The sequence below is a fragment of the Aricia agestis genome, chromosome 9 (genome assembly GCF_905147365.1).
Source record: "Aricia agestis chromosome 9, ilAriAges1.1, whole genome shotgun sequence".
NCBI lineage: Eukaryota > Metazoa > Arthropoda > Insecta > Lepidoptera > Lycaenidae > Aricia > Aricia agestis.
Genome location: NC_056414.1, coordinates 15,992,443 through 16,064,531, shown reverse-complemented (window position 1 = coordinate 16,064,531; position 72,089 = coordinate 15,992,443). Strand labels below are relative to the sequence as shown.

Below are 72,089 nucleotides of genomic sequence, written 5' to 3'. Positions count from 1 at the left end.
CATCGCATTCTTCAATTTTTGACGAGCAATTTAAAATTGTGCGCCGCCTATTCATAAAGTTATCAAAAATCATATTGTGTGTGTGCGCCCGATTTAGGTTAACTATAATCGAAATGAACTAGGTACAGCATAATACTTTAATATTTAATGTAAAGTTTTGTGTCTCAATTTGCTGTTTGGACTTTATTGAACTCAGAACTACATACACATTTCGTCATTTTTTATGAAATTGCAGTTTTTACATTACTGAAAATAGTGTACTGTATATTATTTATATTGCGGTACAACACTCCTCCGGCGATGTATTATTCAGCCCTGAACCGGGTTGTGCATAACGAACAGGCCGCGATAGTTCCTTCCTAATTATTTTCGACAACCTTCTGGAACATTCATGAGAATAAATGTTAAGGTCCAACCTTGATGGGTTACTTGATATCATAGTTGATAATAAATATAGAACCTCCTTTTTTTCTGCTGGTATAGCACGCACGCAATATAATAGCACGCACGCCGCATTTCGTGTACTATGCGGTGCTTCCGACGCGTATGGCGCGTACGGTGCTGACAAAATATGTGCGATCAGCTTTAACAAGACACAAGCATAAAACAACACAGAGAGTCAAGTTTTGTCACAAGAGAAACATCGACAGGTTTTAGGTAAAAAATATCAGGGCCTGTAGACAAGTGGCAAAGCGCTAACACTAACGCTAACGCTAGCGCTGCAAAATGTATGCGATTTGACATAAGTCATCGCTTCGCTAGCGAATACTAATGTCAAATCCACACATTTTGTAGCGCTAGCGTTAGCGTTAGCGTTTTGCCACTTGTCTACGGAGGCAGGCCACTTAGCCGAAACTTTTTCGTTTTCGCTTTGTTATAGTATCGCCGATCAAAATGTATGGAATTTACATAAGACGAGTCGAACGTCAACGTCATATTAACGAACGCTTATGTCAATTCCATACATTTTGATCGGCGATTCTATAAAGAAGCGAAAACGAAAAGATTTTGGCTCACCCCCCATATTTCTTTCGACTATCTATCGTTTTGTTATATCTGACAATAGTTAGTGAATTTTCCTCACAAGATATTTCATAACCTCACAAGAATGTGGAGATTTTTTTTATTAAATAAGGGGGCAAACGAGCAAACGGGTCACCTGATGGTAAGCAACTACCGTCGCCCATGGACACTCGCAACATCAGAAGAGCTGCAGGTGCGTTGCCGGCCTTTTAAGAGGGAATACGCTCTTTTCTTGACACTAAACTTAAAGATATTAAATGTTTCATAACTTTAAGCATGCTAAACCTTCATAGTTTGTATCAATGCTATAGTAGCAGATGTTTCATGCAGCAATTCACTTATCAGCGGGAACTATACATTTTAAAATTTAAAAAAAATATTCAATACCCTTTATGGCTTGAACGAGAAAGGTGCTTCCTATTCTTAGTTCCGAATATAGATACTATTCTATAAAAGGCATCATACTAATAAATCTTCATGTTATTTTCCTTATTAAATTGCCCAATTCTACCCGGAAATAATTTAATCATCCCTTTGAGTCTTTGCACGTGGCACATGAACGGATATAAACATACAAAAAGGTCAAAAGGGGATAATATAAGTACACATTTTGTATGGTAGTTCAAATAACATAAAACGTGATTAAATGTCTTACAGTACTTGTTTAAATTATAAGATTATGTAGTTACAAATTGGATAACGCTAAACGAAAACATGAAAAAGTGGTGTAAGGTCATATTCAGCTACGCAGTGGTTATTATAAAGTTCCCATTGTGTATGAACATAAAACAGTCTCACCTTTGTCTCCTTTAAGCTGGAACCCAAGAGGAATGACCGACACGACTGGCGCACTTTTTGCCGACGTTTGTCCATCCAATGCATGGATAATTTTCAGTCAATCAGTCCAGACCAAACCTAAAATAATTTTTGTTGTTTTATAAAAATTAATGTCCTTGATTGGATCATCTTCTTTTTCAATCAACCGGTCAAACCAAACTTGAAATTATTTTGTTTTCCAAACAAAGAACATAAAATTAAAACATTGTACTTAAAGAGTGCTCGACGTAGTCGATTACAATCAGCTAAAATCCTGGAGAAGAATGTTAAAGCGTCGTAAAGTTAGTTGCAACTTTGTACCGTCTTTGTTGTGTATCCGTGCGCTGTAATTAAACGTCTGGTCTGAAGTGTATTCGATTATAAATCATTGTTAAAGACTTATAGCTGATATAAAGGGTTTCATTAAGGGAAAATCGTGTTGGCATTGATTTAGATTGTAGGTGGATGCGTCTAATATTGCTTCATAAAATTTTTGATATAATGTAATAACAAAGTGATCAAATTGATTAAAATTATTATTTAACATTTGTATGTTTTATTGCACGTTAATTAATTACTATTATGTCTCATTTATTTATCATTGATTTTGATGGAGATTTATTGAAAAGGGGGTACACCTCTTGATTTTTTTTTTTTTTTTTTTTTTATGAAATAAGGGGGCAAACGAGCAAACGGGTCACCTGATGGAAAGCAACCTTCGTCGCCCATGGACACTCGCAGCATCAGAAGAGCTGCAGGTGCGTTGCCGGCCTTTTAAGAGGGAATAGGGTAATAGGGGAGGGTAGGGATGGGAAGGGAAGGGAATAGGGGGTGGGTAGGGATGGAAATAGGGTAGGGGATTGGGCCTCCGGTAAACTCACTCACTCGTCGAAACACAGCGCAAGCGCTGTTTCACGCCGGTTTTCTGTGAGAACGTGGTATTTCTCCGGTCGAGCCGGCCCATTCGTGCCGAAGCATGGCTCTCCCACGTATAAATCTTGATGGAATGTTACAATATTTCATACTAACTTTCTATTTAAAAAAATAAAACATAATTGCCATTCATCTAAAGAGTAAGCTGATGTTCATTATTACATTTTTTATAAAACAACAAAAACTATAAAAATATAACGAAGTAAGTAGTAGGTACCTCATAAATGTATGGGACTCACGGACTGAGGTCATGTTTTTAAAAATCTAAAGTTACAAGGGTACATAATTGTACAACGAATCTTGAAAATGGACCCGTTATTCATGTATCAAGTAAAATCCTGTCAGTAATCCAAGTAAAAATATATAGTTGTAAAAATAAACATTATTGGAACCTGTTTTAATTGTTGCAGATATCGCTGTTACTCGATATTCTGTGAATATCTGTTTGTTTTAAATGTTTTTGGAAACGCGAAAAGTTGTTCGGGCGTATGATACGCCAGTTTAACAGATTGTATTGTACAGTTTTTTACGTGCGAGTAAATTACAATTCTATTACATTTTTACTCGACTTCGCATAAAGGATGTTGATGAGGTTATTTTTTTCGAGGCATGCTCTAGGATCGAAACTTATCTTGATTGTAAGAGTGATACTGGGTACAAAGAAATGTTTCCCATGGTAAAAACGGTAGCATCACACAGATAATATTTACCTAGCATCTCCTAGCATAAACGTGATGAAGAGATTGACAGAAAATGTTTATATTGAATCTCTGTGTATGCGTCCGTATTTAGATTTATCACAATAATATGAATGACCTAGAGAAGCGTATTCAGAAGCCTACAAAGTCCATGAACGAACTAAAGAAGCTCTCACACCTACAAATATGAATGTATGATTAAAACGATCACGTAGACACCACTTAACTGTATAAAGTTAGCGGAGTCTTAGCTATTCATGTGTGGGTTGAGGCTAAGCCAAATTAGCTTTTTCATTATTAACCCGCCGCGAAGCCAGTTACGCCGCCACATTGCGATTAATATTTTGTGGATTCGTCACCGGCTGCGATGTACAATTCAGGAGGTGAGATAAAGTACAGCCCTGCAAGGTTCTTTTGGCGCGTTTAATTTGGCGCTATTGAACCAGCTCATATAGGTTACCCTGATCCATACTAATATTATAAATGCGAAAGTTTATCTGTCTGTCTGTTACCTCTTCACGCCTAAACAGCTGAACCGATTGGGCTGAAATTTGGTACAGAGATACTTTGAGTCCCGAGAAAGGACATAGGATACTTTTTATCCCGGAAAAATGTACGGTTCTACGCGATAAACTAATTTTGGCGCAACGGAGTTGCGGGCGTCATCTAGTATTCAATATAGCGATTGTCAAATTCGAAAACAAGATAGCAGAGTAGAAGATAGTGTGTCGGTCCTCGTCTATAAATCGTTAATTTTTTGTAGGAGACACACAGAACATAATTTATTGGTTGCAATTATTATAGTACTTACAACGTGTTTCATCTCACAAAAGTAGGTCAGGATTAGTACTATGAAATTTTAATCATGCTTGATTATTTCTATCGGTCTTACAAAAAGTCAGTTTCAGCGGCCACCCATTAATATATATTATTACTAGATGTCCAGAAACCATACATTTTCCCATAAAAAATAGCTTATGTCCCTACTCCCTTCACTTGGTCTACTCTATATCTGTGCTTAATATTGCCATAAAAATTGTTCCAGTAGTTGGTAATTTCTTATATTTCCTCCGTTTTTCCCACATTTTCCTGAGTTCCTTCGGTCGTATTAGTCTTAGCGTGATAATATTTAGCCTATAGTCTTACTCGATAAATGAGCTATCTAACACTGAAATAAGTTTCTAAAGCGGACCTGTAGTTCCTGAGATTAACGTGTTCAAGTAAACATACTCTTCAGGTTTATAATATTAGGTAGGTATAGATTTTTTTTAAATTATCGCTTGACAAACTCGAGTCTCGATCTAAAAGACTATGAAAAGTACCAATAACAGGTTCATTATAGGCTCATAAGTCATAACCATGAGACGATGCATGGTATAATATGGTAGTGATGATGATGATGATGATGAATGTAATTTGCATAGTAGCATATGCTTTCTGTTCTTAAAACAACGCCGAAACTCCCAAACTTGTGTCTATAAAGAATCAGGAGTTCTCTCAGCACCTTCCGAACCACGGTATACCAGGTATACCTCGGTGCAAAATCTTACTTGTTGGTAGCATATGCTTAGAAAACTTTTCACGAAACCGAAGTCACCACATGTTTCCCTATAAATTTTGAGGAGTTCCCTCGATTACTCATGGATCCTTCATCAGATCACCACTTTTGTGAATATAATACCAAATTGGGATGATACCCTATATACCAAAAGAAAAATTTTGAAAATCGGTTAACAAACGGCGGAGTAATCGTTGAACATAAGAAAACGAACTTAACACCTCCCCCATTTTGAAAGTCGGTTAAAATTGTAGCCTATGTGTTATTCTGATGTATAAGCTATATTATTGTAAAGTTTCATTAAAATCCGTTCAGTAGTTTTTGCGTAAAAGAGTAACAAACATCCATACATATACACATCCATACATCCATACATCCATACATCCATACATCTATACATCCAAACAAACTTTCGCCTTTATAATATTAGTAGGATTCTAGTAATAACTATTCTAGATATCATTAATCAAAATAATAAGTAACAAAAAGTCAAACTAATTACTGATAAAAAAGATTTTGTATGTTATTTTGCCAATAATAAGCTTAATTGATACTTAATGACCACATCGATCAAATCCGAGCGTTATCCATGCGATTGCTTATTCCTTCCTAATCGTGACAAATATCATTAAAGGTACACGCAAAAACCACCCCTACATCCCTGTACTACGATCGGAAATCCCAAATCAAATAACGGACCTGCATAACGTAGCCGGAACTCATGATATCTCCAAACTGAGCTTGAAAATTCTCTTACAATTGAATGCGCTCGGAAATTTTCTCTTAATATTATGTAGATTATAGTACCGTTGTGGAATTGTGATCAGCTGGGAAGATGGGAAATGCATTAGGTGTCGGACTGCGAGCTAGCACGTATAATGTTTTCACAGATATTTCAGATAGTTCAAATAATGTTCTACATGAAATGTTATCCTCTGAAATTGAAGTTGCCTGAAGAGTGATGACGTCGCTAATTTGTTAGATTTCATTATTTTAATAAATCAAAGAAGTTGATTCATAGGCAGATGGCGGACATATTATGTAAATTGGCCGGGTTATGTCGACAGATCATAACCATCATTGAATTGACATAATACGACCACATGACGTAGGTCAGTCTAGGAATTGCAACCCGGCGTCATTTTCAATCCGGACCGGATTTGACCGGATTCCCATCAATCCGGCCGGATCCGGTCAGATCCGGCCGGATTAGTGAAACGAAAATAATTTTTTTTTGCTTTTCTATACAGAAACAAGGCCTACGCATCACTTGTACCTTGTTTGATGCAGCACAAATGCAGCCCGTTTCCTATCAAACAGCAAAAAAATCTTTCCGTAAGTATACGTAATGTTTCATGAGAATACCTTTTGAAGAACACCTTTTAAGGAATTGGACTGGCTCGTAGAAAATGTTGCAATAAAATAGATGAATTTGGGTACTGGTGTATACCAATAGTCAAAATAGCTATACAGCTGTATATCTATTTTGACTAAAAACATTGAAAAAGTCACATACAGATGCTTTATAAATATCTTAAGGCCATCTCCTGATGAACCTTTACCATACATTTGCCGTGTTGCTGAGATCGCGCCAAAATCCTATTTCTTTTTCTTATCTTAGTTCAAAATTTCAAACGTATAGTATGTAGTTAATGAAATTATCGATCTATTGGCGTGTGTTTCAAATAACCGTAATTTGTAAATACTAGGGAGATACTGAATGTATGCTTGAATTTAAATAAATTGGTATTACTTTGGAAGCTGATATCATAAGTATAAAAAAAAGGAAATTAATAACTATGAAAGGAACGTTCATATACTGATGATTATTGCTGTATTTTTATTATAATGTTGTAGCTTTCAAATTATGAGTTAATAAGGCTCTAAAAACGGTAAATTACGGCATCTCCGTTGGGGGAGCGTCTTAAGTGACAGGGCTAGAGTTTTGTACAATTTCCGTGGACTGTATCCAAAATTGGTAGACATGCGACTCCATCATGCGTTCCATTGGGAACGGCCGTAAGTCGCATATCTACCAAGATATGCGACTTAAGTAGGGAAAAACCAGAGATAGATCAAATATTTGCCCTACTAGAGATAGGAATATAATATGGAGGAATAGCTCACATTAGACATTAGAGACATATATTTTATGTCAATTGTGAGCTATTCCTATCTCTAGTAGGGCAAAACCAGAGATAGATCAAATATTGGGAACGGCCGTTAAACAGTTAAGTTAAAAACAGAAGGGAGTTTACTCGAACAATATTTCTGAATTTATTTTCCGGACGACTGTCTTGTCAAAACTTTTTAGCAATTCCGTTTTTATTTTTAAAGACTTTCCCCCGCGACTGTGACAGTGCTATTGCTTAAAATAATTAAATTTCAAGTTGTTTGTGCTCCTTTATTTTTGTGACTTAAATTTCATTATTGTTATGATGTTATTAAACTAATTTCTTTTAGTTTCTTGTAGTTGCAGCACCGTGTGCAGTGCAGTGTTTAGGAACATACATAACTTACTTCACAGAAAAAATGGGTTTTGATACCAAAAAATCAATGCAGTTATAAAATATATTTAATCTAGTCTGTGCAAAATATATAATTATAGTCCCAAAAGGGCTTTCCGTTGGACTCGTCTCCTAGCTTTTATAACCTAAGGTTTTAAAACGCCAAACGTAAAAAATATACGTAAGAGTGAATAATATATTTAAAATATTCAACAGCTTTATGTTGAGGCACACGGGCTGATATTCCGAGGGTCTTGTGTTATTCGCCATTTACATTCTGATGGAGGTGTCTGGTATGGCCATGAAGTAGTGTGTCTGTAGCGTTGGTGGCGGTAAATCGCATCATACGTGATTATTGCATCAAAATTGCATCAAAATATGTGGTGTTCTAGAGCGACCTGTGGCGTTAAATTCGTAAATCGCAACAATCGCATGATTCTCTTAACTCCTCATGAAAAAGTGAAGTAGGGATATCTCTATTCTGATTCTGTGGGTGAGAGATGTCTCATAATGAAAAACCTAATTTAGAAAATTAGGAAATAGTCACTAACAGTTAATGGTGTTGCAATGCTCTTGGACATTTTTGCTAATTAAAAACTAATATACAATCAGATCAAAATCATAATAATAATATATTCGTTCAATATTATAAATAATTAAACTACTAAAGGTATTGTACAAAAAGTCGTCATTTTTAACGTCAAATCTACAATGGCTAGAGAAATAGCCCTACGAAAACAGTTACCGTAAGAAACTAAATTTTGTAGTGACTGTACTTTACCTATACTTATATATGTTTTTACTCAAAAAATTTGCATTAATTCAATGATATTAATTTGAGAGATGATCTTTATGTTAGCATAAAAGTCCTGTCAGCGATAAAATACCTCTCAACGGCCGCAACAACGCTTGACTTCGTGGCCACAGGATGACTCAAATATCGTTTGATGGTTTAAGTGAAAAGGAGGCTGGTGTCATTTTTGACGAAGCTTTTTTCTTGAGACATTCGTATTTCGTATAGAATGGGTGGAGGATACAGGAGGGAGTTATAACATTTCTATTCTTATGCTCGTCACTCGTTTCGATTTCTAGCGACTGCTTTTGAGAGCTGTTTTTAGGGTTCCGTACCCAAATGGTAAAAACAGGACCCTATTACTGAGACTTCGATGTCTGTCTGTCTAATATATAATATATAATGAAAATGTCTAATATATAATGAAAATAATAACAAATTAAATTTTAAGTCTGTCTGTCTGTCTGTCTCCAGGCTGTATCTCAAGAACCGCTATTTCTAGACTTCTGCAATTCTCATATACTGTGTATTTCTATTGCCGCTTTAACAACAAATACTAAAAATAAAATAAATATATAGTTCCCATACAACAAACGTGATTTTATCGGCATTTTTTGCTTGACATCAATAATGGCAACAGGTAGGCATACAATTGAGGATTTTATGAAATTTTCATAAAATCCTCAATTGTATGTGTACTTTAATAATTAATAATAAAATTAAAATAAAATATAAACGGGCTCCCATACAAAAAACACAATTTTTGGCCACTTTTCTCCACGCCACGTCTCTATAATGGTACGGAACCCTTCGTGCGCGAGTTCGACTCGTACTTGGCCGATTATTTACGTTCGTTTTTAACAGTGTCAGGGCACGTTATTTTTGTTTTTTATTATTTTTTGCTTCTTATTTTCTTATTTTTTGTCTCAATATATTAATGTCCTACATTTTTTTTTAATTACTATTACAATTCCATTTATTTTTACAATTTCTCTTTTACCTTCATTATTTTTTTCACTATTTATTATATTATTTATTTGTTGAGAGGTGTTTCTTTTTCTTTATATGTATTAGAAAGTTAAATGGTTTTTGTGCTATACGATTGTTATTAATTATTTATTAATTAGTAATCACTCTGCATTCTCCTTGGTTGTATCACGGGGAGTACTCTGAGGAATTGTTCGGAATCATACCACCTGTAACTTTTCGCCATCACTCGAAAAATATACCATCCTCATCACCTTGATGAGTGGCGGTCTTCCACAGTGCGTTTTTTGCATAACTTTCTGCCGCGCACTGTAAAACTCTGGAACGAACTGTCACCAGCAGTATTTCCGGACCTATAGGACCTGCAAACCTTCAAGAAGAGAGCGTATTCCCTCTTAAAAGGCCGGCAACGCACCTGCAGCTCTTCTAATGTTGCGAGTGTCATGGGCGACGGTAGTTGCTTTCCATCAGGTGACCCGTTTGCTTGTTTGCACCCTTATATTATAAAAAAATAATTAAGTTGTAATTGTGATTAAGTTCAAAACCACGCTTACGTTACAGAACATTTAGTACATATCTTTTTTTTTATGAAATAAAGGGGCAAACGAGCAAACGGGTCACCTGAGGGAAAGCAACTTCCGTCGCCCATGGACACTCGCAGCATCAGGAGAGCTGCAGGTGCGTTGCCGACCTTTTAAGAGGAATTAGGGTAATAGGGGTGGATAGGAATGGGAAGGGAAGAGAATAGGGGAGGGTAAGGAAGGGATAGGGGATTGGGCTTCCGGTAAACTCACTCACTCGGCGAAACACAGCGCAAGCGCTGTTTCACGCCGGTTTTCTGTGAGAACGTGGTATTTCTCCGGTCGAGCCGGCCCATTCGTGCCGAAGCATGGCTCTCCCACGTATATCATCCCACGCTATATATCGTTCCTAGACTAGAAAGCTCAATGACCGCTAGTGCCTAGTGTCTACACTTTGACTATAAAGTAATTACACCCCATTATGTCACCTATATAAAGTCCTAACTACAGTATCTCTATGAAGCCTGCCCGAACAATTTGTAGTGGTACGTAATGCAGGCTGCCCGCAGACGTAAACAATTGTCGGCCGCACAAATTACAGTAGACCTCCTACACACTAAGCGACACGAATTAGACGCACGATTTATCAGAGGATATAGTTGAGGATTTTAGATAAATTAAGCGTTTTCTTGACTTTCTATGTATCAAAATTGCGTAGCGAGGAGTGTGTTTTTAAGATCTAATAATATAATCGCTGCACTGAGCCACGTCATTCAAATGAGGCATTTTTATTGGTTTAAAAACTATTTCTCGCAAAGCAGCATAAGTAGCAGAGTTCATTTCTTTTCAAAACAATCGTATCGTATCGTATTGTTACGGTACATGGTATACGGACACGTGGTGCCATCTAGCGACAAACCAGCGAAGCTTACCGAGGAAGCACAGGCAACATAAATCCCCTACTCAATACTAGATGGCATGAGGTGCGCAAGTACATACTCGAACCTTCTAGAAAGGTCCAATGTTTGTTTACGTGTTTACCGTTTATTTGTTTGCGTGTTTCGGTCATAAGGTCTAAATTAAATTCAACTTACTGCACTTATCGTAAGGACGGCAGTTTTATTGTGGTACATGCTCGAGCCTCCTAGAAAGTTCCCACGGTTGTTTACTTGTTTACGTGAATCGGGAACTTTCTGGAATTCGTCTCGCCATATAAAAAGCCGCAGGCAGGCCCGGCGAGTTCAGTTCAATCTGAGCGTTCTTCGAGGCGACAACAAGTGATCAATAGTGAGTGAACCAGTGAAACCTGCGACTTGGCTACGACCTAGGACAGTGATAGTGCTTAGTGATTAGACCTAGTGATTAGTGTTTGGACTTAGTGCTAAGTGTTGTGCTAGTCATAGTGTTAATAAAGTCTTCAAGAGAGTCACCAGGTCTTTCTCTCCAAATCCTCGAACCCTTGCACGTAACAGTATGTTATGTGATTTGTAATTTATTATTTAGAGACACAAATTGCAAATTCAAGCAACGTGGCATCACGATGTTTAACATTCAAATTTTGAATTTATACATCAAAGCCATGTTTCAGTATAGGTTTGACACAAACGACAAATCGTGTCGCATGTTGCAATGTCGTGTGACGTGTCGCGTAGTTTATACGGCAGCCCCATCTCGTCGGTAATCCCATCTTAAGATCACACCACATGGACGCCATGATGTTTGTCTTTCATTTGCGGCGACAAACGGATAGAAAAGAATTTCGAAACGGATAGAAAAATCGAGAACTTTGCTGATGAAAGTTTGAGGGAAGAAAATTTAAATAACGTGTAAAAAATTAGTAGTAAATAAAATAACCAAACTTCGTTATCCATAGTTAACATAGAAAATGCGATGTGTTTGTCTGTTATCATGCCGAAATTCCTTCGCGTTATATTGTATGCGTTTGATTTTGCTGACATAATCATGCGGAATTTTCGCCGCGGAAATTCGGCATAGTGTGTTTAGAGTTTAGACCAATGAGTTTCTAAAATACTAGAGTAGCAATGTCTTACAAAAGATTCTCAGAAATGCGTAACCACTTTTTTGTTCAAAAGACAATGTCAAGTCATATATTCGTTATGTCATTATGTATGTGAGATATGCCTGCAGGCATCTTCGAAGTGGCAACGCGTTGCTATCGTAAACTTCCAATCTAGTTACGTTAGTAACATAGAATATCATTGGTTTAGACACTAATAGTGCAATACCACATACTTTCACTTTCACTGGCAAATCATGGGAAGAAGTTAAACAAAAGGCTGAAGCTGGGCTCAGACTAATATCTGAATGGCTCAATAACAATATTCTTACCCTCAATGTTACTAAAACCAACTTTATGACTTTTACAAAGTACAATAACACACAGCCCCCCACTAACTACAGTGTAAAAATTCACTCATGCAATCGTAATGCTCCCGTATGCCCCTGTCCTGAAATCGATAAAGTTAAGACAACCAAGTACTTGGGCATAATGATTGATCAGCGACTGTCATGGCATGCACAAATAGAACTGCTGGCGGGTAGAGTTAGGAAACTTACCTGGATATTTAAAGGTTTGAGACATTCCGCTACGAAACCTCTACTAAACCAAATTTATACTTCCCTAGCAGAATCAGTTATAAGCTACTGTATAACTGTTTGGGGGGGAGCCATAAAAAGTAAATTAATAGAAGTGGAAAGAGCACAAAGGTCTCTCATTAAAGTAATGTACTCTAAACCATACAGATATCCAACTCACCTGCTCTATACTGAATCAAAATTGCTTACGATCAGAAAATTATATACTTTACACACAGTCTTAAAAGTCCATAAACATTTAAATTATAATAATAGCAAAACAACACAGCGAAGAAATAAAAAAACTATCGATAAAGTCACAGTAAGATCCAACTTTGCTGCAAGACAATATGCATCTCAATCCACCCACATTTACAACCTAATTAATAAAAAACTGAACATTTATGGTTTACGCAAATATAAATTGAAACAGACACTAAATAAATGGCTACTACACTTAAGTTACGACGAAACGGAAGCACTGTTTGATAGGTTATGTTAGGTTTTCCTTATCCAAAATGAAATTGTTCTTACCCAGCATGAATTTAGCTTATTTATTTACATCCACATATTATACCGAACATCGTCACACACAACACAGACACCCACAACACACATACACACAACACACAACACACATACACACAATACACATACACACATACACACAACACTCACACCCACATTTCACCGACAGAAGTACATACGCGCTCGCTTTCCGAATAGCTTCTAAGATATTAGTAATTATAATAAATAAATAAATAAAAAAATTAAAAAATAAATAAATAGTAAACTTTTATACGTCCATGAGTAAACTCTATATTTCTCTTTGTAATAATTACTAGCCTCACTTAATATACGCTACTTACTTTCCAAATTTATTGTTTTCGGCAGAGCGAGATTCCCCTAACACAGGTAACTTTACTTAAAAGGGGGTCTCAAACACTGTTATTATATTGTATTTTAAGTTCGTGAATAAAGATTTTTGTATTTTTGTATTTTTTTTTTGTATATTTGCAATACCATAAAATAATATATGCCGTCTTATAAAATATACCACATAAATAAAATCCCGCCACTCAAAAGTTATAGGATGCATTAAATAACGGCTAAGGTGAGATATTCAGATCGTGAAGCAAAAAATATAACCAAATTCCATCTGTGAAGTGGATGTTCTGAAGGAGCTGTATAAAGGCGAGCTCCTTGTACTTTACGATCTCGAGAGCAGATGGATATGAAAATTCATGGAATAAAACATACCCGGGTGCATTACGGAATTTTAAAATTTAGAACCAAGATGGCCGTAATTTGGAAGTTTCTTTTGTTTGCACAAGACGTTGGCTTGTTCAGTTACGACTGAGATGGTGAAGTCACTTAATGCTGCACTCGGAGACATTAAATAATGATTAAATTTCAATATAATGATCATGAATCTTTATGAAAATCTTCATCAAATTAGGGCCAACCCACACGTACCACAACCACACCACGTGGTTGGGCGTATATTTCGTATTATAAATGAACTGGACTATTCAGACGTACCACATTTCGCAATCGTGCCGCAGTTTTGTAGGGTTAGTGGGCGAAAAGTAGATGTAATATAAATTCGTTTGGTCCGATCGTAGGAACACAGAATGGCGACCGATTTTATTTGTAAATTTTAAACTGATCCCATGTCTTATAATACATAAAATCAGATTTTTTCACAACCTAAAAATAAAATTTGAATGCCAAATAAACGTTTCCAAACGTTCATTCACTACACTCAAAAGCTGCGGTCTTACGTCAAAACTCATTGATGTCCACAAAACCACTTAAGCCGTTATTAATACACACGAAATTGACAAGAATGAAAGGTAAATCGGACCTTTTAGGGTCCAATTATAGGAGCAGCACCCCTCATTCTGTACCCTTGAAAAATTTTATAGCGGTATGCATTGTCGAGTAAAATGTAGGCATTTGTATTTTAAGACCCACATCCACGTTGGGGTTGATAGATTACTATGATTGTAAGCTGCCGCTAGAATAATCGACGTCAATCATGGACAACCGTAGACGAATATGCTACGCGGTTGTTTGTATGTTCATCTTCAAAGTGAAGAGCTCAAATAAAATGCTAGAATAGCAACTTGACAGAAAATTACAGCCTGCCTATGAATCAATTACTGTGATATATCTTACTAATAATAATAGCTCCCACACCGGTTTCGGTGACGGTGGCCGGTCTCATTGAAACCAGGCCAGCTACGCAGGAGTAATTTTATAGTGCCCAAGTGTGTGCGCAGTACACAAGAGCACTCTCTATTCCTTTACTCTCATATCCCAGTGGGACGGACGACCGACACGACTGGCGAGAGATCGCATGGATCATCTTACTTGTCAGACAATCAGGAGATCAGCCTGCATTGTTCTAATCAAACGTGGAAATAACATGCTTCCAACGCGGGAATCGAACCCACGACCTCCGAGTCACGAGCCGCGCTCTATACCACTAGACCACGGAGGCGTTATCTTACTAGTAATATCTTACTAATATTATAAATGCGAAAGTCCGTTTGCTTTTTGTCTTTTCACGCCCAACCGATTTTGCTGGGTATGGCGATACTTTGAGTCGAAAGTTTGTCTGTCTGTCTGTTACCCTTTCACGCCCAAACCGCTAAACGCTGAACTAATTTTGCTGAAATTTAGTACGGAGATACTTTAAGTCTCGGGAAAGGACATAGGATACTTTTTATCCCGAAAAATGTACAGTTCCCGTGCGATAAACGATTTTTGGCGCAACGGAGTTACGGGCGTCATCTAGTGTCTATATTTTCATTTTATAATGTGTTAAAATATTTAATAACTTTTAGTATTGTAAAAGAACATTACACTTCGGACAAACTTTAGGTTTATAGAGAGTAAATATGTAACTCTGTGAGTTTTATGTGAAACAAAAAAATGAATAATTTACGGTAAAGTAGAGAAATTATTCACTCAATTTAACCATTTTGTTTACGTTTAAAATGAACTGGATTGAAAGTTAAGATAAGATTTAATTCAATTCACAAAGGTCGGTATTGTATCGAACCTTAATTCTATAACTAAGGCTGTACAGTATATGTTGCGCGGACAATGGGTCGTACAAATGAAAAGGGAATAACGGAGTTTCCATCTCAATGGCACAATGAAAAACATTGTAACAAAGACAAATCCCGGCACGCAATTTCTTCTATGGACGAACAAATTTTCGCGAAAAATGCACCAATGCTCACACATGGTTGGTCCGCTTGCGTTAGCCAGGGTTTACTAGTTTATCAAGCCAGTAATAAGTTTAAAAAATATAACCCGACTAAGTAAAAAATTGAAAATTAACCCATCAATCCCCAAGCGGCACCCGGCTGGCGCATAACAATTGAAAATCTATTGTGTCTGCTGTTTCCACGATCGAGGTATTAAAGTTATGCCGCCCGCGATGATCTTCACTTATTTGTTGACAGATTATCATAATTTGCTAAAATCGGACCAGCCATTTAGCCGCTACGAGGACGCATACCTACGTAGGTACTATCCTAGGCAGATGGGGGACCTACGTAGTTTGGTCGCGTTACGTCAAACCCAGCCGACAGATCACAATGAATTGACATGATCGACCAAATGACGTTGGTCTGTCAACTGCCTCGGAATCAATTTTCTGATGGTACTTATACAGTCAATAAGCGGAAAAATAGCTCACAACGCGTTGTGGTCAGTGGTCACCATAAAGTTACTATACCTAGCGGAATAGAGAAACAAAGGCCTGAGCAAGAGAGATGTCACTATCAGTAACACTGCGTGGTAAAAAGAGACGTGTGATACATGACAGCAGCACTCTTTTTTTGACGTCCAGTCAGCACGTGCCGCACGTTGACAATTTAATCTCATAGAATTCATATTCAATCATGCTTGTGTAAGTGTATACGTACACATATTTTTCACAAAGATGAAAACCAATTTTGGTTACGTTTGACAGCTCGAGATTGTTGCTCTATTCCGCTAGGTATATTAACTTTATGGTTTAAATACAATTTGCTGCTGTCAATGTATATTTTACTATTGATTGTATATTGTTTAATCTTATATCTTTAAACGAGCTATTCTTGTATATATATAATTGGAATATCGGAATCGGCTCCAACGATTTTCATGAAATTTAGTATATAGGGGGTTTTGGGGGCGATAAATCGATCTAGCTAGGAATCATTTTTAGAAAATGTCATTTAATTCGTGTTTTATCGAATACCGAGCAGAGCTCGGTCATATAGCTAGTTAAAATATTATACTAGAATTATAAAACAAAGTATGTACTTGTTTCTTAAACGATTTAATTAAATTTCAATTTAGAAGCGTCTTTGCATACGGAGAGTCTAGTCTTCGACTCCATCGCCAAACTCTAAGACATTAAAGCGTAGTATTAAATGTGAATTATGCGACGTCTCAAACAAACAAAGATATAAATTTAAAACTGGCGTAATCCTGCCACAGGGAGACGCAGTAAGCCAGTAAGTCCCCACACCTGGTCGGATTTAATCGTCGACTATTCATTTAAAAAGATTCCGTTCCATTTGTTTTTACGTATCCTCATTTATTACATGACTTAGTTAGGAATAAGATAAACACTGCTTGCATTGTAGGAGACAAATAGGCAAATTATGTGACGCTGAATAGTGATAAAAAGGGTTTCGTAAATCATTAGAAAATGGCTCTGACTTTTTTTGCTATAAGAAAAGAACCAACCCCTATCTAAAATTTACCCAGCGAATAGCTGAACATAATATTATACTTATCATTTTCTGGTAAATTAAAAAAGTTATTCGACTGACAAAGACAACGGACTTTAAATAGTAATACCGTATGTTAATGGTAAAATCTTTATTAGTTAGTTAGGTGGACACTAAGAGGTGCGTAATGATTGCAAAATATTTTCTGCAAAGTGGTGTTTTTTCGTAATCTAAAACATTCTGAGTGTGACCCCATTTATAAACGGGAACTATATTTTCTATCACCAAAATTTATATTTGTCATCAAGTTGTATCACCTAATAAATAGATCTATCGCCACGAAATATTTTCGTTCTCAGATAAACAAAAATTGTTCCCAGGTATGAATTATCAAATTAATGTTAATATATGTGTAAAATAAGAGATCGATAACCAATAAAATTATATTGCATTACATAAATATAAACTTCGTTCTTATAATAACAGTTTTGTTACTTATATAATAGCTCTGTGCTCAGAATGTTAGATCTGTCACCAAATAAATCGATTATTGATCCCTGACTGCGACTCCTTTTTATTTGATATTTTGTCACCAATACAGTAGTAACATTTTATTTCGTTCAGATATTAAATTAATAGTATTCGTTACCAATTTAATACATCAATTTATAATTTTAATGAAAAAATGATCAAAGGGGCGGAGACAAATTGGCGCGCTTTAAAAATTGACCAATCCGGCCTCAACGATGGGTAGTAGGTAACTAGGTTCGATTTTTTTTTATTATTTTAACTTTAATTAAGTGTTTTATCTACTATTCTGCTAGCCATAAGCCAGCTATTTTAAACCAGCGCTGATTGTTCAGTGGTACCAATTATTTTAAACAATAAATATTGATTATTTTGACTTTAATTGTTTTATTTACTACTCTGCTAAAAATTTTATTTAAATATAAATTATACTACCAGTGGAAATTTAGAACCTTGGGAGTCTAGTTAAGTAGCAGAATCTTTTGGTTGAAACGATGATGACAACCCTAATTTTTTATTTGAACTTAATGCAATTTTCTAGTAACATAATAATATGATTTATTGGTGATCTCTTTAAATTGGTTTGCTTAAATACTTATTAGGACACACCTATTATAATACATACAAAAACATTTATTTGGTACTAGACCTTATATCTCGAGATTTTAGGTGATTTATTGTGGAACTGATTTTGCATTGTTTGGTGACTACATTTTGGTGACAGATCTACTATTTTGAGGACAAACCCTATTATTTAAGAAACACAAAACTAATTAAATTGGTGATAGCTTAAATGATACCCTTTATAAACTACTAGCTGTCCCGGCAAACCTTGTTTTGCCAATATTATAATGTATTTCGCCCATATTATTTTATTGAAGTGACTAAATAAGTATGTCACCATGGCAACGTCCATCGCTATACCATCGCACAAACAATGGTCGCCGCCAGTCTCGAGTTGTAATAATTTACTATTATTTATTCAACAAATGCACTTATCAATATAAAAAGTAGCCAGTAGCCGATTCTCGGACCCACTGAATATGCATATATAAAATTTGGTAAAAATAAGTAAAACCGTTTCTGAGGAGTACGGTAACTAACATTGTGATTTGTGACACGAGAATTTTATATATAAGATATATCTTATATCTTTAAACGAGCAATTTTTGTATATATATAATTGGAATCTCGAAATCGGCTCCAACGATTTTCATGAAATTTAGTATATAGGGGGTTTCGGGGGCGATAAATCGATCTAGCTAGGAATCATTTTTAGAAAATGTCATTTTATTCGTGTTTTATCGAACACCGCGCAAAGCTCGGTCAAATAGCTTTGAGTATAAGATAAGCCGACGAAACAAAAATTTCCTAATCTTTTTAATCATTTTGTTTTGCAAATTAATTAATTGTACTGTATTGCAGTTGGTTTGTTACAGCACGGCTTACATTTTTGCTGCAGCTTTCACCAGCGAGTAATTATCTTGTTAAGCTGTTAGTTTGCTCGTGCTGGCAGCTTCATTACAGTCTGTAGGATCTGATTCATTAATTATATTCTGTTCCGTCATCCAAATAAAGAATTTAAATAATAGTTATTCTAATTATGTTGTAGTATTTCTCTGTGTTTGTGATTGTTTCATTTAAAAATGCATTGTTTTAGAGTGTTTTTCTACAGTCTACACTCCACAGTCACGATTGTGTACTTATATCCCAATTATTATTTTATTACTTTATTAATCAAACTATACTTATTTGTGTCAACAAAGCATTCGATTGACTGGCTGCTCTAGCAAAGTTCAACTTGCTCCCAAATTTCTCTTTATCGTTTGTAAATTTTCTTTTTTTTATTATTCACACTCTTCTTCATCTCTGTCTGAGGTTAGCCTACAAAAAAACTTTAAAATAAACTAAAAATATACTGGTTAAGCAAAGTTGTAACTAATCTATAAAACAGCTGTAAAGTAGAGGCGAGCATTTAATTACATAGAGTATGGTGCAGTGGCGTGCGGCCGGCCTATTCCTCACTTGATAACACATCCGCCTGCTTACTGAATCAGGTTACGGTGTACGTTCGGGTCAACTCACATTGCAACGTTGCGAGGCACTGCGATGCATTTTTAAATTAGCTATTCTTTGTCGTTTTCTCGCTATTCTTTAACAGTCAGCCCAAGTCAATTGATTGTTAATCTTCATTAAATAGAGTTGAGTTTTAAATGGGTCATTTAAAAGTGCAACCCATTGCATCGACGCGTCACATTGTAAAATAACTTTTAGAACAAGTTCATACGGCTCCGTTTCGTTGCTCGCGCAGCTACGATGTTTTACAATTTACTTACTTATTGTGTAAGCCATGCGTAAAATGATTGCTTCGCAAAAATTGAAGAGGAATAATTGCAGTGCAGTGTTTCATTAGTTTTCTCTCCCATCTTTGGTGGGGCAAGAAGCGACCACTGCGCAGGGTAGGTGGTACGTGTACAGGTTTTTCTCTTTATTGGTAGGTCAGTGATCAGACGGAATGCTAGGTCAGGAATTAAACGACCAGGAAGTAAAGTCGGACAAGTAAAATGACGTGTGAGAGAAGCGTTGCTCTGTCATCGCTGCATTGTATTAACGTGCGTCGCCGCAACGTTATGTGCGGCAACGCAATGGAGCAGTGTGGCCTAGTTCTTACTGCATTTTATATAAGGGCTACATCGTACATGAAATGTTTAGTAGGTAGTTGTGCTAAATGGGATTTGGGGCATCTACAACTAAAGTTTAAGAAATAAGACCTAGTAAGTACCGTATAGATCTGATAATTTTAATTGTGTAATAGTGGATTTCATGAATAATTTTATCGCTCTCAATTATATTTTACGATACAAATCCGACTACGGCTAAGCCAAATGACTTTGGTAGTCTATGTATATGTTACGCTCAAAGACTGAAAACACTCAGTGAGCGGAAAAATAGCTCACAACGCGTTGTAGTCACAGTGAAACAGCCACGACGTGAAATTCGCGTTGTGGCTCTAATGAAAACGGCCACGAGTATATTTGTAGTACGAGTGGTATTTCAAATTTCATCTTCATGTATGATTAATCATCATTTCATGTATGATTAATCAATGAAGAAAAACGAATAGCATATCAGTCACGACACGAATTTCGCTTTTTGGTCTTTTTGTTATTGCCAAAACGCGTCGTGGCCGTTTTCATTTGAGCCACGACGTGAATTTCGCGTCGTGACTGTTTCAATGTGACCACCATGAAGTTAATATACCTAGCGGAATAGAACGACAATCTCGAGCTGTCCAACGAAACCAAAATTGGTTTTCATCTGTGTGAAAAATATGTGTACGTATACACTTACACAAGCATGATTGAATATGAATTCTATGAGATTAAATTGTCAACGTGCGGCACGTGCTGACTGGACGTCAAAAAAAGAGTGCTACTGTCATGTATCACACGACTCTTTTTACCACGCAATGTTACTGATAGTTACATCTCGCTTGCACAGGCCTTTGTTTCTCTATTCCGCTAGGTATATTAACTTTATAATTTAAACTTTACATGACAATGACAAAACATTTTCTGACCATAACATTTTTAAACATTGAAGCTTTTTATTAGTTACTAGCTGTCCCGGCAAACGTTGTTTTGCCATAAAATGATGTTCCCTGTTTTTCTGCTTTTCTCTTAAAGTTTTTTCTGAATTTTTTTCTATAGACCTCACGGAGCCCGAGACCTTTCCAACGTATGCAAAAACGTGGAAATCGGTTAGTGCGTTCTTGCGTTCTGGAGTTATAGCATCAGGAAGGAAAACCCGACTTATTTTTATATACTTATTAGATATAAGCCTTCTCCTAAGTTAGAAATAAGTAACGTCATTGACGCTTAAAATTTAAATTCCACACATCTAGCTAGATGGTTAACGAAACTTCCCCCCTTGTTACAAAACTTTCGTCATCAGCCGAATAATTGTTGACGAAGTTGCTTCTTAGATAAATCCAAACTTCATAATTAAGTCGCTGCTAATGCCGGCTCGGTAAAAACAGTAATGGCTGAACTTAATAACAACTTGCCCGAACCTGTTGCTTCTAGGATTTTGTCTAAAAATTTTCCACAAAAACGCTCCGCAGATTCCAGGTTAACTTTTTAAACTGCAGTTTTCAATTCCAGATTTTTATACAGGGTATAACAAAACTAGGTAATACTTAGTTTTGTTACACAAAAATTTACGATGTGTATACGTCGCTAAATATAGAGCTCTCGTTAAAGTAGCAGTGCTAAACTTATTACTAATTTTAAATTAATATTTTGCAAATGGATCTCTAAATCGGAAAATGATCTATGAATACTCATTATATTTTTTTAAAACCTATCCAACGATACCTCACGCGATGGGGTGGACGCGAAAAAAATCTATCATCCCCGCTTGATGTCTAGGGAGGTACCAAAAAAAATTTTTTTTAAGATTTTATGTACGGTACCATTTTGTCGGCATCATTCATCTACGCATTCATGACAAATTACAGCTTTATAGGTCCTATAGTCTCTGAGCAAAACCGCGGACAGACAGACGGACAGATGGACAGACCGAAACTATAAGGGTTCCTTGTTGACTGCGAAACCCTAAAAAAGAAAAGTGTAGAAAAGGAACACGACAATTGAAATTGAAAAAAAAAATACACTTGTTAAATTAACGTAAATTACACCACCAAAAATAACGTATGATACAACAAACAGAAACTTAACAATACCTTTGAAGTTCTACTTGAATATTATGATACAAGTAAACTCCTAACTGTACTTGTTATTGTCAAAACGTATTATTTTACCGCAAAACTTAATAGGGTCTTACGTTAAACCGTCTTACGTTGCTGAGGGGAATGGATACCGTGAGACTGTAATTAATGTAATATTTTTGTCGGGTTTTATGTAATAATTGTAGGTATACAAAGCTTAATCATAAATTTTAGCTAAATTCTATTGGTTGTCTGGACGAAACCGCTTTAAAGTATAAGCTGTAAGGCCACCATTTGTCTGTCTGTTCTAGGCATCATAGCATCCAAACGGGTAGACCAATTTTGATATAGTTTTTATTGTTTGAAATCTGAGACAATGGAGAGTATTTTGGTCATAATTTGTCTGATGGTGACAAATTATGACTCGCTTACTGCTGGATTTTTTTTCTTGTTCTCATAATTTTTCTTATTAAGAATCTTTATATTTATTAATTATATAGTTTTGATATGATATACACTGTTCTCATAGTGATAGGATAGTATATTTTAACCGGTTGAGCCGCGAGTAAAAGATAGTAAGTAGAAGTAAAAGGTTCCTTTATTATAATGTTTTGTTTTATTTTATGGCGGATTAATTTCTTGAAACGAGGCTCAAATTGGCTATAACAATCAAAATATGCTTCCATCCTTACATAATTAGGATCATTAGTTATTCAATAACCACACTCAAACAGAACCCCAAAAAAGTACTCACGATTTTAATATCCCTTACACAAATGTTTGCTTTCAAAGCATCAATGAAATTAGGCGGGATGACTTACCAAAAGGTTTAGGGATTTGATGTCAATCGACCTAGTATATTGCTCGTTTCCCTCGGGGAGGAAATTATACTAAGTTGATTTTCCGGAATTTAAAAAGGTTGTTTTGTTATGAGGCTTCCCTAGATAATTGTAATTTTTAAAAGAAACAGGGGTCTGATTCTCGTGGTTCGCTCAGGTCATATTATGGTTTGCCGACGGGCTGTTTAGAAGACAATTCCCAATGCGATGCAAGAACATGGCCGGCTTCTCTAACCGGACGTACGTGTGTACATTTTTATGTAGGAGTTTTTAAAGTGATCGGTCACTTTGGTTAAACCATGTTAAGGCGACGCCTTGATAATTTGGCTGTAGCGATATCGATTTTTCTCAGCAATGACTGAAGCTAAGAAATTAAAGTTCATTGTCAGTATTTATCATGTCTTTGTCTTTGAATTACCCATAGCATAACACGATTGGTCAACTTTTATAACACAGAATAATCAATCAAAAAGACCTCTGTTAAAAAAAGGGATTCCTATTTTGCCAACAGAGGAGAGTGATTTAAGCTTCCAAAATTTGTACATAGATTAGTTCAAGCAAAAACTTTAAGTTGCCCATAGCTTATATGAAATGTATTTATGGTTTTTAAATTACGCGACAAAAACCATTTTGTCGCTTACGCCCTTTCCATTTTTTGCTGTTCCATTGCTCGTTTTCTATTAGAGGCCGGCCTGGCCTCTCATAGAAAACAAGCAATCTAAAACATATCCAACACGGTTTTTTACTTTAACGCGGCGTCACCTTAAACGGACGTATCGGCTTATCATGATGGTGTATTCGCGAATTGTTGCCAAATATCAAATCTCAATTTATTAAACACGCCCATTTTATGGTTTTATTTGGAGTTCGTGGAGTCCATTCCAAATGGTTGGCTCGTATAAGTAAATAATAGAGCTAAGTAGTAGATATTTCCAGACTTGTGTTGGATTCCCGGTAAACACTAAACAGGTCGAGTACACATGAACACAAAAGTGTTTATGCAAATAGCGGCTCATTTGGGAGAATAAAGAAATTCCTCCAAATGGGTATAGCATGTATAATACAGTATATTACATTAACATTGAAAACCACTTAGCGAGATATACTTTTTATGGCGAAATGAAGGTTTTACGTCGGGACGAATTTAAATGAAGCAGATGAAAAGAAACTGGAAAATCCTTACCTGTTGTTGAGCTGGGTGCCTATCTTTAGACCAGAAGTCAGAAGTAATAGTTGAAGTAAGAATGAAACTTATAACTTTTAAGGGTCAGGCCACAACACTGCGTTGCGACATCGCACAAAAAAAAAAAAACATTGCACAGAAATTCGATGCGATGTCGCAACGCAAAAACTTAATTGGAAAGGACATTGCACAATAAGAAGCTGACCAACTTAAACTAGCGGAAAATTTTCGACGTCGTAGATTTTTACGATGCGACGCCGCAACGCAGCGTTGTGGCCTTACTGGTCTTTAGGGGTTTTTTGTAATGTTACCTTTTCCTTTATATCAGAATGACTTCATTTACGCAAAATAAAGTAGCGCAGAAATATTATAATATTATAAGTATTCAATTTATTTCAACTCCACATTGTCATAGATGACGTCACTCTACACCGGAGTCCCACAAGGCACTATATTCTACCAAGTCTGTATCCGGGGTGACTAGGTTCAAATAGAGACAGTTCTTGGATATTCTGAACGATAGTAGATGCAGCGATTGCGTTATGCGCACGCGCACCAGTCTGATATGGTCGCCGCAAACGCGTGCTGTGGACGGTTTCCTGAAAAAAAAAAAAATTTTGTTTTCTTCTTTTTACGGTTTCCTGAAAAAAGTAGGAATCATTTTCGGGATAAAGATAGGGGCATATAACTTTCTCTCCTACGCCGCGTCGGATTTCTATTCTCCCTTAGTTTAATTCGATAAGTCACGTGCCTTGGTGCGAGTTTTTTTTTTTACTTACTTCATTGCATACAAAATGTTTCTTATTTTCATTAGTACTTATTAGTATTATTCACTCCTAAAAGTTTAGATAGTGTTTAAATTGTTCCTGTAGATACTAGAGAGTATAAAAAGAAGGGACAAAGATATTAAAACATAATTTTGTTCGTTATAAAACAGGCATTTTCAGGTAAAAAGATGAGCGTAACCTTTTTCGGATGGTGCTGATAATTTTTCCGGCAACGCCATCATTAGCATCGGCGTTATCATTACCCGGGAAAGAATAATAATTCAAGAAACGTTTTCTTTTCTCCGCCATAAAAGGCGTAAGTATATTCAAGATAACATTTCTGTTGGTAATTGTTTTAGGGGGAATGTAGGCAGAGGTGTAGCTATATAGGGCCCCAACTAGGGGCGACGCAACTTGCAAGACGTTAATTAAGTAGGCAGAGGCGTGTTTAAATTTGACGTACTGCCTTAACAGCCTTAACCGGCGTGAAACAGCGCTTGCGCTGTGTTTCGCCGAGTGAGTGAGTTTACCGGAGGCCCAATCCCCTACCCTATTCCCTTTCCTACCCTCCCCTATTCCCTTCCCTTCCCTACCCTCCCCTATTACCCTATTCCCTCTTAAAAGGCCGGCAACGCACATGCAGCTCTCTGATGCTGCGAGTGTCCATGGGCGACGGAAGTTGCTTTCCATCAGGTGACCCGTTTGCTCGTTTGCCCCCTTATTTCATAAAAAAAAAAAACATTATTTTTGACAAGGTAAAAACTAAAACAGAAAATATTACGCAAAGGTCAAAGCAGAGGGCGCTACTAGCACAGACAGTAAGATATAATCAGAAATAATATAATAATATAACAACTATGGACGCTTCACACCACGCCAGTCTGGCCCCGTGGTAACTACCTAAAGGATTTGTGTTACAGGTGCCATACAACGGTAATATATTTAATACTTTTATACTATAAGTCATATACGTGTGTGTGTACGTGTTCCTTGTAGAGAGTTCACTGTAAAAGTAGCAGCGCTGAAAGACCAAACATTTTTTTCACTTTTGTATGGGGAAACTCGTGACGCTCAACAAAAGTGAAAAAAAAAATTCGTCTTTCAGAGCTGCTACTTTCACAGTGAACTCTCTACAAGGAACACGTACACACCCTAAAGTATTATCACTTATTTTTGTTGCACACTGTATTTAACTTAATTTTATTATATTATGATACACATGTTTAATACAAATCCGTGACCCAGGAACTTTGAAAACTTTTTTTGTTCCGTCGGCGGGATTCGAACCCGCGACCCCCGGCTTGAGCTACCAACAGCCCCACAACTGAGCCACAGAGGTCGTCGAAATGTAGTCAAACGTCGAACTTTTTTTGCTGTCTATTGCTGGTGCTGCCTCTAGCGTGAAAACATTGCAGTAATATAACATAATATTAATTTATAATTACTATCTAAAAGCTTCCCTAAAAAAGTAGCAGTTACAAAATATTATCAACACAATTTATAGATCAGAGATTGATGAGCCCCTGAGTTTGGGGGTCCCTTCTTGCCCCTTAGCTACGCCACTGAAAATAGGGGTGATTAATACAGCTTGACGTAGCGCGATAAGCGAGCTCTGACGGAGAGTTTTATAAAAATAGACGCACAAGCGCACGAAAATGGCAGGATTTAAGCTGTTAACCGAGTAATGTTATAACTATTCAGTAATACTGTGCTTATACTAAGATTAATCTATACTTATATTATTAAATACAAAAGTTTGTATGTCTGTTACCCCTACACACTTAAGCGGCTGAACTGATATCGTATCAAAATACCTTGACCCCGGGAAAGAAAAAGAATATAGTTTACGTCGGAAAAATGCACTTTAGGCATATGTAGGTTCCGTACGAAAGTACTTAAAAACTTACAAAAAACTTAAGAATTTACAACCAATCAAACGCTTCATATTTTCCATTAGAAACAGCTGACTTGAATATCCCCAAAGCATTCGAGGAATTGCTTAGTTCACTTGTTTCATCTCTGACCACAAACTGAATAAAGATGATAGGTTCCAATAAAGTGGGTTTATTAAACGATCCGCGGGTCCGGGTATCTCGGGGCAGTCCATCACCCCGTCCCCGGGTGTATCCCCGGGTATAAATCTTCGATATCGCCCCAATTGATTCCCCGTCCAAACGATGATTTAGGGCTCCCACACAAAACAGCGAATTCGCATCGCATCGCATCGCATCGCATCGCATCGCATCGCAATGTTTTTAGTATGAATTTTGCGATGCGAAGTCGCCGTTAGGTTGTAGAGCCTTAGAGGTCAGTTGACATTGCAGCGAGTCGAGGCAATGCGATTTTTAAGCTGGATTTATATGCGTCCGCGCGGTTTGGCGGCTACACCGCGAGACTACAAGCAAATGTATGTAAATGAAAGGGCGACCGCGCCGCTATTTAAATAAATCTTTTCATATATTGTTTGCTTGAAAGAATCAATTTATAATAGAGCAGAGTCGAAGCGCAGCGAAGCGAATTCCCAAAAACTGAACACAGAAAATTTAACGTACACGTTACTTCTGCGAGACCCAATCAGCGTTGGTCTGGTTTGGCGCGCGAATTCGTGCGGATGCACCCGACGCCCGCGCGCCTATTAAAATTCTCAGATGTAATGTGTGCGTTAACGCTTTGGAGTTAAGGTTGGATTTGCTATGTTCGGTTTTGATACTTTGCTTCGATGCGCTTCGACTTTGCGCTAGTATAAATTGACCCTAATCTCGCCTCGTAGCGGACAAATCCGCGCGTTCACGCCGCCACATATCTTAAAATTAGAATAGGTAGCCCGAAACCGCGGTGCAAGTCTGCCAATTTAATATGTATCTGCTTATGTAGTAAATAACGATAAGTTTTTAATGGGTCATTTTAAATTACATCACGTTTGCGTAGTTTAACCCGTTGTTTTATTTATGTTGCAAATTCTTTTGAGCGCACCAGAAATTTTGAGCGCCATCTTGATTGTCAATATACAAAGATAATAAACTTTTCCATTGAAGTTCAGCATCAGTAGGTACAGACTCAACTCCGAGGCATTAATTTTTTAAATTTTAATGACAAAGAAACTTCGTGAAAGGGTCGACCGGTTTTTGTGCCTCACTAAGAGATACCTCTGGATTATAATTAAATGAAAGACTTATTTGCTTCGGCAATCCTTTAGCGTTTTTGAAGTTTCAGTAATTTTATATTTTTATCAAGCGCTGTGTTTTTAAATTTTAGTAGAGTTTTCGGACTGCATGAATTTACGGTTCAATTAGTAATCGAACAATATTGAATTATTATTTTTAACAAAAAATTAAAACCGACTTCGAGGGTAAAAACAATAATAATGTATAATGAACAAAAAAGTATTAAATAATTTATTAATTCTTACTCTTTGAAGTGCCTTAGGCATAATTCTGCTAAACGTCAACTATTTCTGTACACAATATCTTCATTATTTTGAAGTCGGTACCAGTTTTAAATATAAAAAATATTTTGTCATAAAACTCACTATTAGCTGGTACTTACTTCTAAAATCTGTGGCTGGTACCGTCTTTAAAATAATGAAGATTGTGTACAGAAATAGTTGAGGTTTAGGAGAATTATGCCTAAGGCACTTCAAAGAGTAAGAATTATTAAATTATTTAATACTTTTTGTTCATTATAAATTATTATTGTTTAACCCTGGAAGTCGGTTTTAATTTTTTGTTAAAAATAATAATTTCACTCTTTTTAGTCATTTATAAGGTTTCCTGTGCAGACTAATTTAAATGCTTAGTGACTTTGGATCCAGGATACACTTTCATGACGTGAGAACTCATTGTCTGAGATCACTACCACTTTAGAATTGCTTAAGCAACTCCAAGCATAAACCCCTGTATAGTATGCTTGGCGTTAATCAAGCAATGATAAAATTAATGTTCATACGCCTGTCTTTAAAGGCTCTAAAGTTCTGTTCAGTGACTTTCTTTCTATCATTACACTAATGAAAACTCATCAGCTAAACATAATATAATATTATGCTCAAATATAACAATAATCGTCCGTATAAATTTTAAGGGGATTAGCATACCTCAAAGATCTCATGATCAAATTGCTAACTTGGTAACCTAAACACCAAGGTCGAATCATTTACATTGAATTAACCTTATAATTTTTAAAATAATTCGACAAATTCGGGTTTCGATCTTAAAGACGATTAAAAGACCCAATAATAGGGTTATAATTAGATAATTCATGGTGTGGTGACTGGTGGTAGTGATAATGATGATGATGAATGTAACTTGCATAGTAGGATATGCTTTCAGTTCTTAAACCAACTCCGAAAGCCGCAAACTTGTACTTATAAGGAATCCGGAGTTCTCTTAGCACCTTCGGAACCATGGTATATTATCTAATTGCAAAATCTTGCTTTTTGGTAGCATATGCTTAGGATACTTCTCATATACTTAATCGAAATCACTATATATTTCCATATAAATTTTGAGGAGTTCCCTCGATTACTCATGGATGTATGGTGGAATAGTGGTGATGATGATGATAATTAATTAAATTTGCATAGTAGTATATTACAGTTTTTAAGACAACGTCGAAACCCCCAAATATGTGTCTATTAGGAGTAAGGAGTTCTGTTCACCACCTTCAAACCATGGTGTATCCTGGTGCAAAATCTTATGTTTTGGTAACATATACCTGAAATACTTCATATGAAACCAAAAAAACCATATGTTTTCATTTGAATTTTGAGGAGTTCCCTCGATTACTCATGGATCCCATCATCAGGTCACTATTTTTGTGAAAATGGGACCAAATTGGAGTAAAACCTAATATAACAAAACAAAAGTTTTGAAAATCGGTTCACAAACGGCGGAGTAATCGTTGAACATACATAAAAAAAATATACACAGCCGAACGTATAACCTCCTCGTTTTTGGAAGTCGGTTAAAAAGTGGATACTCGACTTAATCCCAAAAACTTTCGGGCTTTTTAAACACAAACAGACACAAAAAAGTAATCGAAACGACTAAAAATATGCTGGACGTGAGTAATGAGTAGGTATGTATTAAATTTTGCGCCATTCAACGACGTGTCTTTCAAGTCATGCGTAGACCATGTTATAATTAAGATAGTAATATGTAAGATAATTATTTGCATCTTAGATTTTAGTCAATAAAATACTAGCAATGTATGGATATTTCATATTATGCACTCTCAGTGCCAAGGGTGTTTTGCTATATTAAAAAAAATCGTTCGTTATTGATTTTCGTCCATTACATAATACATTTAAGAGGATTCCACACCGCCCTTTTTTCCATACAAACGTTGTCCCCTGTTTCCTCCCTGGATAATGCTAGTAGAGTTATAATTTTTTTCCTGAATATCTACGGCCACTAATACAATGTCCCTATGTTTTCTTTTTTTTCATAATTTAATTATTAAATAAGATATGAACGTTCAAAAACCCAAAAAAATGGCCAGATTTTCCACTGTGTTCAAACGTCCAGAAAACAGATTTGGCTAGATTATACAAAAAAAGCAAAACATAGGAACACAGCTCAAGCCTTTTTTTAATCTTTAATGAAAAAAGTACTTAAATCGGTTAAGTTTTGGAGAAGGAATCAGGGGACAACGAATCGTTGATTTTCTGGATTTTCTGCAGTTGTCTCTATCGCGTTCTGCGGTATAGGCTTGAGGTAAGGGAGACAGCTATAGATATTACACGTACTTTTTTTTCATTTCTCTAGCCCCTGTTGTATCCTCTTAACTATACAAAATTTCGAGAAGAATTTCAAAAATCGAATGCCAAATTTCATTTTGTGAGGGTGGCTAGCGCGTTTGTAATAAATTTCCGTGCACAATTTCTAAACTCGATACTCCTGTGTGCACTTTAAGTTTGTGCAGGACCTGAATCCCATTATGATACGCGCACGTTACAACGGGGCGCAGGGAGGCGCATTTTCCATACATTTTCTATCACAATTAAATTTATGAAAATGCAGCCCGCTCCATTGGACCCGATGACAATATGCGGGTTCGAGGCAAGTCGGTTTATCTATATATATAAAAATCAAAGGTGACTGACTGACTGATTGACATAGTGATCTATCAACGCACAGCCCAAACCACTGAAATCGGGCTGAAATTTGGCATGTAAGTAGATGTTATGACGTAGGCATCCGCTAAGAAAGGATTTTGATAAATTCCAACCCCAAGCTCGTCCTTAATAAATGCGAAAGTGTATTTTTGATGAGGTATGTACTATGTATTATATTATATTATTTGAGTCCCGGGAAAGGACATAGGATAGTTTTCATCCTGGAAAAATGTACGGTTCCCGCGCGATAAATTAATTTAGGTGCAATAAAGTGGCAGGCATCATCTAGTTTTTTTTAATAAAACCGTTACCATACATCTAAATACTAATGAATACTACACTACATATATAACTTTTGCCAAAAATTTCAGTGGTAATTTTCAAAAGGGAAGCAATGAAAATAAAATTGATTTGTTGATCGTTATTCATGATTGAGGAAGTCATGAATAATTTCTCTTAATAAGGGTCTATACATAATTATTAAAGAAGTTGAGTAAGTAAGAAAAAGAGAGTCCGTAGCCCGCACTTTCTTTTTTACTTAATCATGAGAGGATTACGATATCTTTCATTCTTACTAATCAATCGAAAATAGATCTAAATAGAGCAACCAAATCAATACCTGATAAATAATTAATAAATGAATAAACATTTATTTGCGTAGGGCATTACAGTACAATGTACCAAATAATAAGTGCGAGTCGGACTCGCGCACGAAGGGTTCCGTACCGTTATAGAGTAAAAATTGGCCAAAAATTGTGTTTTTTGTATGGGAGCCCCCCTTAATTTTTTATTTTATTTAAATATTATTATTTATTATTAAAGTAAACATATATTTTAGTCCTTTGTGAAAATTTCAAGTGCCTACCTGTTGCCATTATTGATATCGAGCAAAAAAGGACAAAAAATCACGTTTGTTGTATGGGAGCCCCCCTTAAATATTAATATTATTTTGTTTTTAGTATTTTTTGTTATAGCGGCAACAGTTATACACAATCTGTGAAAATTTCAGATTTCTAGCTATAGCGGTTCTTGAGTTACAGCCTGGCGACAGACAGACAGACGGACAGACGGACAGACAACGAAGTCTTGGTAATAGGGTTCCGTTTTTACCCTTTGGGTACGGAACCCTAAAAATAACAGGTACACAAACATTCAAAATAACATTAGAACACGAATAACGTAACACAGACAACATAGATTATATACATTTTACCTACCAGTGTGGAGGTAATAGGAATTATTGAAAGACTGATTTACCGTGACCGTTTACTGTAGGTGAGTTACAATTTTGCGAGCTTAAAGCGAAGTGTGTTCCTAATTACAAAAAGATGACTATTTATATAAAGTTGATGTTTAGTCATTCCTGTACAAATTGGGAATGGTGCCGCGCCCTTAAGAGGATACACCAGGGGCTAGAGAAATGAAAAAAAAAGTACGTGTAATATCTATAGCTGTCTCCCTTACCTCAAGCCTATACCGCAGAACGCTATAGAGACAACTGCAGAAAATCCAGAAAATCAACGATTCGTTGACCCCTGATTCCTTCTCCAAAACTTAACCGATTTAAGTACTTTTGTCATTAAAGATTAAAAAAAGGCTTGAGCTGTGTTCCTATGTTTTGCTTTTTTTGTATAATCTAGCCAAATCTGTTTTCTGGACGTTTGAACACAGCGGAAAATCTGGCCATTTTTTTGGGTTTTTGAACGTTCATATCTTATTTAATAATTAAATTATGAAAAAAAAGAAAACATAGGGACATTGTATTAGTGGCCGTAGATATTCAGGAAAAAAAGTATAACTCTACTAGCATTATCCAGGGAGGAAACAGGGGACAACGTTTGTATGGAAAAAAGGGCGGTGTGGACTCCTCTTAAATCCTAGATTATGAGATCTAGATGATGCAACCATGAGTGACAAATAATAATTTGTTAACTATATTATAACTTAATATAAAATATACAATATGTAGGCATAACATAATAATATAGTAATACAGAATATTAAATCTAACACATCCGAATGCTCAATTTCAATAAGTAACAGATCACCGGGTCGTATCTGACGTTATATTATTTTAAGTGATCGTTTTACGACTGCAGCCGGTGTCGTCCTCGTCACGGTTACGTGTTACAAGGGTTTATAGCTCTTTATCACTAAAGTTCTACAGAAATTGAACGAACTAGATTTTGCCCGCAACTCCTTAAGGGTCAATTCAGACCGCAACGCGACGAGGCGAGGCGCGGCATAAATTTGTATGGATTTGACAAATTTCAATTGCTTGGGACGTCTTGCGAATCTGTCAAATCCATATTATTAATTTAGAAATGCATCTACGCGTTGCGTTGCGGTCTGAATTGATCGTCGTAATGACGAAATTTGTTACACGTGCGGGACCTGTACATTTTTCCGGAAATCCTTTACCGGGCTCAGAAGTCAGAGTACTCCATTTCTTCCATCAACATACGCACATCAGCTTAAGCGTAAAGAGACAGACTGTAGGGGCGAGGACCCCTACAAAGTGGGAGTGGATTGAGAAGAGGCAACTGGGGAGTTACCTGGTGGTTGAGACAGCTGGGCAGATTGGCTGAGATGGGCTGATGTAGTCACACGACACTGTCACTTTTGTCTGTAGTCTAAAGCTCAGTGAAATCACTGAGCTGAGGATTTATCACGATTCACGGGAACGGCTAGCCGAACACTTTCGTATTTAACGATCGCGCGCCGGTAATGGACTGTGTCACTTACATGTCTAACGTATGACAGCTGATAGCGCAGACTCACGCGCAGTGTTGCCAACTGCCACATTCATCGCGCTAAAGTTTGGCGCGAACACAGACTGACATGCACACTAATTTTCGAATTCTATTTAATATTTTGTGGTACTTTGGCACTTCACATTTACCTGCGTTGCAGTCGACGCAGCATGCGTATAAGAAGATTTAGAATTAAACACTATTCCCCGACAGAAAACGAGTGTGTAAAACTTCAGTAGAGTAAGATTTTGGGACTGAAAACCAGATAAATACTCATTATAACTTCTTTAAATTATTTCTTTTAGAGTATATTGCGAATCATAACAAAAGTCGGCATATTGTTTCATATTGCAGAAGCATTAAATAGAAGAGCACAGCCAAGTGCCGAGTAAATCACAGTTTATAACAGAAAAAGATAAATCCGCAAAGAGGCGGTGTCTTTAATAAACTATTCCGAGCGCTCGCGTTTTGTTTTCAGTTTTTCACCTTATCATTATAACGTGGCTTTATAAAAGTAAAGGCGACATTCTCTCATCGCGATAGTCTATGGACTTGATATTTAAAGTAAAATTACAACAAAATGCTTTTGCTTTATTTCCTTATGCTTGCTAATATTACAAAATATGTGAAAATGGGTCTGTCTATCTGTTTCCTCTTCACCGATTATATTAAAATTTGGTATGGAGATACTTTTAAGCCCAGGAAAGAATAAATGATAGTTTTTATTGCGGAAAAATGTACTCCTGTGTGATACATGAATTTCTGTGCAACGGAACTCCGTTGCACAGAAAATCATGTATCAGATGCGGGCAGCATTCTAGTATAATAAATATATATTTTTAACAACGGTGTAGTGGCTACATCATTGTAATGGACTCTTAGTCAGGGACCAGACTCTTAGTAACGGATTATTTTAGAAACAGCGAAACTCCTGAAGTTGACATAAGGAATCAGCATTATGTAACCAAAAGGAGCTACGGCCTACGATAAATTAAAGCGAAGCAAATTCTCAAGCAATAATTACCTAATGATAAAAATAGCTAAAACATGAGTGATAAAAATATCCTTTCCAACCTACTAACTTATTCTGACGATTGTATTTTTTTTATTTTGTAATATAAGGCGTCCAAAATCGGCCGTTTCGATTTGCCAAAATTTTTGTGATGATCAATAAAACGACTTGCTATTTATCAAAACCGGTCCACCTGTTTCATTTAAAGGCTCAACACGTTGAGGCAGAGATGAAGCGACGCGTCATGTTTTTGAAACGTCGTGTCTGTCCCAATGTGAGTTGAGCCTTAAATAGTGCCACAAAGGTGCATATAAAATACATTTAATATTATACATACACAGAAAAAGGTATTTCCAGTTTATCTTCCAAATTACACTCATAAAGCGAACAAAATTAGCAGCTCAAACAAAATACTCTGTAGAAACCGTAGTTCAAGAGTCAATTGGTCCATGAACAAAAGACGCTTTAGGCTTTGTTTCAAGTGTGAATGGGACTTTATTCCGCCGGGTTTGAATTAAACAGTCGACACTTGTGCCACTGTTTTTGTTTAGTGTTTTTTAAAAAATAAACGTTCCAAATTCAAACAATTTCCTCTTCGAGTTTTGCGGAGATAAATTTTCATTCCATTTTTATAGAGGCAAACTTATATTTTAAATTTCGTTATATTTTGTGGCTTTTCTTGATAGATTAGTAAGAAAAGTATAAGTTATGATGTCACTATATTATATTATGTCTTTCCTAATATAATATATGTGCAATATTTTTTCTCTTTCTAATAAGTAACTTTCTAAGAGCGTCCGTGGCCTATTTGGTAGACCTTTGGTGAGCACTCGCAGAGTGTGCAGGTTCGATTTGGGTGTAGGACTGTACCAATGAGACATTTTCTGATCTCAAGTACACAATACGGGGAAGGAAAACATCGTGAGGAAACCCGCACATAGTTGGTCCCAGACGTATTGACCCGTTCTTTTCTCTGGACTAGGCCGACTTTGTTTCGAGAATGTCGTATATGCTGGGGCAACCATACAGGCATTTAAAATCTTGTCCCAGGCACTACCAGGTATTTGAAGAGTGGTTTATTCGCTCTGAAAATACTGTATAAATCTATACTAATATAATAATTGGGAAGAGTTTGTTTGTTTGTTGGTTTCAACGCGCTAATGTCAAGAAGTACTGGTCCGATTTCAAAAATTCTTTCAGTGTTAGATAGCCCATTTATTGAGAAAGGCTAAAGGCTATATTTTATCACGCTAATACTAATAGGAGCGAAGAAATAGTGAAAAGTGTGGAAAAAACGGAGGGAAATGATTTAAAAGGGCTTATTTGAACGTACTGGAGCAATTTTTATGTTATTTGAAATGAAAATGAAAGGACATAGGTTTCTTTTTTTGCAGAAAAATGTACGGTTTCCGTGAGATTCCTAAATTACGCGGGCGTAGCCGCGCGGAATATCTAGTCATTAATCATTTACTTACTGTTTTTTTTTTACAAATAAGTGACATATAAGCAAAAGTCTCAGGGACTTTAATAGTCAAGGATAAAACATTATAATATATTTTATATATTAAAGTGTCCATTGTTTATACCTGTTTCTTTATTAAAACACTCAGTAGGTACAACTGCTGATATTATTATTATTATTGCCTTCTTAAAATGTTCTCTGCTGTCTTCGATAAACACAAAGAATTGAAAACATCGAAACAAAGTTGTTACAACAGAAATACATTGTATGTTCTAACGTATAGATGTGTGGGTAACTGATAAGTTTTCCATTAGACATAAATTTTGCTTCGGTAGTTTTCAGTTACCGCCCATACCAGGTCCCGTCGCCATTTTAAAAGCAACAATTTTACAGACTTTATCGCGATTTATATTCGCCATTATGTTTTAGAAGTATCCAATCACAGTTTAAATTCTAAGTAAAGTCTACACAAGGTAAAACAAAAGTCAAAACAAAGTGATAACACAAGAGTGTGCGTGTATTCCTTATATTGAGTTCACTGTGAAAATAGTAGCGCTGAAAGAGATAATTTTAAATGTTCTTTGTAATTTAGCACATGCTGTGCTATGGGCGAGCGTCTTAAAGCCCTATGCTATGCAAATTCATGTTTTTATTTTCGATAAATCTTTGACCAGAAGTAATTATAAGCATTTTTTTTAGGTTTGTTACGTTCCTTATCAAGATAGACATTGTCTTAAAATTTTGATTTATATCTATTTTACCACTGAAAAAGTGTGTTAAAAAATAATACTTTCAAACTTTTATTACTTCTAGCATTCAGCAAAAACAAATACAGGAAAAAATATTTTTATGCCAAAATGTTTAAATTATGATTTTGAAGACAGCCATTGTCTTCGTTTTTGATAAATAATAACAATAAATGATAAATCGTTGAGATCACAAACTCGGACGAATTGTTGATATTCAAAAGCAAATATTGCTTTTAATATTTGCCACAATAAATCCACAGGCGTTTTGATAGATAATGGTTGAATGACAATCAGTCAAATCTGTCAATCAGTGACTGATTGTCTATTATAGAAGTAAGTTCACAAATATATCCCAATATACTGGCCAGAGCTCCTTAGGTATAGAAATTGTATGGAATTGCCGTGGTTCCCTACCATTGATTCGTTTCGGAATATTTGCCAGTGCTTTTTCGTATATATATCTATGTTTTGATATAATTACAATACGTCACACTTGTCTAACTAGTGGAATACCAGTACAATACAGCGCCGTTATTTGACGTCTTGAGCACTAGTCAGTAGACTGGATTTTTTTTCAGAACCTAGTCAACATTTTTGGTTTACAAGTATTACAATATTGTTTTGTTTCCTAATTATTTCGTGAGAGACTACCTATTAAGATGCTATTTGATAATTTACATCCACCAAACGATCATTTTTACGTTTTTGGTAGGTTTGAAAGTCATAAAAATATGTAAATATTCATTATTACAGCTAAGTCAGAAAACAATGTACAGAGTGTCGCTACACAGAGACAGATTATGACGTATGTGTCGAAACATTAATAAAACGATAAGATTATGTTATTTTATTGAACATGTCCATTGTCCAATCCATAGCAATCAAGGTGTCAATGGTGTCAAAGGTGTCAACCGAACACATAAAAGATTATAACATAAAAATGGCTATAAAAGACAGGAACGATAAAGTCCTAAGCCACATGGCGGGTAGATTCGACACAGAACGATATCTCTTTAACACCCTAGAAACTCCACCCAGCTTGAGTGACCCCTCTCCACCAAGCCAATGTCACAACATCTAAAGGCAAAGGGTGGAGCAGCATAAAATCTAAGGAAATCGGAAAATGTCGGACCTACTGGCCGCCACACCGACTGGGACCACACCGTTCAAAACATTAATATTATTATTAAGTATGTAATTTATAAAACAGTAAATATATTTTTATTTATTATATGTATAATATATTATAGTCTATTCTACTAAGTATATATATATTAATATATATAAAAAAAAAAAAAAAAAGTGTCCATGGCGTGATGGACCACAATTAATTAAAATTCATAATATTATTTCAATTATCCTTGGTGCGAAAAATCTAAATAATAAAATAACAAAAAAAGGATATGGACGAACAGTCCATAGACGGCCACAATTTTATAATAATAAAAAAAAAAAACCATAGCAATAAAAAGAATCATGGCATCTTAGCACTGGGGTAGTAAAATCTGCACAAGAAATCGTAAAAATAATATTGTGCACGACAGACAGTAAATAGTGTATGGACTATGGACATTTTAGTGAGAAATCAGTGTACAGTGAAAAATAGTGCCATTCAATGGGATGGGTTTAGTGCCGATTTCTGTAACCAAAAAGTGAGGGAGATAGTATACATCTCGAGCGGGCTATCCTTGTCCCAGACAAGGAAGTCCCGTGCGAGAGGGACAGCCAGAGACGACCGTTATATCGGGGGGCGGCGAGGTAGTATAAATATAGGAAAAATTGATTTTTTCAATTATTTCGGTTACGGAGGTCGGCACGAACATGTTTATTATGTAAAATTATAGCTAAGATAATTGTACAAATAAAACCAATGTATATTTTGTAAAATAATGTAATATTCATGGAAATTAAATAAATTTTCCTTCCAACGGGGTGAGGCATGGAATGTTCTAGAAGCTGGGTACCGGGGCCGATATAAATATGGGTCGGCCGCCATAGTACGACACTCGCTCTCCAACGTTGCCCAGCTTCGGAACTACTGTGTGCTTGCTACCTGGAACAAGACTAAAAAAGTGTTTAAATTCATCTCCTCATCAAGTAATCATCATCATCATCACCCTCATCTCTTCAAGAAACGCTGACCTAGGCGATCTACGGCATCAAAAGCCTGTTGCTTACATATCGCAAGATACGTAATTTTCATGCAAGTTTAAATGTATTTAAAATAATTTAGGTTGGCAACCCTAAGTATTGAATCAATATCCTACCGAAGTTGGCATATCTAAGGAGCCCGTAGCTTCGGCATTTGTAATCACTTGAACATTGTTGTGACGCAAAAACTATTTTATTCCCTCTTTTATTGACTTTAACTTTGTAACAAACTAACGAATTCTCACAAGTCCCGGTGATGGATCTACTTACCAACTTTAACTTTTTACGGATTATTTACTTCGAGAGTGCAGAAAATTCAGGTGATATATTTTTCGCTTTCATTGTTAATTTGCACTTTTACAGTATAAGTAGGTACGTCCATACTGAAGTTATAGATATGAAAGTGACGCGAGCGCTCGCTTTGTAATCCGCTGAACCGATTTTAATGAAGTCTAAGAAATGGGCATAATTATGATTTATGACAGTTTGTATCAAGCGGCGTGATTCTTGCCTGAAAGTGTTCGCGAGAAACATCTATTTATTTATTTATTTACAATTTATGTACGTACACAAAAAAGTTAAAAAACAGTTTAAAACTAAAAATATGATTTGTACTAAGGTACAACTTATTCCAAAAATGGAATGTCCTCCAGAAGACCTGAATATGTAATAGGAATGCGTGATTAGAAAATTTGCAAAATTAGTGTGCATTTCCATCAGGTGCCCCATTTGCTCGTTTGCCCCCTTATTTAATAAAAAAAAAACAATATAAATATTTATATACTTACAAATTACAATAGACATAATTGAAACAGATAAACATAACATAGAATAACAGTAGTATTATATTTTACGTGTTTTGTCGCTGATAGTGTAAGTCTCTCTTTTTAAATAGTGCTAAAGTTTTACTGTCACGAATCTCTGTTGGTAGGGAGTTCTAAAGCCTGGCGGAGTGAATTGTGAAAGAGTAGGAAATAAAAGTCGGTATGGTGAGAAGGAATTTGGAGAACAGTGCGTGATTTATTAATACGCGAAAAACTTTGGAACCCTTTTTCGAAAAATAATGCGGAAACGTAGGAGCATGAAATTTCGCACAGTTGCATACATATATATATATATATATATATATATATATATATATATATATATATATATATATATATATATATATATATATATATATATATATATATATATATATATATATATATATATATATATATATATATATATATAGCATATATATAAATAGCATCTATAGGATGGCCGAAGTTGGCCATCCCATAGATGCTATTTCTGAAACATTTAGGTATTAAAAATTCATCTGTATTCACATCAGATATTCAATAAAAAATAAAACATGTTATGTATAAAAATGTCTGTCTATACTGTACTATACAACAAGAAACCGCACATAAAAGAACGGAAAGTTAGACCACCATTAGTAATGTTATCACGAAAAAAGGTGGCAGCCCTGGACAGGGATCTAAATGGAATCAATGAATAGTGGGTCGCGCGGGTTTTGACAGAACACAACTTTGATTAACGAACGGAACTATCGTTGACTAAACTTTGAGTAGCAGAATCGATGAAAAACCTTAGTGTTAGGGCTATAATATTTCAGGCTGGTTTTAGTCCCGCTTGTGAATCGTCGGCGCTGATGGTCTAAGACAGCGGTCGGCAACCTTTCGGCAGGCAAGGGCCACAAGGTGGCAAAACAAGCTAATGGCGGGCCGCAGGCCTTATACTCGTACGAGCTTTTGCCCGCGGCTTCGCTCGCGTTAAGAAGGATTATTATATACAAACTTTCATCCCCTATTTTAGCCCCTTGGAGTTGGAATTGATCAAAATCCATTCTTAGCGGATGCCTACGTCATAACATCTACCTGCATGCCAAATTTCAGCCCGATTCGTCCAGTAGTTTGGGCTGTGCGTTGATAGATCACTAATCAGTCAGTCAGTCACCCTTGTGTTTTATATATATAGATTAGAAGCCCAATATACCTACGAATAATGAGGGCTTTTCTAGAAAGTTTTTATTACAAAATGACACAAAAAGCTACGTTATTAAGTTGTAATAATTACTAGCAATATTAGAAAACATTTTATACTTATAACTTATTCACAAAACGCAAGTAAAACGTTCGCGGGCCGCTAGCGGCCTTTACAGCGACACCATGGCGGCATGGCTCCAACGTTATACAGGTTGTTAGGCTTAACACCGTTATCCTTAAAACCATCAAATCCTTAAAACCAAAAAATCCGTCGTCATACCCATACAAATTGCCCGGATCGGCAATTTGTATGGGTATGATGACGGATTTTTTTGAGTTCCCAGCATTGTTCTCATAGAAAAAGACGTTTATTTTGATGGGCTCATTTGATAGTTTTAAGGATAATGATTAACGATGTTAACCCTAACACCCAGTAAATAAAAGGTAATGCGCAACTAAACGAACAGCAAGTGAGTACCTTTCTATAGATAGGTACCATCGAGGAAATTGATTCCTAGGCAATTGACAGACCAACGTTATTTGGTCGAATCATGTCAATTCTCCATCTGCCTAGGAATCAACTTCTCTGATAGTACATTTTTGCGTCAGGACTCAAGATACGACCTGGTGAAGTCGACGGGAGAATAGAAGTAATTCCGTTAGTATCTTTCTCTTTTACTACCACGAGCCTAAAACATGTGTGTTTTGTAGTGCAACCCGAATGGGTTTTTTTAAAGCTATTGCATAGCTTTTATTGCGGCGAGCGATACAAGAAATTCCGTAACGAAAAAAACCTAACACACCTCCACTCCGACGCACAGCAATGCGGTGTTGCCAGACTTCGGTACGGTGTTTGTGTGCGTGCGACGATGACGTATGCGAAATTTGCATAAATGGATAAAAAATGCTATGCTTTACCGCGGCAGTCCCCGAGTGCCACTTGTATTTTTCTCTTAAGAAACTAGAGTATTATAAGCCCCAATGGAGCTAAGATGCCTGAAAATCTCCAAGCACGTTTGACGCTCATGCACAATATTATTTCCATATTGGTATGCATCGAATATGATTCTCAGATGCATCTCGAGTCGCCAGTCAAAGGATTCCGGAGTTCTAAATTTAAACTTAGGAACGAAATTAAATTGATCTATCTCGATATAGCCTTCATCTAGACTTTAGCGCATTTCCTAGTTTTATGGAAGGTACTAGGATCGAGGTTTTTAATGTATTATGCAAGGCCAATTCTTTGCACTGTTTTGCCTAATTTTGATCATTATTTACTAAACATTTTCCCCAATTACACACAGAAACCGTACATTCTGCATAGATAATAATAATAATACTATCTATGGACGCTTCACACCACGGCAGTCTGGCCCTGTGCTAAGTACCTGAAGGACTTGTGTTACGGGTATCAGACAACGGAAATATATTTAATACTTAAGATTTTTATTATACGATACACTTAATACACACCCATGACCCAGGAACTTTGAAAACTTTTTGTTCCGTCGGCGGGATTCGAACCCGCGACCCCCGGCTTGAGCTACCGACAGCCCACCGACTGAGCCACAGAGGTCGTCACATGATAATAGCCCGAAACTTAAAGTATCTGGATGCCTAAGAATTCGATCAAAATCAGTTTAGCGGTTCAGTGGTGAAAATCAAATATAAAAAGATTACCTATTTTTAGGGTTCCGTACCCAAAGGATAAAAACGGGGCCCTATTACTAAGACTTCGTTGTCTGTTCGTCTGTCTGTCTATCTCCAGGCTGTAACTCAAGAACGGCTAGACTTCTGAAATTTTCACAGATTATGAATATCTGTTGCCGCTATAACAACAAATTCTAAAAAAAATAAAGTTAATATTTAAGGAGGGCTCCCATACACGAATCGTGATTTTTGTGGCCTTTTTAACTCGTAATCAATAATTGTAACACTAGGTACTTGAAATTTTCATAGGCCAGGCACTTGAAATTTTCACAAAATCCTTAATTATATTTGTACTTTAAAAATTAATCATAAAATTAAAACAAACTAAATATTTAAGGGCTCCCATACAAAAAACACAATTTTTTGTCTACTTTCGCTCTATTCCGGTACGGAACCCTTCGTGCGTGAGTCCGACTCGCACTTGGCCGCTTATTTACTGTACAAAATCATTTCACGTTGTCTCTTGCATGAAAATCAATAATTCGTACTAATATTATAAATGTGAAAGTTTATCTATCTGTCTGTTACCTCTTCACGCACAACCTTCAAAAAGAGAGCGAATTCCCTCTTAGAAGGCCGGCAACGCACCTGCAGCTCTTCTGATGTTGCGAGTGTTAATGGGCGATGGAAGTTGCTTTCAATCAGGTGACCCGTTTGCTCGTTTGCCCTCCTGATTTCATAAAAAAAAACAAAAACTGCTGAACCGATTTTGCTGAAAGGTATGTACTTTAAGTCCCGGGAAAGGACATATCACATAGGAGACTTTTTATCCCGGATAAATGTAATATGATTCCTGCGCGAAAAATGAATTTTGGCGCTACACAGTTGCGGCTGTTATAATATGCTTTAATATGAATTTACTAGAAAATTCATATTAAAGCATATTATAACAGTGTAACAAAAGACGCAACGCGACGCGACGCGACGGTTTGATGTATTCACTGTTAGGCTTTGTATCGTGCTCGGCGGAGTGAAATTCGAACCCCGATAAACCTTGATTGATATTGTACGGCTTATTATATTCTGTTAACCCGGTTTTTTAGAGAAATCTCATGCCAAGGTTTAAAATATGAGGTTGAGGTTTTTTGACTGGAGTTTTTGTTTTCAACAGTGGTGTTGATTTGTTAGCCAATCAAAAGAGACAAACTCTGTCAATTGTGCGCTTTTATAATTTTGGACGTGGCGGTAATATCGTGGACGTCCGCGGTAAAACGATGACATAGGGAATACAAACACACGCACAAAACGTCCGCGGTGCGTAAAATAATGGACATTTAACGTATCCAACGTTTTATTGTGGAAGTCGGCGTCCACAATAACGTGACGTCCGGCATTATAAAAGCGCACAAAACCTCAGACGTTTCTTTTTCGTCTTACAAAAGGTGGAGAAGGTGTTAATAGAGACTCCTTTATCACAATTCACACATAAGTGTAAATTGTTGTAATTACTTTTTCAATCCTGTAAAGATCCGTAAGATTTTTTCTTCAAATTTCTTTATTTATGCTTTACTATAATTATACTGTATTAGAGACAAATTATCTATTTTAAATTTTATAGCTGTTATATTTGTATTTGCGACTTCTATTAACTTCTATCACCGTTCTTTCAACTTCTATTAATAGGTAAACAATAAACATGTTATGCTTCTCGATGTTTTATAAAACACTGTTTTTAAAATCCATTTCTTCCTATTTTAAATACTTACTTTGCAGTTCCGTGAATTAAAGCGTTCTGAAATTAAACGGTAAGTATTCGAATTTTAAATCAATGTCAAAGTCCTTGACGTCAGCTGTCAAGATGTGCCCAGAGACAAGCCGCATGTTTTATTGAGCGCACCGGGCTCGAACTACAGTCCTGTGAGAGATACTTTATCATTGAAAGGACCATTATGCGTAGAGAATAAGGGTTACTTTTGATAACTTCGAGGTAAAATATCTCTGAACGAAGTATAAATATTACATACGGCTGACATGTAATATTTAACACGAGCGAATCAACTCGGGTGAGGGAATCATTCATGTTGGCAGTTTCTTATTGATTTCAACTGTAACGTGTAGTGAACCCGTTTTTTAGAACGAGCAGACAGATCAACTGATAATAAGTGACTTCAAATATAGAGAGAGTAATAAAGCAAAATTCATTCAGCAAAACGATTTTTTGGCAAGCCAAATTGTGCTAAACTACAACTCTCCTATAAAATATATACAAACCGTAAACTGACTCCTTCAATAATAATATAATCTAATCTATACTAATATTATAAATGCGAAAGTATCTCTGTCTGTCTGTCTGTCTGTCTGTCTCGCTTTCACGCCAAAACTACTGAACCGATTGTAATGAAATTTTGTACACAGATAGTCTAAAGCCTGAGACAGGACATAGGCTACTTTTTAACTGGAAAAAGGGGTTGTAAGGGGGTGAAAATGCGTAAATTTGGTCAAATTAAGTTAGTTCCAAAAATGCAAAACAGATGGCGCCAAGAGTCCCCTAGATCGCGCTATTGCTTGCTCATGCGTATTTCTATAAGAGGTGGTACCATGTTGAATTGGATTTTTCGACTCTTTCGATTGCAGTTATACACGTTACTAACTAATAACTCACCTACCAACTTAGATATCAAATTCAAAAACAACAGCGCCAAAACTACTGAACCCATTGTAATGAAATTTTGTACACAGATAGTCTAAAGCCTGAGAAAGGACATAGGCTACTTCTTACTGGAAAAAGGGGTTGTAAGGGGGTGTTTATGCGTAAATTTGTTCAAATTAAGTTAGTTCCAAAAACTGGAACAGATGGCGCCAAGGGTCGCCTAGATCGCGCTATCGCTTACTCATATGTATTTCTATAAAATCATCACATCATATTATTAATACCATTAACTCAACATGGTACCAGTACCATGTTGAGTTAATGTTTTGATTCTTTCGATTGTTATACATGTTATTAAATAACTCACTTACCAACATAGATATTAGAAACAACAGTCTACCAATAATAAAATATACTAAATAGTTTATTGGTATTGGGCAAAGCTAAAGTTGTGTAATGCATTATGCAGCTAAGTTGTGTAAGTTGTAACGCTAAATAAGCTTGGTATAAAAAAGTTTAATTTAAAAAAAATCATATTATGTGCACACTACACGGCTGTTTTGGGTATTTTGATTTAAGGGGTATCAGGGTTTCGAAAAAGCTTTTGACGCCAATTTTATTGACACCGCGCGCTATATACTGAAGTCCATGCGGACGAAGTCGCGGGCAACAGCTAGTTACTTATAAGAAACCTCCGTAATTCTTTACATTCATAAGAATATAAATTCATAAGGTGCAAAAGGACTTTCAAAAGTTATTTCAGAAAATAAATGCACTATAACTGCAAAATGGTTATAACAGCAATTGAACTGCAATATCGAGACGGCGTCAGATGTTAGTTGGACGGTAAAAGTAGTGATTAATATTTTATATTACACTTCACAACTGAAATACTGCAATACCTATAAATAAATTTATCGTATTATAATAAACAGTGTGTAACAAAAATAAGTGATAATACTTTAGGGTGTGTACGTGTTCCTTGTAGAGAGTTCACTGTGAAAGTAGCAGCTCTGAAAGACCAAAATTTTTTTCACTTTTGTATGGGCAAGGGCCCGAGCGTCACGAATTTCCTCAAAGTATTATCACTTATTTTTGTTACACCCTGTAGACGCTGTTAAACATTTGAGTTGATCCCACAAAAATTTACGTATTGAGTTATGAATGCAGTTATTTTCTTTAGATCATTTAGAACTAGACTGCATTCATGACTCAACTAAAAAAAGTGCTTCTTCTTCGCTTAAGAAACTGAACCGATCTCATAGGAATTTCGTAGACGATAATTTTTTATTTTTTTTATTTTATTACGTGAATCTTGCAATCAGCCTTCAGGCTATAAGCAGATGGGATGTTGGCTTCTTAGTGTAGGGTGGTAGTGCCAGTGGAATACATCCCTTTATTATTTAGTCAGTCATATGATTGACTGTCCTGGTCAAATATGTCTCGTCTCTTTTTTAGACGACGATTTATTTCTGGGATTGTTAGCTGTCCAGCTAGAACATTTTGATGGTTCTGGAGTCTACATTTGTATTTGCATAGGCAGTAATCTCCTCTTTTACTGTTGGCATGTTGAGAGTATCATGTAGCTCTGATGTTCTGAGAAACCATGGTGCATTTGATGCCTGTCTGAGTATATTGTTTTGGACTGTATGGTAAATTGGTTGCTAGCACTGGCAGAACCCCAGAGTTGTATGCCATATATCCAGATTGGCTTTATCACTGTTTTGTACACAAGAATCTTATTTTCCATAAACAGTTTGGAGTTTCGGCCTATCAGCCAATTCAGGCCCCTGATTTTGAAGTTCATTTCGTCCCTCTTGGCTTTTACGTGGTTTTTCCAAGTTAGTCTTCTATCTAGGTGAATTCCCAGATACTTCACAGTGTCTTTGTGTGGCAGCGGTGTGCCGTTTAGAGAGACAGGTGGAAAATCTTCTTTACGGAGGGTGAATGTGACATGAACCGATTTGTTGACACTTGCAGCTATTCTCCATTTTTCTAGCCATTTTTGCACCTTAAGCAGACTTGCTTGTAGCGCTTGTGAAGCTTTGATTGGGAATTTGTTGGATGCTATAAGAGCAGTATCATCAGCGAAGGTGGCGGTGGTGACATTGAATGTTTCAGGTAAGTCAGATGTAAAGATAAGGTAGAGGAAGGGTCCAAGTACCGATCCTTGAGGCACACTTGCTTCTATGTTGTAAAACTGAGATGTAGAGTCGCCTTCTCTTACTTGAAAAATTCTGTTAGATATATAAGATCTGAGAATTCCATAAAACGTGTGGGGTAGTAGGGATTTTATTTTAAATAACAGCCCTTTGTGCCACACCTTGTCAAAAGCTGCTTGTATATCAAGAAATGCCGATGAGCAATATTCTTTGAGTTCAAAAGACTTTCTAATTCTCCTACATACTCTATGGACTTGTTCTATAGTTGAATATTTACTTCGAAAGCCAAATTGGTGGTCGGGTACTATTGAATTCTTATTTGTTTCAGAGATCAGTCTTTGAAGCAGGCATTTCTCAAACAGTTTCGAGAATATCGGCAGCAGGCTAATGGGTCTGTAGGAGGTAACTTCGTGAGGAGGCTTTCCAGGCTTAAGGATCATTATTATTTGAGATACTTTCCACAGGTCAGGGAAGTACCCTACTCTCAGCATGGCGTTAAAAATCAATGTCAAAAACACTATAGCTTTGCGTGGTAGTTCCTCTAAAACCTTCTTGTCAATTAGGTCAAATCCAGGGGCTTTTTTATTATCCATAGACTTGATGTTTCTTTGGATTTCGCGGGGTGTTACTGGGCTAGGTGGAAGTCTGGAAGTCTTGATTAAGGACTAAATCAATATCAGATTCGTCAGCAGCAGACGACGGGTCATTTGGTTTGAACTCTTGGCTTAAGTGTTTTGCAAATAGTTCCGCTTTACTTTTCGCCGATTTAGCCCATTCTCCGTCTCGCAATCTCAGTGGCGGCTTATGGTGCAGGGATTTATCAAAATTTTTGCAGGCTTTCCAGAGTGAATAGTCAGTATCCTTTGTTGCAGTCAGTCCTTCTAGGTAAGTTTCTATCGCCGTATCATTGGCTTCCTGAATTAGGATTTTTAATTCTCTAGCTGCTTTGTTAAGTGCTGCTTTATCTATAGGGTGTCTACTTATATGCCACACGCGTCGCAGTGTACGTTTCTTCTTAATTTTCTTTTGATTTTTGATTTTTGACTTTCTTATATGTTTCTACGTTAGTGCAGGAAATCCGTAATTGATTTTTGTTTACTATTTTATAAGTAAAGTCAGTTTTGCTAACGACATTTTCTAGGACTTCTGTAAGTTTCTTAAGATCTTCTATGCCATATAAGATTATGGGTGGAGGTTTTGGAATTTTCTTGATATCTTCCGTGACTTCTTTTTCATCTGTTGGAAGTCCACTGAAGCTATTTGACAGGTCTATTTTTTCAGGAGATGGTGTTGAGACTTTCTTCCTTTTTGTGCCTCTTATAGTTGGCACTCTTTGCCATGGTGGTGGTAAATTGTCAATATTTGCTGTAGTAGTTTGTGGATCATCATTGTCGCAGTCAATAATTTCACTGCGAGGGTTGTGTTCATTTTCAGGTCTGGTTGATGAGATGTTGCTAAGAGAGGAGGACCGAGGTCGAGTGAAAAGTGCTGGGTGAAAAATTTGTTGCACAAGTGCTTTTTCTGGGGGTTTTGTTTGTTCATTAGTTTCTTTCATCATGTTGTTCCCACGAGTAGGGTCGAAGTATATGGCCGCTAGGAGGGTGACGCCCTTTCCCCCTAGAAGGCAGTTCAACGGTGTTTGCCAGGTCCACCGAGGTTGTCCGCTAGTGACTGAACCTTCCGCCAGCCATGCATCTTATTGGCGCGTAACTCACCGTAGGATTGGAGTAATTTTTTATTGAGGCTTTCTACCTCTCGACCCGGGCGGTTAAGCCAAGGCCCCCGGTCTCGCGAAACATGACCACGAGATAACGGGTTGTGCTGGTCATTTCCTACCTACACTAACAGCCCAGCTGGTTATGCTGGTTGATCAGGTTACTTGACCGCCGCCTGAGACTCGGCGTTGTTCTTGACATGAAGGCTTGTACTCAGAACCACGGTGCGGAGCCACACTGCAGAGACGATACCACAACGGCCATGTAATGGCTGCGCGAGACCGCCCCCACAATGTAACTCCGCGGCCTATTTCCGCGCACAAGCCCCCATGTTGTTACCCGTTTAGCACCACCCGGGGGACACGTGTAGGGTGGGCCTAGGAGAAGGTGGTAACTCCATCCCCCAAGGCGATAATTTAACAAGACGATAATTTAAAATCAAGAAAAGGTTAAACAACAGTGAAAAATGCACGGTTTCCTGCGATATACTGTAGAAAAATTGCGACATAAAAAACTTGCGGGAAATATCTACCAATTTAAAATCACTTGCAATGTAATTTTTGATTTGGCAAAAAAAGTCTCATTTTGCACGCGAACACAACATTAGAAACAAAAGTGAATGCTTGAAGGAGGCTGGCAACACTTGCAATGTGTCCGACCGGCGATTCTCAGCGCGATAAACCACACGAACGGAGGAAAAGACTTTTCTTGGGGAACATTACAGAACCTTGTTATATTTGCGAACAGTTTTAGTCCACTATATTGAAGAGGTTTCCTTGGAAATGTATAATACTTGTGAAAAAGTTTTCATTCACAGAAATAAATCGTTTTATCCTTTTCAGGATAAATTAAGTTAAATCCAAGTTATGAATAGTATATCAGACTTTAGTTTAGCAAGTTTTGTTCTGAAAATAAGTTATCGTAGAGGTTGCGACTACGAAAAATGACCCAAATTTAGTTAGGACAATGCAGGCTGATCAACTGATTGTCCGACAAGTAATCCACATCCATCCAAGTAATCCATACGTCAGATGGACATGTAAATAGTCGGGTTTGCGCCTAGAATCTCAATTATCGTACCAGCCTTGCAACTGGATTATTAAAAAAAAGAAATAGACAGCTGAGCTCTTGATGCGTATTTCAGCGCTAAGCACTCTAGCCTGTGATTTAATTTTTTTTTAATGAAATAAGGGGGCAAACGAGCAAACGGGTCACCTGATGGAAAGCAACTTCCGTCGCCCATGGACACTCGCAGCATCAGAAGAGCTGCAGGTGCGTTACCGGTCTTTTAAGAGGGAATAGGGTAATAGGGGAGGGTAGGGAAGTAGGGAAGGGAAGGGAGTAGGGGAGGGTAGGGAAGGGAATAGGGTAGGATATTGGGCTCCGGTAAACTCACTCACTCGCGCAAGCGCTGTTTCACGCGCATGTGAGAACGTGGTATTTCTCCGGTCGAGTCGGCCCATTCGTGCCGAAGCATGGCTTTCCCGCGTGTATCACGGCTTTCCCATGTGTTGAACCGGCTACCATCACTTAAAACGGTCACCATTACTAAAACCAGCAAACCGCAATAAAACGTGAGCCTCGTAGAGAGAGGTAACAAATACGGTACAAAACAAGCGTAAGCCGCTAAGCCACACATTCATCGCGCGTTCATTTTCTTCGCGATATAATGGGAAAAGTTTCCGAGCTAAACTTTAGCTGAACTGGCCACGTGCTGCTAACTTCATTTGAATATGTGAGAACATCTGTGTGCAGAATAGTTTCTAGCACTGAAAGGCATCTCTTGACTTACCTTCTGTGTATCGTTTTGGTATAATTTGCATGCCTTAATCAATTTTATTGATTACATCGCAAAACTGATACATTCGTAAAACATTTATTTAAAATCATAACTTCTGCAACTTCCCGCCATCGGGAAGTTTAGTATTTAGCAATTTATCAATTTATTGGAAATTTTTATGTATAAGAAATTTTAATAGATAGAAGATTTTAATAGAAGATAGCAACAAGCCCTGACACAGTTAGGGGGATGAGGGAAAAAAAAGACTTTCCTTATATCCTTATCACCTTGATGAGTGGCAGTCTTCTATAGTGCATTTTTCGCGTTACTTTCTGCCACGCACAGTAAAACTCTGGAACAAACTGTCGTCAGTAGTATTTTCGGACCAATACGATCTGCAGACCTTCAAGAAAAGAGCGTACCTCCCGGCAAATGCACCTTTTCTGATGTTGCGAGTGTCCATGGGCGATGATAGTTGCTTTCCATCAGGTGAACCCTTTTGTCGTTTGCCCCTAATTTTATAATACAAAGAAAAAACATAAGTCTTTATATTATTTTGAATTACAAATGGTATTCTCATTAGGAGCCCCCGCAGACTGACTTTCTATCGGCCGATAGTTTGGGTTGACTAGTCTGTGCACTCGTCACCAACCCAACTATTTAGTTAGCATAGTATGCGCGCTAATAGCCCAATCCGATCAAACTATCGGCCGATAGAAAGTCTGCAGTTTGCGGGTGCTCTAAACGTTTAACTGATGGTCAAAACTTTAATGTCTTTTCACGTAGGTAGGTATGTAAAAAAAAACAATTTGACAGTATCTGTTCTAGATTATAGCGGAATTGGGGCATACAACACAATAATTAAATTAGTCAAATCGTTGTGTGGTCTAACGAAATTACTAGATTTTAAAATGCAATTCATTAACTAGCAAATTGATGAAACTGCTGAAAAATAACCAAATAGAGAGTAACAATTTGTTTAGTGTAAAAAATTGTTTTATTTATAAATCTCTCGGTAAAGTTTACATTTATTATTTTCAGATTCGTAGCTACACAACACCAATTTTTTGAAATGAAAACTTCTTTAGTGGCGTCCGCGAAGTCTCGATAATAGGGTACCTTTATTATCTTTACGGTACGGAACCACAGGAAATATTAACATTAAAATCATTTTAATATTCTGACATAAATAAAGCATTGAGTTTGGGGAAGCGGTGTACTTAGTCGAGGCTAATTTGAATATGGAAGAGACACATTTGGGCATTAAAATTAAGATTTTCGAGGTTTTATGGACGCTTTTGGGCTCCGCTGTTAAAATGTCCGTATACAAACGCTTATTATTTTTACTTTTAAAATGAAAAATGAAAAACGGCTTTATAAAAATCAGTACATTATGTAGAAAGTAGAAACTCTTACCATCCTACAAGAATGTTTTTTGGAGTAACGCCACTATCTAGTAAAAGTATAAACTGATAGACTTCTCACCCTTTCCTCAGTTAATAAAGGCCATCTACGCATTAGCCATCCTTGTATGTATGTGATTTTAGGCATTAGAGAATTACACCAACAATGTTTCACTGCGACAACTCTACAATACTTTCTATAAACTATATTGTATTTTCAAACTACACTGAAACTAAAATAACTTCCTCGTTTAAAGTATTTTCACTCGACTATGATTATAAAGACATCACACGTACTAATATCAAATATGAGAGCTAAACTCGCGGCGATGAAAAATCGCGGTCGTTAGCGCGCAACTGCTACATTGCTACAATCCTTCGAGAATATTCTACGTTAAACTTTTGCCGCCATTTTGGTAGTAGGAAATTAAATAAAGCGGTAATATGTTATAGTGATAAAAATTGTGGCCATTTAAAGCACTGGAGAAAGAAACAGTTAATACTGTATAGTCCGTGCAATCCACGAAGACGCGCCCCACCACTTTTTGGGTGAGCATTGTTCCCTTTGACCGTGACGCTTTTTCTTAATAATTGGTCTATTTATTGTAGTGTACGTGTGCACTCATAGGTAACTAGTTTGTACCGATAACACTCAAACATTGGCGAAAGTTTGCACACATATACTATAAACGATTAGAAGGGGTAGTGGGGCGCATCTTCGTGGATTGCGCGGACTATATTAATTATGATCGCTTATGATAATTATTATCTTAAGCGATGTTATGGCGCGTAGCCATGTTTTTTATGTTAATTTATTTGCATGAAACATCATACTTCATGCCTGATTTTAACTTCTTACGTACTACGGTATCCTCTGACTTAATGTAATGTAAAACGTAACTCTATTTTATTACCGTAATATTTCTCTATAAGCGCTTAAAATCACTTCTAGTACTTCAGTGTCATTCCTCGCCCTCTTAAGTCGAGTAATAGCATCTTAAAGCTGTAGGAAAATGGCTATTATTTTAATAAGAAGATTAAAGAATAAAGAGGCTTATTGAAATCCTAAATAGAGGTAAAGAAATCGATTACAAAACTAAGCAGTCACCAACATTAGTAAATCCACACTAATATTAATTTATAATATTGCGAAAGTATGTCTGTCTGTCTGTCAGTCTGTTACATTTTCGCGCTAAAACCGCTGAACCGATTTTGTTGAAATTTGGTATTATGGTATTTATCTTCGCAAAAAGTACGGTTCCCGCGCGATAAACGAATCATCATCAGTCTTCTAGTTAATAATAGTGCCCCACACGCCGATTTCGGTGACGGTGGCCGACTAACCAGGCCAGTTACGCAGAAATTATTTTGTAGTAGATGTGTTGATACTTTATTTTATATGTTGCAACAAATTTGTATTGTTTTAATGGCCCAAGAGCTGGTGACAGCCAGACTTTTGCCATTTTATAAAAGTTTACATATTTATGACCCCTTAGAGGTAAGAACGACCAGCAACATATGGAGTTTCAGTCGCGGTTACTTTACGAGGTATCCAGTTCTGAAAGTCTACCTGACCTCCTATAAATAAAAGCTCAATTTTTTATCTTATTTTCTTTGGTATGACTGTAAAAATCTCGTCTCCTTCAGCTGCTGGACACTTAAGACAGTTGCTTCCTGATGCCAGACCACCTCAAAGTCTAATACTTTGATTCTTTAAGGCAATTTAAGGGTATCATAAACAGGTAAACTATCAGATTATAATATAAACACTGAACTGGTCCACGACGGTCGAGCAGATCGTGGACTACATCTGGAGCAAGACCCACTTCGTCTTGAGGGTCGAGCGCTTGAAGTTCCGCCACAAAGTGAATTTTAGCTCCTTTGTAGTGAGAGTCCCGACGCATCATCTACCGACCTTCGAGACGGAGGAGTTCCGGCCGATTGGAGTCATCTACAGGAGGTTTCGTGGACGACTTCCGAACACGTCGCGCCCCACGTCGCAGACAATACCGTGTTTAGTGCTTAGTGTTAGTTTTAGTATAAATGTATGTATGTTAGTCTATAAGGTATATATTATAATATGGGCCAAGATGCCTGATTTAAATAAATAAATAAAATAAAATAAACTGACGAAAGTATGGAGACTGGATGTCACTGGCTCTTACTCTATAAGCTGTTACGAAGCATCAACTGTATTCATATAATTTTCATAAATAATTTGAAATTGATTTTGGTGTTATTAAAGGTTATTAAGTTAATTCGTATTAACGTAAAGCGGTGTTCACCTCGGCTAAATAACTAGGAACTTTACTACGATGTACCTTCGAAGAGATTGATTCATAGGCAGTTGAGAGACCTTTTTTTTACGGAAATGCGTTATCCCCAGCGGCACGGAGGAATGGTCGCCGTGGTATGTGGGACTCACCAGGTGCTGCAGTAAGGAGGAGCTTCCGGGGCTACCCACTAAAACCCACCGGTGCCTCCTTACTCCGCTACGCTGCTGGGCCACCGGACGTCTGCTTGAGAAGCAGTTGAGAGACCTACCTCAGTTGGTCGGATTATGTCAATTCAATGGAAGGGCTCCCACACAAAACTGCGATTTGAATTCGCAGTTTTATGTGGAAGCCCTAATGTGGCGCTCTTTCTTCGACAAAACGCGACAAAATTATGTAGTTATTCTATCTGCCTAGTAATCCACCTCTCTGATAGTACATAAATAACACTGCTCGCCAATTACTCTGTTAGCTCGAATTTAGTTTGATATGCTGCCACGAGTCTAGATAGTCCTGGATAGGTTTTCTTTTTAGTTTTCTCATTCAAAGATCAAGCTAAAAGCAATCATTTTAATCGAAATTAAATCAAAAATATTATTTCAAAGTTTTCAAAGGACCCGGCGGGAATCATAAATTAATGGAATTTTTCTTTTTTTATTGCGTAATTATAAATGCGCCCTTATTTTTACATAATAACTGCGTCTATTTTCAATTATAATTTTCCAATTTATATACAGACTAGTCAAAATTCGTTAATTACCTTTTGATAACATCAAACATTTCATACAGGTACCTACGGACAGAGAGTTCATAATTGTGACCAATTTATAAGTACGTAGGTAACACAAACCGTAAGGTCGTTTTTTTCAAAAGTACAAAATATACAGATTGTACTGATTGAATGTACCGTTTTATCAATATTTAATATAAAGACTGACAGATAGACAATATGCTATTGCCATATAATATAAGAATCCAGGGTGAAATACCGGTCGGGATCTGCTAATCCATATCCATGCTAATAATATTATAAATACGAATAATATGTCTGTCTGTTACCTTTTCACACACGTCTGTCTGTTACCTCTTCACACCCAGACCGCCGAACCGAATTTGCTGTTTGGCACGGAGATACTTTGAGCCCCGGAAAAGGACATAGGATAATTTTATACCGAAAAAATCTACGGTTATTGCACGATAAACGGGCGTTATCTAGTAATTAAATAGGCTAAGCATAATATTTTCATTGTTTTCAGCGTGACGATACAATAGAAAATCATTAATTATAGTATAGTCTACGATATTTTTAACGATTTCATAAACATTTCGTCATTTTTCAGAACTCGGTAAACCATTTTCAATGAGAATCATTTGTGGTATGCAAATACACCGAATGCGATAAACACTCGTTAATCAGGTTATAATATTGAGAATTTATTCCGCAGCTGTTGTGGGATAATAACTTTACCATTAATTTACCAAAATATTAAGCAAAAAGTGTAGCTGTTTCCGTTAAACAATAAATACTGAAGTCGAATTCACCGGATTAATTTTTCAAGATGTGAATATTGTAAATGAGTTTTTATATTTTCTGGTCTGTTCCTGTTTTTCTTCGACTCATGTTATGTCAATTCCATGCATTATATTCGGCGATTCTATAAGGAAAGGATAAAGAAAACGTTTTGGCTAGATGCTCTAGTCTTAAAATGACGTCCACAACTTCACTAGTAGTTGACATAAATGGGAAATACAAGATTTCTCGTCATTTCCCTCTCTCATTCGTCATTTTAAGGGGGCGACCAACCCAAAATTGACGATTTTATAATTCATTTTTACACTTGAAAATAAGCTCCGAATTGTTTCATTTTCTTAACAAAGATACTACATTATATTTCCAAGAATTTGGTCTGAACGAAAACCAGATAATTATCGTAAAATTTTCTCGATAGAAAAAAATCACAAAGATGCATCTAATTTTCACGAATTTTTCATATATTGCCATAACCGTGCATTAAACTAATATTTTAACACATTGTATAAAATTCTATCGTTGAGACACTGACCTAGCGGGTTTTTAAAATGTCGTATATATTTTATCGAGTTATTAAGATTGGCGATATTTCCGCGTCGTCCTTTTTCATCTGGCATATGAAAGACGGGCGTGAGTGTGAAGAGAAAAGGACGTTGTTTGAATTTTTGCGTTAGTCGCCCTCTAAGTTGGAGGAACTCTACCATCTGCCTATGAATATTTTTATCTTATAGCACCTCATAGTTCAAACGTTAATTGCGGGTAAATTCCGGGTAATAACTCATATACACTACATCGTAAAAACCCTATAGCTCGTAAACAAGCCGGAGTGTTCCACTTGGGGCTAAAAGATTGCCCCCGAAGAAATATTGACGCGTTTATTGGGTGCCAACTCGTAAATGAACGTCCTCCGAGTCTAAAGTCGTGAAGAAAAATCACACATCGGTGTATAAGACATACATTTTAAGCTATTATAGTCTTTTTGCGAGCTTTGAGCGTGGCGACCGAATCAAAAATTCCGTAACAAAAAGAAACCTAACACATCGTCTAACGTCTTGTCACTTCGGCAGTCTTACGTCGTTTCAGTTCGCAGACTTCGGCACGGTGTTTGTGACGTATGCGTGTAGACTAGCTATTGCTATGCAAATTGCAATATGTTTACCACGGCAGTCCGAGTGCCACACGTATTTATGTTACGTGGTACTTACACCTGTGCCAATGATCCGTCATTGCTAAATTTTTGCTAAGTACTAACATACGGTTTTGCTCGATAGTTTTACTCCAAATCGAGCAATAACCACCGTGTGGACCGCAAAACTGACAGCTCGAAGGCTCGCTTCGTGCCGGCTCGATGGAATTAAATATGTCAAATATGTCATTTCCTTCGATTCGGAGTAAAACTAGCGAGCAAACCCGTATGTGAGTACTTAGCAAAGGACTTTGATCACAAAATCCCAGGCATTACATAACTGGAATCAAAGACGATAGATTTTTGAAAATGTTAGTTTTTTTTGCATAAATTGATGGCTTACAATCGGAAAAATAAATGGATTTTATGTGTATTACTTTAACAACATAACATCTATGTTTGATTGCAAATAATTTTTCCGGTCTAAGGTCTGTACTTCTCCACAAAAACGAACATTTTAAACGTTGGTTAGCTATCCACTTACCTCTTCAATTATTAATAAAGCTTCCTAAACTATAATCGTTCATATTTTTTGGTATGTAAATATTTTACAGTGAGCCTTTGTACAGAAACCTAGGTAATTACTATCTTACCGTTACCGTTCATTCAGCTTACTGAATGAACGGTAGCCATAAATGGTTCAATTCTAAACTAGTAAATATAACATCTGGCGTGCCACAAGGCTCAATATTAGGACCACTCTTGTTTATCATTTTCATAAATGACATAGATGAATGTTTTAAAAATTGTGATTTTCTTCTGTTTGCTGATGACCTTAAAATATATCGTGAAATTATTACTTTTGAGGATCATGTCAAAATTCAAAGCGATTTAGATAGTTTTTCTAATGACTGCATATTAAATAAATTAGGTCTTAGCTTAAATAAATGTAAGTCAATATCTTTCACAAAAAAAAAGGTTATAAGTAATCATATTTATTCGCTTAGTGGTACTCCTCTTAAATAAGGGGAAACCATTAAAGATCTTTATGTTACGCTTGATACTAAACTCCGTTTAGATACTCACATTCAAACTATCTTAGCGAAAGCCTATAGAATGTATGGCTTTGTTATGCGAGCTTCTACTGTTTTTCAAAAGCCATCCACTTACTTATATATTTACAAATCACTTGTTAGAAGTCAATTGGAATATGCGGTATCAATTTAGAATCCTTTATACAACAAATACAATGGCCAAGTTGAATCCGTTCAAAAAAAAATCCTTCGTTCTATGCAGTACAAATGTTTCAAAAATCGAATTCCCTACAACGATCTTCTGGATAAACATAAATTACTTGATCTAAAATCAAGACGTCTACAACTGGAAGCAATGATGCTTTACGACCTTTGTAATAATAAATACGATTGCAATTTCTTAATTAAAAAACAGTGCTACAGGGTACCTGTTAGATCGCATTCAAGAAAACAGTATAACTTTTTTGCTACTCCATTTAGCCGAACCAACGCAGGTATGCGATCCCCCATTACTCGAATAGTTCGTAACTTTAATAATCATTTCTGTTTGGGACAGTATTCGCCCATAGGTTTCGTCGCTGGCTTCGTCGCTGGCTCGGATCGGACTCGAAGATTCCAAGGCTACACCGGTATATCTTGCTGAGCGGGGGCGTAAATAAAACACACGAGTCGTCGAGGAGAACATCGACCCCGAAATCCGTCTCGCTTACCCGGCTCAAGGCAATGCCATATAGAAAGCCCCTCTGAGGTACCCGACCGCGGCAATGCCGTAGAGAGACCCGCTCCGATTCGTACGTCTCTTCAGTCTTATTTTCACTATCGGAAGCGGTTATTTTCCCTATTTTCCCTATTTTGCCATGAGCCAAGGTAATTGAAACGCATTTCGGGAAATTCTTTATTTATCGTTCCACAATTATCAACTTATTCTAAATAATAACACTTATATTTAACACAGTTATAGCTAGGCGAAGATAAAAGTTAATACAATTTACATAGTTTTTTAGCACATTTTTCCTAATATTTTCCAAACTATTTATATTTCAGACACTAATTTTCTGATAATTATAAGTTAACGTTCTATTTTATTAAAATAACAACTTTTTACCTCTTAGGGAGCCACAGATTTATCACAGTTCACTTCTAAAGTTTATTTTTAAAAACACTTATTTTGCACTGAGTTTATTATCATATTTCACTGTTAACGAGTTTGTATACACTCACTACGAGTTTATCGGGTGCGAGGCCGCTGTCCTCAACATCCTCCCCCCGGCGCAGTAGCCAGGGTCTACGCAGCCTTCTCCGGTGACTGCGGGCTCGCCGAATCCATGGTTGACTGCAGGCTGGCTGGCCTCGCTGGTGGCTGCCCGGCTGAGCACGAGCTGGTTGAGCTCGTCACGTCTCGATCTGGTGACTGCGGGCTGACTAGGCCCGCCGCTGACTGCCCGGCTGAGCACGAGCTGGTTAAGCCCGTCGCGACTCGTTCTGGCGACTGCGGGCTGACTAGGCCCGCCGCTGACTGCCCGGCTGAGCACGAGCTGGCTGAGGCCGTCGCGACTCGTTCTGGCGACTGCGGGCTGACTAGGCCCGCCGCTGACTGCCCGGCTGAGCACGAGCTGGCCGGCTCCTCTCTCGGCGCCGTCGGCTCCTCCGGCGGCGACTCTTCTATCACCGCCAGCTTTGATGTTGGTCTGCGGAACACTCCACTACGCGTGCGCACGTCCGCGCAACGCACTCGTCCGTCCGGGCCCGGGTAGACACGGTGTACGACTCCTCGCGGCCACGTATTACGCGGCAGCGCGGGGTCGACGACGATCACCAAGTCCCCCGGGGCCAGGTTGCGGCCGCTCCTCGGGGCCCCGCCACGGGGCGTGAGCGTCGGGAGATACTCCCTCACCCATCGCCTCCAGAACTCGTCCGCCAAGGCCTGCGCGACCCTCCACGTCTTCTTGTCGGCCGGCTCGCACGGCCCGACGTATGGTTGACCAGTAGATGACCCTATGAGGAAATGGTTAGGTGTGATCGCCTCTGGATCGTCGGGGTCCACGGAAACGTGAACGAGCGGTCGAGCGTTCACGGAGTATTCCGCCTCGGTCATCAGGGTCTGGAGCACCTCCTCCTTCGGTGATTTCTCGTTCAGTGTGGTGAGTAGGGCGGTTTTTACCGACCTCACCAGTCTCTCCCAGGCGCCCCCTTGGTTCGGCGCCCCTGGCGGAGTGAACTTCCATTTCATGCGGTGTGTGAGGCCCAGCTCGGTCATAGCCGGCACCCACTCGGCGTACGCTCGTTGCAGCTCGACGTCCGCGCCTCTGAAGTTCGTCCCATTGTCGCTGTACATGACCGCCGGCCATCCCCGCCGTGCGGCCATTCTTCTCATTGCCATCAATGCTGAATCGGTCGATAGCGTGGCTACAAGTTCCAGGTGGACCGCTCGCGTCGTCAAACAGGTAAACAGCGCTCCCCATCTCTTCTCATGACGCCGGCCGAGGGTAACGATCATTGGGCCGAAACAATCGAGACCGCAGTAGGAAAATGGTCTCTGGAACGCCCCCAGGCGCTCTGGTGGCAGGTCTCCAGGTTGCGGGATTTTCGGGCGCGCCCTCCTCATCCGACAGAAGGCGCAGTTGTGTATGATGCTCCGCACCGTCGGCCGTAGCTTCAGGATCCAGAATTTCTGTCTTAGATCGTTCACTACTCTCTCGCGGCTCCCATGTCCGGCTCTGGCATGCTCCCTGGCCACCAGCAGCCTCGTGAACGGGTGTCTTCCGTCCAGGATAACTGGGTTCTTCATTTCATCCGGCACCTGCGCTGCTCTGATCCTCCCGTCCAGCGTAAGCCAGCCGTCTCTGTACACCGGGTTGAGCCGGTACAAGGAGCTCCATCTCGGCGCCGTCCCTCCGTTTTTCATCTTCTCTATTTCCCGTGCGAAGCTATCGTGTTGTGATTTTCGGTACCATAATACCTCCGCCTTCTCCAGGTGCCGCACGTCGAGACTGGCCCGGCGATCACGACACTTCTCAATGAATAGTAGAACCATCGCCGTACATCTCACGAGGCGCTCGTACTTTGAAAAGCGGCTCACGTCTGGCAGACAGTCTACTTCGCTCGCCTCCGTGGTCTGGAAGGCGACGTGCTCCTCTAGGTCCTCGGCTTGAACGGGACTCTCCGTGGGCCACTCGTTCACAGGCCTACGCAGGAAGTCTGGTCCATTGAACCACGGATCCTCTTCGCTTTTGGTGACATAGCCCGTTCGGGTGGCCATGTCAGCGATATTATTCTTGGTGCTCACCCACCTCCACTGGTGTACGGATGTCAGCTCGGCGATCTCTCCCAATCGGTGTGCGACGTATGGCGTATATTTCCTGCTTCCGTTCTGTATCCACCACAGAACTACCTGAGCGTCGGTCCAGTAGAAAATCGCATCTGTCTTCCATCTGTGTTCCGCTGTGACGGCGTTCCCGAGCCTCGCTCCGACCAGAGCGGCTTGTAGCTCTAGTCGGGGTATCGTCTGTGTCTTCAGTGGCGCCACCTTAGCCTTGGCTGCGGCTAGCATTACTCGAATTTCTCCATCTTCTTGCTCCAGCCTCCAGTAGACGGCCGCCGCGTACGCGTCTTTGCTCGCGTCACAGAACACGTGCAGCTGCCGGTTTCTTGTGGGGCTCCCCCCGTTGTAGCTCCGGGGTAGCTCGAGGTGGCTGATGTGCTCCATGTCTCTCAGCCATCGAGTGAAGTCTTCGGCTGACTCCGCCGGCAGCGGCTCGTCCCAATCCAGCTTCTGACGCCACAGACCTTGCAGGATAACTTTGGCGGTGATGGTGTAGCAGCTCAGTAGCCCCAGCGGATCGTAGATGCTCATCACTGTGCTAAGGGCCTCTCTCTTGGTAGGTGCGCGCTGTAGCTCTCGGACCTCTTTAGGGACTCTTGATAGAGATGTGTTGAATTTCAACGTGTCCCCTCGAGAATCCCACAGTATCCCCAGGGTCTTCTGTTCACCCTTAGTGACAGGCTGCGCCACATCATCAGCTAGGCGGTCCACCGGTAGCCCCGTCAGCGCTCGTCGGTCGTTGCTCGTCCATCCCCGCAAGTGGAATCCGCCCATCTTGTGCACCCGGTCCACTTGTTCCACGACTTGCTTGGCCTTCTCATAGTCTGGATAGCTGTCCACATAATCGTCCATGTAGTGAGCCTCGGTGATGGCGCGATAGGCTTCCGGGCACGATACCGCGTGTTCCTCTGCATTTCGATTCCGTACTGAGTGTGCCAGGTACGGTGAACACGATGCCCCAAATATCATGACCACCATCTTGTACTTGGAGGGCGGCTCCTCTCGGCCCTCCCTCCACAGGAACATCTGCGCCGGTTGGTCCTCCCTCCTGATCTTCACGCGAAGGAACATCTCTTCTATGTCTGCTTTCACGGCCACGGCTTCCTCCCTGAACCGGAACAGTATCCTCGGTAGGGATGTCAGTAGATCGGGCCCCTCCAATAAATTATCGTTGAGGCTCACGCCGTTCGTTTTGGCCGCCGCGTCGAAGACCAAGCGCAGCTTGCCCGGCTTGTTTGGGTTCTTGACCGGGAAGTGCGGTAGGTACCATGTGTTCTCGCTCCCGGCCTCCGTCCCGTCGCATTTCTCCGCATATCCTTTTCGTATGAGGTTCACCATCTGCCCATGATACTGCACCGCATCTTGGGGGTTTCTGTCGAGCTTGCGTTCTAAGTTCTTGAGCCTCCTCAGCGCGTTGTTGTAGCTGAGGGGCAGTTTGACGCCATCCTTGCGCCACAAGAGTCCCACTTCGAATCGACCGTCTTCCGTTCTCTTGGCCGTTCTGCCAAACAGGTCGATGGCTCGCTGTTCCTCGTTGCTCAGTTTCGCCTTAGCCGCTATTCCCAAAGCGTCTATGTCGAAGTGTTTCTTCACCATTTCTTCCAGACGATCGTTTCTGGTTTCCACCGTGGATATATGCAGGATGTCTTCGTTCTCGTCCTGCCTTATGATGCGCTTGGGGATGCTGCCATGTATCACCCATCCAAGCTTCGTCTTAGAGGCTGCAGGCTGGTTCCTCTTCCCGATTCTCAGCTCCCGAGACACGATGAGCTGCCAATTGTCCGTGCCGATGAGAAGTTGGGGTTTCTCGTTCTCGTAGCAAATCTCTTCGTTCTTGAGATCGCGCAGGTGAGCGAGTTGCAAAAGGGATTCCGGAACGGATTGAGTTAAGAGGTTCAACCCGTTCACAGTCCTCGCGGTGATGTCGTGTCTGGTACCGTCGCGACCTCGTACGCCCAGTTGTACGAGGCGGCTTCTCTCTTCCCTTCTCTCGGCGTTGATCCCGTGCATGCGCAGCATCTTCGGTGGACCGTCCGCGCCGATAGCCTCAGCGACGTCTTCATCCAGCAGAGTCACCGTCGAGCCCTCGTCGAACAGCGCGAAGATGTCGGCTTCGCCCCGTGGCCCAACGACTTGAATTCTTCTCATCTTCAGCTTCACCGCGCGGTCGGAGGCAACCGACGCGGTGATTACGGCGTCCTCGATCGGTGGAGCGCCGCCGGACCTCTCCTCGTGTAGTAGTGGGTGGTGAGGCCGCTTGCATCCCTGCATACCGCACTGCTTCGCTTTGCAGTTGTATCTTCTGTGTCGGCTCGATAGGCACAGGAAACACAGCCCCTCTTGCTTGACTGTGTCCCATCTCTTTTGCACACTCAGTTTCTTGAAAGCAGCGCAGCGAAACAGAGCGTGGCGGTCGGTGCATATCGGACACTTCGTTTGTTCTTCGCGCATTCTCTCTGGCTGGCTGTGGCTCGGCTTGCCTCGGCCCTCTTCTGATATCGCGAAGACTGGTCTTCTCGGTCTAACTTCGTTCTTGTTGGGAGGTGGACGCGATGTTTCTTTTCTCGAAGCCGGAGCCGTGGTGAATCCGTAGCGCAGTGCTCTGTCCGCTTCTCTCATTAGGAATTCAGAGAGAAGGACGACATCGGGCTCGTTCCGGTAGTGCGATGTCTCTTCTGCGTAGTCGTACCATTTGCTCTTCTCGTACGGGCTGAGCTTCTCCAGGATGTCTCTCACAAGCAACGGATTGAAGAGGTACCCGTGCTTTAACTTCCTCAGGATGGCCACCATGTTCTGAATCTTCACCGCGAAGTGGTTGAGCTCTGCTGCCGAGCCTCCGAGCCTCGGAAGCTTCTTTAAATCTTCCATCATGCGGTCGACCATCACCTCGGGCCGGCCGAAGCATTGCTCCAAAGTCTTCATGATCTGTTCGGGTGGTGTTGCGATGCTCAGCAACGGCGCCACTGCTTCTCGAGCTTCCCCCCGGAGACAGCTTCTCAGGCGCGCCAGGTTCTCGATCGGCTTGAGCTTGTAGAATGTGGTGGTATCTTCCATGGCTGCTTTGAACGGCAGCCATTCCGAAGGAGAGCCCGTGAATATGGGCAACTCCGTCTGATGGCGCGGCTGTCGTTGGTTCAACAGCTTGTCTAGAGTGTCGGCAAGCTGTTCCACCCCGTTGATCCCGGCTGCAGGAGGTGTAGGTGAGCGAATGCGGCTTTGTATCGGCCGCTCGAACCTCAATCTCTGCGGCTCGCGTCTCTCTCCCGCAGGTGGTATGTCTTCTGGCTTCGGCGCGTCCCCTTCTTCCTCTGGCACGACCCGTTCCTTGGCCGTCTCTTCGTTGTCAGGACCTTGTTCGCTTAGCCAGGCTCGGACCCGTTGCTCCACCTGCTCTGAAGGCTCATCATCGTCTGGATCGCTGGTTTCCTCGGCAGTGGCGACATCAGCGATGAGCTTCTTCTTGATAAGTTCTGCTTCGATCTGCAGTTCCTTCTTACGGAGTGCGGCAAGTTTCTCTTCCGCCTCATATCGGATGCGCGCGACGACACTTGCTGTCGATCGACGCGACCTTATTGAAATAGCCTTCTTCCTGGCTACAGGTACTCCCGATGGCGCGGGTGTCTTGCTGGCGCCCGGCTTCGGTTTCGACGCAGTTTGAGGCGGATCCGCCCTTCCCCCGGTCGGTGGCTGGCTGGTTGCGGCTGCAGACGGCGACCTGGGCGGATCCGAAAATACTTTCGGTGGCTGGTTCTCCTCCGCCCCGCTCTGACTCCTCGTGACGACCATCTTGAAATTAAGTTAAATCTTCTATGTTTAATCTTCTAAGTTGAATCTTCTATGTTGAATCTTCTATTTTGAATCTTCTATATTGAATCTTCTATGTTGAATCTTCTATTTTCAAGGATCTTCAGTAGGTTTTTGTGACGAAAAATCTACGAATCCTTGCTTCCCCTCCAGCGGTGTTGTCTTGTATCTCCGAGTCCAATCTTCTTCAAGTCCGGTCTTCCAAAATTTTTTCTTCCAGTTGACTGTTGAAATTCTTCTAAGTGTCGTCTTCAAGTCAGGCGCGCAAAGGACCGCTTCACTGTCTTCAAATCCGGATCGCAAAGGACCACTTCACTGTTTGGGACAGTATTCGCCCATAGGTTTCGTCGCTGGCTTCGTCGCTGGCTCGGATCGGACTCGAAGATTCCAAGGCTACACCGGTATATCTTGCTGAGCGGGGGCGTAAATAAAACACACGAGTCGTCGAGGAGAACATCGACCCCGAAATCCGTCTCGCTTACCCGGCTCAAGGCAATGCCATATAGAAAGCCCCTCTGAGGTACCCGACCGCGGCAATGCCGTAGAGAGACCCGCTCCGATTCGTACGTCTCTTCAGTCTTATTTTCACTATCGGAAGCGGTTATTTTCCCTATTTTCCCTATTTTGCCATGAGCCAAGGTAATTGAAACGCATTTCGGGAAATTCTTTATTTATCGTTCCACAATAATCAACTTATTCTAAATAATAACACTTATATTTAACACAGTTATAGCTAGGCGAAGATAAAAGTTAATACAATTTACATAGTTTTTTAGCACATTTTTCCTAATATTTTCCAAACTATTTATATTTCAGACACTAATTTTCTGATAATTATAAGTTAACGTTCTATTTTATTAAAATAACAACTTTTTACCTCTTAGGGAGCCACAGATTTATCACAGTTCACTTCTAAAGTTTATTTTTAAAAACACTTATTTTGCACTGAGTTTATTATCATATTTCACTGTTAACGAGTTTGTATACACTCACTACGAGTTTATCGGGTGCGAGGCCGCTGTCCTCAACAATTTCAATGATATAGATAATATATTTGCTCTCAAACATGCCAAATATAAAAAATGTTTTATCGATAGACTTAAAAATTTACATAGTATAAATAATTAAAACCTTGCATTCCTCTTCAATAAATAATTTACAAACATTACACTTACAATTATACTAAATTTAATTTTACTACTATTTTAACTATTATTAACAAACACACTTAACACACAATTGACACACAAATATACTTTTATATTAATTATATATATAATTTACTCTCTACTTCCTTAATCTCTATTTTTTCCTATACTAAATTATTCATCTGTGGTTTTACATTTAGTAAATATTATAATTGCATACTTTACTTTACTAATATTCATGTAAGAGACCCCAATAAACGAAAATAAAAATAAAATAGAATAATAACTCAAATATTGTAAATATTCTCGTATGGGAAATGATCTTGGTATTACGTTTGTATGAGAATTGCGATGGCACCCGGACTCTTAAGAAGATACATATTGCAACACGATGCGGTGGAACGAAGATGCAAGCAGCAGTATGCAATATTGCATATTACATGATGGTAACTATTGATTGAGGCTGTTTGAGTGGCGAAATTTAATCCATCAGCGACTGTTAGCTGTCGAGTACTAATACTTGCAGCCTCATACTGAGAGTACTCAGTGCTCAGAACGTGCCTCATATTGAGTACTCTGAACCTCACATCGAGTAGGTCTCGTTAAAGGTTCGCGCTCACTTTGTCGGCGCGTGCCGGGGCGTGCCGGGGCGAGTCAGGGCGCAGCGCAGCGCAAAATGCGTTATAGCACACTATTGCCGGGTCGGGTCGCATTGCATTGACGGATTTTAACGCTCACTGTGCCGGGGCGTGCCGGGGCGGGTCGGCGCGAAATGCATTGACGGATTTTGAGCCGAGGCTTGCCGGGCCGCATCGCATCACATCCGCGCGCCGCTTGCTATAGCACACTGTTGCCGGGGCGCAGCGGGTCTTGTCGGGCCGTGTCGCATTGACGGAAATCCGCCGAGCAAAAATCCGCGCCGATGCGCCCCGGCACAGTGTGCGATACGCGCATCCGCTTCCATACAAATTGTATGGAGGCGGATTTTTGCGATGCGCCCCGGCACGCTGAGGCCCGGCACGGCCCGTCTCAGTGTGCTCACTCCTTAACTCGACAGTAACTCGCTCGCAACTTGTAATGTGTTCGGTGTTGGCGATGCAGTAATTGCGTTTGAGGTACAATGCGGTTCGACCGCAATTTCAAACTATAGTCTTAACCCTGTAATAAAGAGATTCACCATGTATAGAGACTATATAATTGTGCCACGTTTTGTTCTAGTTTTTTTAAACAAAACTTTTCTAACAGACCCAAACGCGACATTGTATAACTGCAGCATTTGTATGGAATGTAGATTTTTTTATAGAAACGCGGTAATTTAAGGTCATTTTGAAGTATTTTCATAGCAAAAGTTAGAATTAACTACTAAGTTTGCATTGCTTCGTAACTAGGCGATGCGAATTACGATGCATTTTTAAATTACCCTTTTTTGGAACAGGCGGACCGATACCGCCGCGCTGGGGGAAAATCTGTCAATTTAATTTTCTTCTTCTGTGTAGTAAATATACTTCAGTTTTGAATGGCTGCTTTTAAAATGATTCGTATCACTTCGCAATGTAAACTAAATGTTAGTTGGCGGAGTATTAGACCACCTGGTCTCAAAACTATAGCTTTTAAATGCAACAAATTCTGCACATGAATAGTTCTAACAATTTCAGTTGTAGTTCCGACCGCAACAAACGTGGGATTAAAGTTTCAGCGTAATCATCCCGGTGTGAATTATGCACCGTCACGTAGCGGATATATTAATAACATCATCACTGACGGATGAAGGTGCCCGCTAATAAGCCCAAAGCACAGTGCCGAATTTATATTTTACCAGCTGTTGCCCGCGACTTCGTCCGCGTCAGCAAAATGTGATAACAAAGATAATAAAAAGAGAGAAAAAATCCCCTTTTTAAGGTTCTTTTATAAAAAAGTTAAATATATCCTCCTCCTTTTCGGAAGTCGGTTAAAAAGTAGCCTAAGTTATTCCTTACTACATCAGCTATGTGCCTAAAAAAGTCCCGTCAAAATTGCTCCAGCCATTTCAGAGATTAGCCGGAACAAACAGACAGACATTTTTAAAAAATGTTGTTTTGGTGTCTGTACCCTATATACATTCATATGCATTTAGTAGCAAGAAAAAACGGTTCTTTCAATATTACAAACAGACACTCCAATTTTATTTATATGTATAGATGTATAGACTAGATGACACCCGGCTACCTTATCACGTAAAAATAGTGATGAATAATCCACTAGCAATAATCGCGCGAGTGATTGCTGGGTGTCATGAATGTCACAAACAATGTCATGTGTAGTGATCGATTGCAATCGTATTGTTTTGGCTGATACGTGACACGAAATTGCGATTTTGGAGCAATTATCGCGCAATAATTGCTATCGCATTGCCCTCGCAAGATACGGGGGCGGAACTCCGTTGCGCCAAAATTCGTTTATCATGTGGGAACGGGATTAAAAGATCCTATTTCCGGGATAAAAGAGGTAACAGACAGACAGGTAGACATACTTTCACATTTATAATATTAGTATTAAAATATTGAAGAGAGTAAGTAGGACACTTTATGTCCGCCGCCCCATGCACGTAATCTGTAGGGCCCATATGGACGCCGCCGCCTAGGCCGTGGCCTATAACGATCGATTTCGGGCGTCCACAAATTACGTGAGGTGTTTAGGATTAGACAAGCTCACTTAGTCACTCACTCCCAATGGATTGCTTGATAATAGATCCTCCCATATTCGTCGCTGTATCTGCTTTCGCTTCCTGCATCTTCGAAGTAACAAAGCCAGCAGTAGTGTTTCCTCGTCAGAATCCATTTTGCTACTGAGTGTACAAAACGCGGAAGGCAAGCTGCGTGCACGCCGCGCAATCGCGACGTCATCGCGGCGTGAGCGCTGCGCAATCGCGTCGCTTTCAAATCGCTCGCTAATCGCCAGTGTGATAAGGCCCTAAATTCGGGGCTGCCAACGCAATAATGAAAGCCAATAACCTAAGAGCCAGATTTTCGTCATCTTATAAAAGCTGAAAGTTTGTCTGTATATGATCCTTATAGAAGTAATAACGACCATCATCTGTAGAGTTTCAGTCGTGATTACTTTAGGAGTTCCAGTTCTGAAGGTCTGCCTAACCTTCGGAGAGCATAAAGCTTGGGATACAAGCATGAATACCTCCCACACCACCCACCGTTTCGGTGACGGTGGAAGATTTCAATGAAGGCAGCTACGCCAGGAACACTTTTGTAAACGTGTAAGCGCAGTACATAAACACTCTTTGCTTTTATAATCCAGCTAGAGAGATGATCGACACGAGTGGCGAGAGATCAGGGGAAGGACCGACCATTTCTATTCTGACGCCTGGATTTTTTGCCAGACTATCAATTAGAAGGTGAATGGAAACAACATTTTTTCAACGCGGGAATCGAACCCATGACTTTCAGTCAAGAGTTACGCTTTAAACTACGCAGGATTAAGCTTAGGCCAAACCTACGCGACCAGGCGACTGCGACGCGGAGCGTCAAGTTGTCAAATGTGTGTTTTGTATACAAAAACACATTTGACAACTTGACGTTCCGCTTCGCAGTCGCCTGGTCGCGTAGGTTTGGCCTAAGCTTTATTATGAACATTTTATAGCATGAAAACGTATAATTACCATGGGATACTTTATTTTAATGGCATTCATGAAGGGAGATATTTACCTCGTGATACTTTACGTTCTATTAAGATAAATATTATTTACAGCAAACTTTACCTCTCGACGAACACATTTTCTACGACCGTAAACTACTATGTAGCACATAAAATACACCTTTTGTTTGTACCCAATATTTTATGTAAGGTGAACACCGGAATGTCTGATCCCTGATCCGCTTTATGGGGCCCATCAGTCGGCCCGTTGTCACCCGATGCCCGTAAATATCCACGTCCGTTATTGCTAACATATATCCGAATTCCGAATGCTCTGACAACTGTCAGTTCGAGAAGTATAGAATTAAATTGAAGACATCAATGGATGATGTGGGTAGCATTACAGCAAGAGCAATTACTGATTTTTTCCATTATAATTTGAAGTTTGAACGAACCTTGCAAATTACCTATTTCATCGTCTTGCTAATATTAAGCCTTACATATGAAATTGGCGTTTTGTATGGGAGGAATATAATGTCGATTTTTTTTTTGTATAATATATTTAATTAATCAAAGTATGTACCATTGTTCTCGATGCATTTTTGCCATCTTAAGGGTAGTTCGTTGATCCCTTTAGTAAAAAAAAACGGAGGGACGAGAGTCAATAAATTCTTTGAATGTTGTTTGGACTGCCACATCAGAGTAGAATTTTTTTCCTTGTAGGAAGTTATCCAAATTGCGAAAAAATTGTAATCTGTTGGAGCAAGGTCCGGGGAGTACGGTGGATGTCGCAGACATTCCAATTGCAGCTCTTCCAGTTTTGCGGCCATCTATTGTGCAGTGTGTGGTCTAGCGTTGTCCTGAAGCAGCAGTGGCCTAGAGCGATTGACCAGCCTTGGTTATTTAGCAGCTAGTACTTTCATCATGGTTTGCAGTTGCTGACAATAGACATCTGCCGTAACCGTTTGGAGAGATTTTAAAACACTGTAGTGAACGACGACGTATAAAAAAATGTAGTGAACGACACCGGCACAAGTCCACCAAACACTCACAAGTATCTTTTTCTGAGTCAATTTTCGCTTAGGGCAGGATTTGGCTGATTCTCCAGGGGACAGCCATCGCGACGAACGCTTCCGATTATCGTAAAGGATCCATTATTAACCGACTTCCAAAGAGGTTATACAGAGGCTGTGGATATGTTTTTTTTTATGTATGTTCAACGATTACTCCGCCGTTTGTGAACCGATTTTCAAAATTTTTGTTTTGTTGTATAGGGTTTTACTCCAATTTGATACCATGTTCAGAAAAGTGGTACCTGATAATGGGATCCATGAGTAATCGAGGGAACTCCTCAAAATTCAAATGGAAACATATGATTTTTTTGGTTTCATATGAAGTATTCCAGGCATATGTTACCA

The 72,089-nt window shown here is 38.8% G+C and overlaps 1 protein-coding gene and 1 long non-coding RNA gene across 2 annotated transcripts; both read right to left on the bottom strand.

Annotated features, from left to right (window-relative positions):
• Nucleotides 1–18,116: 18,116 nt before the first annotated feature.
• LOC121730330 lies at nt 18,117–41,176 on the bottom strand. Its single transcript, XR_006036094.1, has 4 exons — nt 41,128–41,176; nt 29,162–29,163; nt 26,166–26,172; nt 18,117–18,129 (listed from the first exon to the last, which is right to left on the bottom strand). It is a non-coding gene; the product is annotated as an uncharacterized LOC121730330 (long non-coding RNA).
• Nucleotides 41,177–60,058: 18,882 nt separating this feature from the next.
• Nucleotides 60,059–65,881, bottom strand: LOC121730718. The gene has a single exon (XM_042119858.1). The coding sequence runs from the start codon at nt 65,879–65,881 to the stop codon at nt 60,059–60,061; it is 5,823 nt and encodes a 1,940-aa protein (XP_041975792.1).
• Nucleotides 65,882–72,089: the final 6,208 nt, after the last annotated feature.

Coding starts and splice junctions, on each gene's coding strand:
- LOC121730718 (XM_042119858.1), bottom strand. CDS start 65,881: ATGGTCGTCACGAGGAGTCAGAGCGGGGCGGAGGAGAACCAGCCACCG.